At 41.0% G+C, this 59,529-nt stretch overlaps 1 protein-coding gene across 1 annotated transcript; it reads right to left on the bottom strand.

The window, feature by feature from the left end:
• Nucleotides 1-43,085: 43,085 nt before the first annotated feature.
• bcan (brevican) lies at nucleotides 43,086-59,274 on the bottom strand. The gene is made up of 14 exons (XM_068747288.1): nucleotides 59,255-59,274; nucleotides 55,213-55,292; nucleotides 54,708-55,085; nucleotides 54,039-54,213; nucleotides 53,683-53,810; nucleotides 52,304-52,597; nucleotides 51,384-52,226; nucleotides 49,911-51,248; nucleotides 46,275-46,382; nucleotides 45,954-46,112; nucleotides 45,791-45,873; nucleotides 45,100-45,244; nucleotides 44,793-44,975; nucleotides 43,086-43,207 (listed from the first exon to the last, which is right to left on the bottom strand). Exons 1-14 carry the CDS (start codon nucleotides 59,272-59,274, stop codon nucleotides 43,086-43,088), a joined length of 4,056 nt encoding a protein of 1,351 aa, XP_068603389.1.
• Nucleotides 59,275-59,529: the final 255 nt, after the last annotated feature.

Below are 59,529 nucleotides of genomic sequence, written 5' to 3'. Positions count from 1 at the left end.
CTATTGTGAGTTGTGCAGGCAGGAACAAACTGGCAGCACTAAAGTGCCGTATGTGTGTGTGTGTTTCATGCATTTAAATCTATATCAACCTTTCAAACAACTGTTGCTTATAAGCTGGCCAATATGACTTAATTAGTATAATTTAGTATTCCAAAATTCTGCTTCATCTAATTGATTAATGAATGATTATTCATGCTATCGTCCGACTGACTTCAAATAAATAAAGTCAGGTCATTCAATAAATTGGCTCTGAGGAATCAGTGGAGACCTTCGTATACTAAATTCATCACAGAAGAAGAAGATTATGAAAATATAATATCGCTCATACATTTTACAACCCCTTTGTCCGTTATCAGGTCGCAGGCCGAGCTGGATCCGATCTTAGCAGTCAATGGGCGAGAGACGGGGTACACCCTGGACAAGCCGCCAGTTTGTGGCAGGGCAACACAGAGACCGACAATCATTGACACACACCTAAGCGGCATGTTTTGGTGGTGGGAGGAAGCCAGAGAACCCAGAGAGAACCCACGCAGACACGCGGAGAACATGCAAACTCCTCACAGAAAGGCCAGAAGTCGGATTTGAACCTGCGACCTCCTTGCTGTGAGGCAACAGCGCTTACCACTGAGCCACCAGGCTCCACAAATCATAATAATAATGATGATTTTCATTTTTTTTGTTCCTGCACATTAAAAGACGATGCCTAATTAAGGAATCAGCCAGCAGAGTTGGCATGGCTGTTGATGTGAGTTCCACAGCAGCTGGACATCAAAAGCTGCTTTTAATATTTAGTAAATTTACCCCAGAAAAAGTATTTAAATTGGTAGAATAGCATGAAGCCAGAGAGCTTCTCATCATCTGGATGCTGCCAACTGTCAACGTGGAAGTTAAATGATTATGATTGCCGGTTATTTATTTGATTAGAAGGCATTTGACTCCTTTGTAAAACAACACTGCTCCTGCTGATCCAGTTCCTACAGCCACTCCACCTGTGAATTGTTGGGGGGGCCTGAAGCGTCAATTATATTTATAAGCAGGGGTGTCTGGTGGAGCTCCTCTATCAACATACTACTTCTATATTAGTGTAGCGATGAACCGGTCCCCTGCATTTCCGTGTAGGATCTCAGTCATCCATGTTGAGGTAAATCACAAAGAGCAAAAACAATGAATCGACTGGACTGGACATATCATAGAACCTTCATAGAAGTGATGGAGCTGTAAAATCCCACAATTCATCTTTGAGCACAGAACAGTCAAAACGCATGGAGTCAAAGATCACAGCCTGGACAGTCAGAATCTAACTGACAAATACAAATCAAGTCACGTTAACAGGATTCATCTTAACCGAGACGTTAAAACAACATCAATCACATTCACATCAAAGTGAATCGCTTCCCTTCGTCTGTGAGCGCTGAACATGGCCTTTTGAAAGCATCAGCCTGCCAGCACAGAATCAAATGTTTTAACATCATTACAATAACAGCCAGCAGAAGAATCTGCAGGCAACACGCAGGCAATGTTTTTGATGCTCCGACATGGACAAACATTCCTCACCAATGGAGATGTGTTGCATTAAACTAAATGGTGATCACATTAGATTCTGTTTACCCCAACCATGAAAAGTAAAAGTGAATCGGAGTTGATGTGTATTTAACAGATTTTTGAATCTATAAATGGGGTTTTCAATGTTAAAATTAGTACTGGATCACATCCAGGTCACATTTTTCATGATCAGAACCCTTAATGATTGTGATTTTTGACGCGTGAATTGAATGCAGATTTTACAAGATGACAACTTGATTTTGTATCTTTAAGATAGCTAGTGATGTGAATGACCTGACTTCCAGAGGGAGGTTATTTGAAAGTTTGGAGGCCAGCACAGACAATGTTCGGTTGGCCCTGTGTGGTGTGTGTGTGTGAGTCGAGCCGCTGGTCCAATGGCCTAAGCAGTCGAAGAAGAATAAGTCTGCAGCAGGTCTGAGAGATAAATCAGGGCTGGTCCATTCAAGCGTTTAAAACTGTCAATAAAATTATGTCATCAATCCTATGTTGAACAGGTAGCCAATGGAAGTGTTCCTGGCTGCTAAAGATCATACTTGAAGGAAGCTGGCTTTGAGTTTCTATAAATGTCAAATGTAATAGAAGAATCAAAATTTAATCCTGAGATTCTGGACAATGAGGTTTGGAGCAGGACCGATGGATGAAGAAGTCATGGAGAGATGCCAGATGATAAAAACCCGAATCCTGCTTATGTTGAACTTGTCTCAGATCAAATAATAATTAGTGACAATGACAATAAATCTTCCAGCTTTCAATACTGATATTCAATGTTTCAGACACATCGTTGTGTTTGCAAACACAGCATTCATTATTAGGAGGCAACTGTTTCTGAATGAAAGAAGAAAAGGCAGGCAGCTGCAGTGAGGTAATGAGAGCTTTCTGCAGGAAAATAGCCTCCAAGTAGCACTTTGATTTGCTTTACTTGCTTATTGTTAACACAGCTCAGCTTTCCCAATGGAAATAATGACTACAGCAGAAGCACTCCTGTTTGAAGAGCACTTTCAGATGGACGTCCTCCTCTCTCACAAAATGAGCTTGCTCATAATCCTGTTTTATAACCTTTACTTCCTTCCTCTGATTTCTTTTCCAGAGTGATTTTCAAGTTAAACGTTGCCATCTGTGCAGCGTCAAAATCGTCCATCTCTACTTAGAGCCAGTAACAGTAAATGGGGGATGATTTTTTTCCTTCGTCACAGCCAAGCAGGATATCAATAAAGCTTCTTCAAATATCGGCAGGATGCAGCGTGCAACCAAGACAGTGATGGAGGAGGGCTGACTCCTGCTAAACCCGCTTTTCACTGCGCTCTCTTCCACCTGTGGTGTGCAGGAAGAAGAGGGGAGGAAAAATGATGGTGGTTCTGTAATCGTTATCTTCCAGTGCCGTTACTTACAGAAGGTAATAGTGTCCCCAGACAGAAGTGCTTTAAGAGCCACAGCTGATTGTGGCACCTAATAGAGTCTGGATGATTGTGGCCAGGTTTCCAGTCAGAGGCGTTCCATGATAGTGTGTTTAATAGCTAGGATAGAGGATAATGGATAGAGCCTATAAGCTTGATATGAATGTCCCCATTTTACCCAGATTTGGTTAAAATATATTCCTGCAGCGTTTTTATGTCTATAAACGTCTACATGCGGATAAGACATGGAAACGGGAAGCAGAGGCAGTTTTTTTCCATTGCAGGAGAACTCAAAATGTGACTGCTGATTTATACTGCCTATATATACTGGATAGTTGACCTGCGACCACAATCGGTTCCAAGGGTTTTGCCGTAAGCCGACTTGGTCATAAGGCAGCCCACGTTAAATTACCGTAACTATAGTATGCCGAGTCATGATTTAATATTTGTGCAATTTCAAAAATGTGCCCAAACCTATAGATGCCATTGTCACTACTTTGTGCCTGCTCCAAACATTTGTGCACAGATGGAATATTGTTTCTTTTCTTTAACTTTTATATTTATTGACAGAAACTTAGCTCTGTTCTCCTGTCAAAAGCAACAACAGGCCAACAGTGCATAAAAATGCATTAAACCTGAAGTATTTCATCAAAAACTCTGTGCTTCAATGAGCAGGCGGAGTGTAGAAACACAGTATCGTTCATAACCAACCAATCTACTGCAGCAGTTGCTCTTCTGAGCACCAGTTCACCTAAAAAAAAAAATCAAACTAGAAACATGAAATCGAAATTCAAATCACGCACAACCTTTTACAGCTTAGCCTCACACATACTTATCTGTTCATATGTACATCAAAAAGCACACACATAGATCCAACAGCTGTATAAAGCCTCACACGCAGTGAAATTATATCAGAGCATTGAACTACATATCATTTAAAAGAAAAATGAAAGATTGACTGAATGGTGCAGCGCCTGACCAAACTCACACTATGATATACACCGACACGTGCAGATGGGAGGAGGAAAGGATGCAGAAAGATTAGGGATGGAGGAGCGAGTAATGAGGAGTTAAACGGAGGATTGAGAGAAAGCAGAACACAATATATTAGAGGCGGAAAGGGTGCTTGTGGGATTGAGATAAAGGAGCAAAGACGGGAGGAAAATCAACTTGAATAGCATTCTAGACCGATCTATGTCTGTAGCTAAGTTCAGGTGGATGTAATTTGATTTTTATCTACTTCGGTCTATGAGTGTGATTTCAGCCATCTTCCACCTCTGCACCAGTAATTACAGCCACAATGACCTCCTGGTTAGGAATAATCTGCCTCCTCCTGCCCCATCTAGTTTTTCTGTTTTATTCAGTTCAGTTTGAAATCTGATATATATCTAAAATCTTGTTTAGATGTAAATAGTTACTTCATCCTATAGCAGATTTTATTTAATTCACATATAGGCTATGCTATCCCTGTGGTGATACTAGTATTCATTAAGCCCCCCTGGATCACACTGCTTCTCGTTGCACGGTTGGTTTCATTTGTTTTGACAAAGATGATCGGCTTGTATTTAGTTAATGTCATAAGTGGCTTGTAAAGAATATACTTTCTTACAACCCCAGGTCTCAGTCCACGAATATGAAATCACTGTTTACATCTGTTTTAAATCAGGGTTATGGCGGTACCTTCAAACCTTTCATTAGAGTTGCATGCAAACTAATTGAAAATGTAAACTGCAAGAAAAGAATTTCAGTGTAAATACAAAATATTTGTGAAGGAGAAGTGTGACAAGACGTGAACAAGCTCATATGACGGTAGCCCCGTATGATGGGTCGCACCTGTTTCTCCACATTTCTGATCCGACTGCACCGTAAAACACGATTTCACCTTCACCGTTTCCTGCCTGTCACTATGGCAGTCAAATAAGCTATTTAGAAGCTTTCGCATCTTCATACCCTGTTAATGAGCATCCTGCAAACAAATCAATTCAAGCTTCTGTTATCCTCATAAATGTGGATAATTTGGCTCATTGGGTTTTCCCCAAATGCTCTAGACTGCCACTCTCAAGTGTCATCAAATGCAATGAATTGGAAAGCTGTAAGCAGCTTGCTTGGCTCATCCTGGTATTTATTGGCCCACAATTGAGCGCATAGTTACACACCTCTCCCTGTATTTGACAGCATGATGCCAACATTAAATTTTGGATTTGCGCTAAATTACAACCTTATGGGGTCTGAAAAATCCCTTCTTTTTAAATAAAATTTAGTCATTTCCATATTATTTTTTTTAGTTGAAGAGTGGGATTCGGACCTGGAATTTCCTTCAAAAGAAGAAATGCAAGGACGTGGAGTCAGACTCAAACACAATTAGGCAGACCTGAAGAAGTTCAACAACACAAGACTTTCAGGAATGTAACACAACAGTGGAAAACCGCTTAGTAAAAACCTAGGAATGGTATGCCATAAATGCAAAGGCCCTGCGAGTGAAGTACCGCACAAACAAAATATGCAATTTTGCAGTTTAACGAAACCCAACAGAAGAATTCCTAGCACAGGGTACGGAGGTGAACTAATGAAGTCATAAGAAAAGCAGGAAGACTAATATGAGATATTTGAAACTAATCAGCAATCAGAGAGGCAGGGGGAGGGGACAAGAAGTGCAGCAATGAAGCAAGCCAAAAACAGGAAAACAAAAGCCCAGATGGAGCCATCATTTCTACATTTATGATGCATTTATCCTTAAAGTCTAACAATTGAGAGATTACAGACGCTGCAGTAAGGACTTCTCTCCTCTGGTGGTAGAGGCTCAACCAGCCAAACATAACCCTGGTCCATTCATTAGTCACATGTAAGTATACTGATCACAAATGCACTCAGCTCCACACAGTCCTGCATTGACTGCAATCCCGTAATGCTTTTTAACAGCAATGAATGTAGAGCATTTTTATTATTATGGCTAGATAGATATGTGTGTGTCTTTTAACTCTGCTTATTTGATTTAAAAAGAAAAGTGTTACTGTGCCAATCAGAGCTTTCAAGGCAAGTTAAACAAGACATCATTAACAATGAAATAAAAACACTGCAGCAGTTGAGAAGCTACTAAAGTGACAATGCCAAACACTTGACTGTATTTAAGGACGGGTGGAAACCAGCCAACAGTGACTCAAATACCTCTGAAATGAGTCGGTCGCAACAAAAACTGAGCATCATTCAACACCAGCTTTATCTACTGCTTTCAGATTGTTTTTAATATCATTGGCTGAAATGAATGAGGAAAGACAGAAATTAGGAGGGGAAAGGAGAGTAGGAAAGAGACAGGAGCCTCAAGGTCGCAAGGCTCCCAGGCGAGAGATGCTTAAGTACTCACAGAATGAAGATGACGACACGAGGATCAGATTTCAAAAGATTCCCGCAGATGACGGAAGCCAATCTAGTCTCGAAGGGGGTCCAGGATAAACGTAGAGATAGACGGCAGTGCAGACTAGTGTATGATCCACAAGGAGGAGAGCTGGGAAAGCTCTGTGGAGATGACAAATTTTCAAAAGAGGATGTGAAGCTTTGCGGAACTGTTGATGGGACCGATGAAATACAGTCTCTGCCGTGTCCTCTCCAGATCCAGTCCCCAACTGGTTCTCTCTTTTTGATTTTGTTGTTGTTGTCTCTTTCTCTTTTATCTCATTCCGTATATGAAGACGGTAGAGGTAATGGGAAATTCTTGATAGGAAATTACCTCATAGAATAGTAGATTTGGAATGAAAAAAAAGAATGCGGGAGGGTGTCCCCCGAATTGGAAAAATGTTTTTTCGCTTCAATAAGGCTGGAAACAAACAAATGAAAGAGCTTTTCCTACTTTTTCCTCTGAAAATGCTTCCTCTGAAAAAGTCAGATCTCCTTCCGCGGCTGAGATGAAGGAAACGCGCAACAGGGGCAGAAACAAATTCAATTGCAAACGGACTGAGATAATGGTGTGTATCGTTGGCACCTGCTCTCTCTGTCTCTTCCTCCCCGTTTTTCCACCTGACTGCCAAGATTAAGGCATATAATCAAATTCTCTTAATTGGCCCCTGATTGTGGCAACAGGCCATGAGCCTCTCTCACCCTCTGCCTCAATTTATTTACCTCAATTGCCCACCCAGTGCAGGGAATTACAATGAAACCTGTGCAAATGGAATGCCTGCCAGTCAAGACTCTGGGAACCTGCAATCAACTGTACCTGCTGACTCACAACTAGCTATCTGCTGCTGCGCTGATCTTGCCATATCCTCCTTCCTGTCCAGTCCTTTGCTCCTCCCTTCTATTGATTACTCAGAATGACTGACAGGATTCTTTTTACCCCCTCCCTTGCTCCTAATGATCCCTCCCTCTATTCTCTCGCTCGCTCCCTATCTCTCTCTCTCTCTCGTCCCCTCTTTGTGTTTGTGTCTAATCTCTTCTGCTCTTCTAGTGTCTAATCCCCATCTTGATCTGCTGTTGCTAATTGGTTTCAGGTGTGTCTGGCGGTGATGGGAAGGAGAGAGGGAGGAGTACGGCTGGTAGCAAGGGAAGATTTCACGCCACCGTCGCCATTAATTAAAAAGATGATTACTCAGAATACAAAGATTAAAGACAAAAATAGGAAGTGCCGGGGACGATAATAGCCTGGTAGCACTTTAGAACTCCTCACTCAGCTTATTGAGTATGTTTTTAATTTTTATGAGCGTGTGTGTGTGTGTGCATGTGTGAGGTGTGGGTGTGCGTGTGCGTGTGTATGTGGTCATACATCCAGCAGATGTTAAATCTTGTTAAAAATGGCCGGGCTCAGAGGAAAAGTTTCTGGAAGGTTTCTGCAGGTCGTTGTGGCTACATGGCAAGCAGCACAGTTACCTCCTGTGAACTGACATCCATAAAAGTCTTGTAAAAAGTCATCCAGTTACCTCAAATTGCGTTACATCCTCTCTGCCAAAGCTCGGGGTTTGTTCAAGCTCCCAAACACAATCGGCAGGAGGAAGATCCCTTTTCCTTTAATCAAACCAGTTCAAACTCTTGACATCCTGCGTGAAGTCCATTCGAACCTTTTCCCCTCTTCTTTACTTTGCCTTTACTGGAGCAGCTGCCGACTGCTCAGTCTTAAAACAGATCCAGTAGCTCTGGCACTGCTGAGGAAGATGTATTGATTGACTAAAAGGAGGTTTGGGGGGCCCGGAGGGGTCACCTCCGAAACATTCTGGGTAATGATGTGTGTAGTTGTCACGTTGAACAGCATCTGGCAATTGATTGCAGAACTGCAATGAGAAGAAAACAGAAAACATATTTAAATTTGTATTGAATCTTACATCAACATAGGTCTCCATTGTTGGAGATGTTTGACTCGGGGTTAGGGTGGCACTCATTTGAATTAGGAAATACTTTAGAAAAACAAATGAAACTAAAATACTGACTGATGTATTTTTTTCATTATACATTGGGAAATTATGATTTCAATTGTTTATGCATCATTTTCTATATGTATATCTTTACAAGATAAAGGACTTTGTTGGTACCTAATTTGTAGCCGCCACTTCATTGGCAGGGACAAGATAATGGAGTCAATAATGCATCAAATAATGGTACCAGCTGTCACTAACAAACAAGAGTTGGACACACCGTGTATTAAATCGGGCTCATAAGGACACATTCATTTCCATTCAGTTTTACATGTTGTTTTACATACAAAAAGTTATCTCAAGACACTTTACAGGTAGAGCAGAGAAAGACCTGCCGTTATAAAACCCAACGTGTCCCACATCAGCATGCACTCTGACGATGGAGGCAAGAAAAGCCTTCCTTTTAACAGGCAGAAACCTTGAACAGAACACAACACTCATAGCAAGCATTTAGAGAGAGAGAGAGAGAGAGAGAGAGAGAGAGAGAGCATGTCAGTGACATGAGAGAAAAATTTTAAATCCTAACAAATATAGAAATTAAAAAAATGAAAGAAGAAGACAGATTTGTTAATCTATGCAGCGGTTCACTTTATGTGGCGAAAGCTGCTGATGAATTTAATGATGAGAGCGCTGCTATACAGGATGTACTGAAACTACAGATGCTAAAGCTAGCAGTGATGATTGTGTGACTGTTTGGGGTTGATATTTGCATAATATGCATACCCTAATTCAGTCAAAGGTTTACTGCAAAATTATGTTTTGAACAATTTGTGTTTGTCTGTTTCAGTTAGCAATAAACTGTTATCTCAGGACTTTAAATAATATCAGTGACTGACAGTTGATATTTTCACATGAGTTCATGTCTTGGATAGTATCAATAATCTGGTCAGAAAGTTATGTGGGAGAGGGAGGGATTTCCCCTCTTACTTTGTACAATCACCGAGTGCCCCATTCAACCACGTGATGCTGCTCAGAAAGCTTGGTTCGCTTTAGAAAACACAGTGTGAAAGCAGAACCGAAACAAGTGATAAATACAACAATGCTGCGACTTTCAGCTCCCCAATTGAACCGAGTCCGCTTGGTCAGGTGTGAAAACGACTTACCGGTAATATGAAAAATTAACTAACTCATAAAAGGTCCCCTATTATGGTGGCTTTGGGTCATTATCAACCCAAAAACAGCTAAATAAACCATCCAGTCAATCTTACTGTGATGTCACAGTAAGAGATGTGCTCTATCTGTTTTTAATGTTATGAATAATATTTATGTTCTTATTAACAGTACATGTTTTTTGTAAAATAGTTTGGAATTGTCTTTATTGTTTTTTGTTTGTCTGATAACTGGTATCTGGACAAAGTTCTTGTAGAGCTCAGTCCTGCATTGTGGAGGGATCTGTGGCTGAAACACCTCCAGAGCATGAATGTGGGTGGGTGGGATTGTCCATGATTGTCCTAAGCTTAGAGAGAATTCGCCTCTCTGCAGAACTGTGTCCAGCTTAGTTTCTGTGGTGCAGCTGGCACAGCAAATACTTGGTAAAATGGCCTGCTGGTTATGCTAGAGACAAAAAAAATTGTTTTAATTGAATCCAAATGTTCAAATCAGATGAATAAAAATAGTGTATTTCCTATGAATATACTCACTGTGACAAAATGTATAATGGTGATCCAAGTACTAGTCGTCGAAAATCAACAGCTATTTTCATGCTTTATTGGTTTCTTTAGCAACTTTGAGCATCTGGGAGGTTGAAAGCCGCTGCTGCATTATGCTTATGTGATGTAACCTTACGGGCCGGTGAACGTAGCAGGCAGCGCTCTGCAGTGTTTCAGCTCAAGGTCATACATCAACAGTGTTTGGAGTAACTGCAACAGTTCTTCCTAACATAGTTCTGATTGCATTATGCTATCAGGATCGGCGGGCTCAGCAGCATATCATTCTGGGGTTGGATCATGCTGGGAGAAGACCTGATGGCACGGAGAGCATATCCATGGGCTGCAGTAAGAGAGCAGACATTTTATTACATTCTGCAGCTGACAGTAGACTGATTTAATAGCTCTCTGGGAGCGCGCACCATATGTCACTAAGTCTCAGAATCACTGTGGTTCTCCAGAGACTACATGCTTTCAGAGTGAGGGACAGATTTTTTTTTAATACCCTGACCGCATAACCTGTTTTACACAAATTACATTGCCCAAAAACGCCCAAGTTTTTGGATTTACTTTCACTGGACAGACTTTACATTGTTAAATTTGTCCGTGAAATAGCAATAAGTCCCCTGCAGGCAAACGTGGATCATAATTCAAACTCATACATGACCCCATGACGTTTATTAATCCAACCTCAGTGGTCATAATATTTGACTTCTCCGCTCACACTGCTCAGATCCACTGATTAGCAACAATCAAGAATATTATGTTTTTTACTTCTAGAAAGAGAACCTAGAGGGCAATATTTTGTCTTTTATCTGCCTTAGGGGTATTTAAAAGGGCACTTAAGTGGCACTTTTGCAATCAAAGGGGGGGGGGGGGGGGGGGATTGTTCCATATGCCCCCCTTCCCCTTGAGTCTGTTGCTGCTTCATAAAGAAATTCCCTTTGGGATTAATAAAGTATTCTGAAATAAGCCTTCAGCAGCACAACAAAAAGAAATCTGAGCATAATGTATTTTATCCCAGCTATAGCCCCGGTTTATTAGTGGTCCATTTGCCTTGTGTTCAAATCACAATTCATTTTTTCGTGCCTATAAACCAAACTATAAAATCTCTTGTGACTTTGTCCTCCATCACCTGGAGTTCCATTGAAGCCAAGCTGGAAGTGGCAGCCAAACCAGAGGAACTCAAATAGATGTTAATATTCCTTTTTATTTTAGAAAAGTCACACGCGTGCAGGGTGACTAAATCTGCGCGGGGGGGTCGAAACAACTTCTAAATGCTAAACTAAATATGTATTTTTAGTCTGTGAACTGCTACAGATTCTGGATGACTTTTTTTTTTTTATTAACAAGACAGTCAAAATAAAAACAAATTCACAGACATGAACAAAGTACAGTGTTTCATACTGGGGCTATACCATTTCTCATGCCGTGCTGTCATTCACAACTCTCAGAAATGTTTGATCTTGTTTTACTACTGTCAAGGAATCATTTATTAGTCGATCATTGGGGGGGGGGGGTTCTCAGCTGCTTCTCGGGAGAGAAACCCTTTGATCTCAAACTACCTGAGGAGTCTACGCTCCAAAGACTTTCTGAGACACTAATTATCACATATCATTTGATGTTATACACAATTTTGTACACTGACTTAACTCTTTTCAGGTAATTGTAGCAAGATTGGCCTTGGTGGGAGTTTGCAGGCAGCAGGATGACAAAGAGAAGTATCCCACAGATATGAGCTAGGAAAAGGATCATTATCGAGGGGGGGGGGAAATCCACCGAAATTCCTAATGTGCAGAGGTTTCTTGTCAGAAATACAAAGCTATAGTTGAACATTTGACATTTGCAGTTTGTTTATTTTCATGCTGACAAATATTTACTTTTTGTTCTGTCCTATTTAAAACTTGTGCTTGCCTGTGTAGCTCTGATCATCAGAGACATAAACCATCTGTGACTGAAAACCTTACTGTGAAATGTAATGTCCTGTCCAAATGGCATCCCCTGAGTGGCAATGCTCATACAGACATTTTAGGATGTAAAGATGATGGAAACTGTGACTCATGGACACCACAATTAATAGAAGTCTACATGAAACACATTGAAAGTTCTAAGGGATACTTAAATGGTTGTTATCATAGTCTGATTTCATTGCTGCCATTTTTGACAGTTAGAATCAGGAGCCAAGATGTGCCCTGCAAATAAAAGGTGGTCTGGGCAATTCTTCCATTGTAAGGGATTGATAGAAACAGAAAAGTCGAGAAAATAAATTATCCACCAGAGTTTTGCAGACTAACTGCCCACGTTGCAGCATTTCAAACAAGTCTGGCTTCTGGTAACCTCTGCCTCGCAGCTTTGTAGGACTATGAAAGGGTATAGCTTCTCCTTGTGTCGGAGAAGAATGGAAGAAGATGAAATATCCTGTAAGTCAAATAATAGGTCTTCAACTCTGTTTTACATCACATCATTTTAGCTCTTAGTAAACTACCAGTAGCTGGTTAGTTTAGGTTTAAGATTGGAAACATGTTATGGATGGACAGATGGATGGATGGATGGACAGACAAAAGAAGATGAAACTAAAATTTTGATCAAATGTTTAATTTTAACAAATCTGTGAATTACATTACTCCCGACGAAAGTGCTTACCAACCCAAACATTTAAATAAGCAAAAATGTAATGAACAGCATGGATGTGGCAGATGTTCTTCTTTCACTGAAGAAGAGACTATTTGACTCTTTGCACATCTTTTGCTCTTTCAAAATTGCATTTCATGCGTGCAGTTTTACTGAAAGTTAACAGCCTCCAATTATAAAGCAGAATTTTATCTCCCTCTACGCCACCAATCATTTCTCAGTCACTTCGTAAAAAGGCTTTATGCACACGCTGTAATTACGACATTAAAGTGAGAGGCCTGACATCTCACTTCTCCTGACATATACTGTAATGGCTCGGTCTCTCCCGCTGACAGCATGCTGTATCCGTGGCGTGAATGGCTTTTCAAGCGGCGCTGATAGAGTTTCGAATTGATGTCATCAGGCATGTAAGAGATGATGAATGTTCCTCTCCCTGTCCACGCCGAGCGCAGGACAGACTGAGAGTAAAGGTGTGATATATGGCTGTGAGCAACATGTAAGAAAATAAACCGAACTCACACAGAGGCGAAAGGCTGCAGGACACGCTGCTGACATGGAACTGAGCAACAGACATCATCTGATGCCATCTGGGGAGAATTTACCAATCCATCAGCTGACAGCATGTTCTTAAATGTGTTTTGAAATCTCCTTTCACATTTCGTCATCTTCCTCATCTGTTACCTCTCTGTGTACTGCTGGGTTTCTGTAACTGGAGGAGGTCATTATCATGCATCTCAGCCTCCATCTCACTGTGTGTATTTGTCTTTTTATTACCTATAGCTTGTTGTCTCCTTGGCTCAAGTCATCAGAATATCTTCATACTAAAGGAAAAAGCAGTTCATTTGAGTGACTCAGTAAAAACCATGTCTTCCCAGAGGATACGTGTTTTACTTCGTCGGTAGACAAATGAGGTTCGTGTTTCACTTGGAAACACGAACCTCATTTCTAAAACCTCATGTACAAATGAGGTTAGTGTTTCTCATGGAAAATTAATACACCAATAATGTTTTCAAGTGTGGGATAAGTACAAGGTCAAACACCTTTTTTGTTTATTTACTGTTTAGTTTTGCAGACGATGTGTCTGTCAGTGGTTGTTTTGTACCAATTATGTGGTAGTCTTCTTTCTGTTTGGGGTTTTTCCACTCACGTTGCCCCATTCAACTTTACCCTAGCTCGTCTCCAGTTCAGTCTGAATGTGAGGAAAGATTGCCAGTAGATTAGTTACAAGCAACATCCAAACTAATCTGACATGAAAACCCTCCTGTTTACTGTGAGCAGAAGCCGTCTTCTAATTCTCCTTTTCTTTCACACTGTTTTGAATTCTTGAGTATGCTTTCTGCCATATTTACAAAAACTGGGCTATTTTCCATGATAACATGTAAATCCTTTTTAACAATATTCTCTGTGGGATCCACCAAACACATTTACAAATCCCACTATAATGATATAATGACCCACACAACTCTGCCTCTGATTGGCTAGGCCTGAAATGGCCTACCCCTTCACATAGCATTTCATGTAAAAAATAATAATAATTGAGAAAATAAATAATTACACAAACCAATCAGGTAGAATAGGAAAGGTTATGGCATCAGCATAGCTTCATTTTGCTAAAACAAAAAAAAGATTCATTTTTCATACACAATCCAATCAGCTGTTCCCCACCTGATACAAGTTTTTCGAGGTAAAATGGGACATAACTATAATTATAATTATTACATTTCCTAATACCACTAAGGGGTTGCTACGACTACTGCTGAACACAAACATGCACACATCCTGCAGATGCCCAGCTCAACAAATCCTCCATCTACTCTTGATGTCACCTGCAATGGCAACAGCAGGCTCGTGCTAAACAACACGGCATGCATATGTTGAAGTTGGAAACACTCTCCAGCTAAAGCCAGACTCTATCCACCCACCATTTTCACATATAAACAAAACATTTAAGCAAAGGTCAGAATAGCCACAGTTATTGGCTGAATGATGCAAAGCAAAACTTCATGCTGAGTGTTATTTGCTCTTTCCCTGCTGCCATTGAGAAATCATTCAGCTCAGGGATTTCAGGCCTGGTGGTTTTCTTTTAATGTCTGTGAACATCTGTTGTCTTGCGACTGAATTGTTCTCTTCTCAAGCTGTGTGTTGCAACTAACCCAAGTGATAACACACAGCTTGCGAGAGCCTTTCAGTGCCACCAGCAGTTCTTAAGTACACACATAATCCCAGCCAAGGTTCTCGAGGGGAGTCCTGTTCAATCTTTTACACAGCACTGGAGACATATGTGTTGAAGGTAAAGGTATTAAAAAAATTAAACAATTCAATATTAGCAAATGTGTACAAATTCACATTTAAAAAGCTAAATATTAAATATATTAATTTGTTTTGATTTGAGGGTATGTCAGACAGGGTTAGCAACTGAGATGAGGTCTCAGGCTGGTTTGATTAAAGAGTAGTGACTCCCATAAACTGGAAACCACATTCCGAATTAAGCAAGCAGACACTGAAGTCTGAAGCTGATGAAAGCTTTGTTAACAAGCTGCTGTTTTCAATTCAACCAAACAATTAGCAAATACTTCGGCTGCAAATTAGACCACGTGGGACGATTTAGGATGTGAGCTCTTTTCATCTGATGAATAATTTATTTTGTGAATGAACCAACTTCCTGACTGGTGTGTGTGTGTGTGTGTGGGTGTGTGCGTGTGTGTGCACGCAACTCAAGCGTTCAGGTTTACGCCGTGTGTTACGCAGCTGTTAAAGCCAAACTATCTGTAGCATAGCAGCTTCAGACGGACTGCTGTGTGTGAACGTAGACATATAAAACACCAAGAACAAAGACGAAGAATCAACTGGACTTGTTCAAGTTTGATTGAAGACGTTTCACCTCATGACGATGTTGATGATGATGATGATGATGATGATTGTCAGGATCCAAAAAGTTCCCATGTGGATTAATCATATTATAAAACAGAATAAAATAACAGAATAAAATAAACTGAAGGACTTGGGTTTGACATGAATATGTTTTTAATTAGTATAATATTCCTGAATAACAAGATGCACAACATCATTTTGATTCTTGCTGTGCTTCCCTATAAGGACCTAAAAGTCCTAAATACATCATGAAATGGTTTTGACCTGCAACCAGTTCTTTGTAGTAGCTCAAAGACCACCAAACTGATTTAACCTGGTGGGAGGAATAGAGGGATCATCAGAGTTCAACCACGACTGTCGATTTCAAGTCAAGGCCAGCGTCTTGGTGACTTCCTGTACGCGTACGTGTACGTGTAGCGTGCGCTTCGCCTGGGTGCTTGTTTGATGGTACAAGTGAGTGACGATTACAGAAAAGAAGGGGTTGGAGGAACAAGAAGATGAAAAATGTAAGAAAAGAAGATAAGAAGGGAAGAAGGGAAATGAAATGTCTGATGGATGGTCATCCAAAAACAAATGATGGCAGAGGAGGCATGAATCAGGTGCAAAGCAGGGAGAGTGATTGAGAAATAAATGAATGACGAGCACAGCCACGTTGAGGAAGAGAAGGGAAAATGAGGTGACATGAGATGAGAGAGAGGAAAAAACAGATCAAAAAGCAGCAGAGGAGAGCAGGGAAGGAGCAAGCACGCCTCCTCCTCCCAGTGCTCCTTTCAACGCACTCACACACACACACACACACGCTCACCCATCTGCTGCTCCTGTCCACGAGCGAACCAACAGACACCGGTTGTAGAGCCGGCACAGTTGTGTCAAAGCTTGATGCAGGCTGGAGAGAAGAGGCAGGAAAAGGAGAGAGAGCCGAGCAGAGTGGTTGTCCCTCGACCCAGAGAGCGGGATGGAAAGAGCAGGGGGGGGGGGGGGGGGGGAGGAGGTGCAACAGGAAAAAAAACACCAGCAAGCAAATCTATGTGAGCAAAACCCCAGGTTTATTCCAAATCCACCTGGTGGGGGTGCCGGGGGGGGGGGACAAACAAACACACGGATCCACGCTCTCCAGCCAGCCGCTGTCGCTACGGCACCACTGGCCGTGAGGCTCCTCGGCCAATGGTGCGAGAGCGCCAAAGAAACACCTCCAGCACCTTTCCCTCCTTCTTCCTCTCCTCTTTCTGCGGTTCGTCCTCTTTCAGTCCGCCAGCACACGGACAGATAAAGGAAGCTGTTCCTCTTTTTATCCCTGTTTTACTATCCTCCTCTGTGCTGCTGTGAAGTCGCTCTCTCTGAATGCCCTTCAGTGTCGGACTGGCTGCTGCTCCTCGGCACAGACTGCATTCTCCTCCCTCTCTCTCTCTCTCTCTCTTCCTCTCTCTCTCTTCCCTCAACTCCCACCCACCTCTCTCACCCCTCTCTCTCTCTCTCTGAGCTGATGTATGTGACTCCATACCTCTTTAGCTCGCTCCATCAATTCAATCTCTGCTGTCTCGCTGGTATTTTCCAAGCTGGTTCTCATCCACCTGTTTTGTGTGCCTGAGGAGGGCCGGAGTTCGGTTCATCAATTAACGGCTGCAGCACACAGCGAACATGTCGTACATACAAAAGAGCCATGAATGGAAGAGAGGGGGGGGGGGGGTTCTGCCGATTTGATGTCAGCGTTGCAAAGTTTGAAACCTAATTTCTAGAATTTCCTGCGAATTGAGACAAACTACTGGTTCACTTTTAGTAATTTTAGACAAAAGAAAGTCCTCCGAGTCATTTTATAATCTTGTGCATCTCCAGGTAAATCAAATATTATATTTATTTGTTAATTTATAGTTTGTCTCACACCATCCTGTGCAGGGGTGTGTACGCACGCTTGCTTTTATTAACTATGCCACCTATAGGCTACACCTGACATTTGTCTCACCTCCACACTTAAGGGAAATTAAAAAAAAGCTAAACGAAATTCTAAAAGCATTTGTAAATCTGATGTTGTTTTTTGACTTGCACCAACGTTAATCATGTCTTCTGGGCATTACCCCAAAATTCTTCCAACTTTGGAGGAATTATCTCCAGTAGCCGACAAGCCAAGAAAACCAACCAACCAATGGCTCAAAACATGACGTCCTCAGTGGAGGTAATTATCTATCCCACTGGTTCAGACCTTTATGATGAAGGGCGAGGCTCATCGGTACTCGAGTATTTTTGCCATTGTGTTGACATAAATCAGACTGGTGTTCATAAACATGAAGTCTGTTTGAAAGTCTTTGTATTTGGCGAAGGGCGCTTTTCTTGAGCAGAGGAAAGATAAATGTTATTGCTGGGTTTTATTTTTGCACCCAAAAAGCCGACTCAGAGGCCAGACTGTCTTGTTCAGACGGATCGTTTTGTCTTCAATGAATGGAGAGAGGTTGATGATGGCAAAGGATTTGCTGGATAATCCTTGCGTGTCCGGCTGAAGTTCGAGACGCGACAACCGGAGTGCAGCCCGATGAATAATTTGGCAGAGGAATGGATGGAGAGACGATGCATTCTGACGATAGGCTAGTTGGTTTGGAAGGTGGGGCGGGTCAATGGAGCGATTCAAGGTCTTTGGTATAGCAATAGGGAGAGGTGAATGAATGCATTGAGATCATGATAGTCAAGGCTAGGGTGGATGGTGTGATCTTTTTCTGTACAAAAAAAGAGAATCCAGCCCCAACTACAGATAAAGAGTGTCCAAGAATTCAAGTTGCCGGAGAATCTGTAATTAATGCTCTGGTGAGGAAGTTTGCAGGGCTGAGATTCCTGTGCTGTAGGTTGCTGAATGGGTGAGAGTTAAATATTGCCTTTTCAATGTTTTCCTTTTATTCAGAAACCAGTTTCTCTGATAAACTAACCTTTTGAGGGAAAATTGAACTGACATGTAAGGAAGGTTTCAGCCTTAGAGTAGATAATTATGACCCCCCATTCTAGTTTAAGGGTGTGTTTTTTTTCCATTGAACAAATAGAACACACATCTTCACACATCATAGTTGAAACAGGTGGGAGGATGGTATTTTGACTGCACACCGATTTTACCTAAATACTCACACTTTGATTTCCCTTGGGCGCAGTGAACCTGAACGCCACATTTGTAATATTGCTGCGTGAGAGTCACATAACGTGCCCTCAATGAAAATGTGCTTGCAATAGATTAATTCAGGCCAAAGAGTTTCAATTTGATGTCATAATTTATTGCATGAATTTTCATTTACTACATTTTTAAAACGCACCCCACAGTCAAAATCTACACACGGGTTAATCATTATTGCTATAAAAACAAAAATAAAAAGCTGTATGAATAATGACTTTTAGACAGGATGAAAAGGAGGGGTGTTGTGTAGTAAAGCTTATGGGATTATCACTGTGGGATCTCTGTCACATCACTTTTTAATGAACTGACAAGGTACACCAAGTAGAGCAAGAGCACGGCAGTTATAGTAGCTTTTCACCTTTTAATCAAGATAATATCCCCACTGACACGCATATGAGATTCCATAATTGCCAAATAATTTTGCATAAATATATTCATGACTTGAATAGAATAATTCTAAGACTGTAAACAGATTTCCCAATCAGCAGATGGATTAATTAATAGTTTGACCGTTGTTATAATCACACATTATTATGCTGTCATAAAATCATTCAGTTGCAAAATGCTCCAGGGGTTGATTTTGTCCCACAGCCTAGTCTGATTGCCACTGGCCGACCCGAGGAAACAAGCACAGCAGAAGTTCCCTCTTGGATGTCTCTATGTTGGATAAAGCATAATTAAATGCCCTCTAGGGGGGCTCTTCAGTGGACAAATTGTGATACAGTACACTAATGGGTGTCTTTAAAAAATGGGGGGAATGCGTTACAGTGCTCTCCAGGGTGCCCTTCTTCCCCTACCTGTATGTTTCAATCACAGTAACATGTTCACCTTAAAAACATCACAACCTGCTGGGCTTTAACAAGGGACGTAACAGAAGAACACTTATATCTTTTTTTTAATCCTTTACCATTTCTCTCCTTTTAAACAGCAACGACCTTCATGCCATCCTGTGGTAAAGGCTGTGTCCATGAAAGCCTCTCGCTTAACGCAATGCATGTCACGATCTGCCAAATGAGGAAATGAGAAGAGAGAAAAAAACAATCAAGAGATGATGATTGACGACGAAGATGGATGAGAGGCGAAAATGTCTTCAACCAGCCGGAAAAAAGTCCCATTGATTCTTCATTTTGCTCCTCTTGATTGACCTGGACCTGGATGGATGAGAACCTACACACGCATGGTTGTGCTTATAAGAAGTATATTCAGTCGTGTTCAGTGATCAACTCAATCTGTTAGTTATGACAGCAAAACATACAGTATATTAAAATCATATTGGTATCATTCGTTTGATGGTTATTCTACAATAACTATAATTCAATGATGGCGTATTCCTTCGAGATCTAGATCAGCGTCATGACTTCTGACGATACTTACATTGATTTTTAATTTTATTAATTGTATGCGTTTCCCTGCAGTAACATCTGTCATTTCAGAGCCTTCACCACCAACATGTCTTTAATTTCAGTTTGTATAATTATCTTCTACCTTGAATCCAGATCAGACTCTGATGTATGCTAGATCTTATGATGATGTCATCGTGTCATATTTGTCCAATTATCGTAGGTGTTATCCATGAAGTTAGAAGATAAAATCTTGTCTCAATTATTTAAAAGAATAATGACAGTCTGGACCGAAATGAAGATCAAAAATTACCACCATAATATCATAGACTCTTCATTGGGCTGTATTCTACCTCTCCAAAGCATTTCATTCAATTCTGATCATAACTTTTTGAGTCATCCTGGAGTCAATCAAACCAATATTGACTTGAGTATTATCTTGGTAGTAGAAATACTAATATTAGTTTGCACAGAAAGCATCAAAAGAAAATAAATGTTGTAGTTTTCATCATTGTACATTACTGTAGATGGATTAGAGCGAGAGACAGAAGTGAACTGACACTCCACCCTGACTCCTGCTGCTTGCTGGTAGCATAAAGAGTAGCTCCTCAGTATTCCGGTCACATCACCTCCACTATCAATGAATGAGCGAGCGAGTCGACGGGACAGGAACCGAGAGAGAGAGAGAGAGAGAGAGGCGTAGAGTGAATGAATCACAAAGGGAGAGGAAGAGGACTGCTCAGGTATTTAAAGTTGATAATTCTTTACAATATTTTCTTAATTTCCTCCATATCAAAACAACTTTGCAATATATACTATGTGAAAGTGCAGATTCAAACATCCTCCTCGCACTACCCTTTCTACCAATATTGCCGCTGCAGGTTAAGGGGTGTATGAATCTTCAGTTTGGGTGCATATTTGCATATTACACTCAATTTAATTAAAATATTTTTGTCTTTAAGCCTGTTGTCACCCTTGTGTTTAAATACAGCAGCTCCCTGGGGCTTAAAACCTGTGGCACATGATGAAATATGGCTTCAATATGTCGCCACTGCTTTATCCAGTCCTTGTAAGCATAAATCATACGTTGTTAAAGTGTCGGGGATTATACAGAAGCTCTTGATATCAGCATCAGTCAACCAGGATGAAGTGTAATGCAAATGTAATGTTGTGAAGCAACAATCACAATTCAGCTGCAAAATGGAATGTAATATTAAAGTGCAGAGGGCCTTTAATACATGTTGGCTGCATCACCACCACAACCATTACATATTTGTTTCGGCCCATACTGAGCTGAATACTGGATGTTAATGGTGAAGAAAGAGCAAAGGAAGCAGGAAAAAGAAGCTCCTTGAATGTGACTAGACATGAAGTAAGGATGGTAATGACAAAAGAGAGATGATATTTAAAAAACAAGAAGATAAAAAGAAAGACTTTTAACCTTGAGGCATCCTCATTTGCTAATATTTTCTTAATTACTTTTAGCAGTTACTTTGTGATTAAAGAGCAATCAGTGACTTAATTTCTTTTCATTTAGTTGTGGGGCAAAACAAAAAAGGATTGATTAAAACATCCCCTAATGCGGCTGAAGCTCTAAAATCATGAATCCTAAATTGCCTGCCATACAACAAATGCAGAATCAAAAAGGCAGGTCTGAAAACCAATGAGTTTTTGTGGTAACCAAACCCAATTCTTTCAGATTTTGCCATGTGATATTTAAATATGCATGCAAAACAGTTCTCCTCAAGATGTGAATGCCTGCACACGACTATATTTAGAGAGATTTTAATCCTCCAAATTCTCTAAAATAGAACAGATTTCACTTTTACTTTGACATATTCCCTCAATATTACGTATCGTCAATCAAATGATGGTTTATTTCTGTTCTCTGACACCTCGGGATGTAGTGGCAGCACCACATGTCTGTCTGAATGACGCGTCCCGGAGCTGTTAACAGGTGAGACTTGCTCAGGTGCACAACCTTCCAGGAGGAATTTAACTGAGCGGTAGCAACAGGACGTCTGTTACTTGGAAAAAGAAGCGCAGAAAATAACCTCTACACTGGGGAGACAGTGAAATGTATCCCTGTTGCGTCACATGTCCCGTCTCTTCAAACAAACAACACTGAGCTCACAGAGGAGGGATTGTTATTGGCAATATTGTGCATTGCCTGTCTAATAGTTACCCTCGCCGAAGAGGAGGCGAGGGTATTGCAATTGGGTGCGTTTGTTTGTTTGTTTGTCTGTCTGTCTGTCTGTTTGTTTGTTTGCTTGTTTGTCTGTCCGAGCGCATAACTCAAAAACTAGTAACCCAATCGACTTGAAATTTTTACACAAGCAAGGTTCTGTCCGTGGCTCGGTCCTCCCCGAGAATGGCATTGATCCGGATCTGGATCCAGATTCTATAATTATGTTTACATCTGGAATTGTGCCTGTGCTGTAAACTGCCACTTTAAGAGGGAGGGACACGCATGGCATGATGGGAAAAAGAGTCCAGAAGATGGCTTGTAGTACGTTCCGGAGCAGCAAGCTAGAGCAGGTTTGGCCCCTCTGATCCGGAAGCCCTGTTTACTGTCTCACAAGATTGAATAGTCTTTTGGAGGCGGGGTCTGCAATCTCTGATTGTCGTTTTCTAGTTGCTATTGATTACTGGTCCAGCTCTGGCAACCACACACACACACACACACACATTACAGTTGTGAATTTACTCTGAATGTTATTAACGTAATAACCTAAGCATCTATATTTAGCTGTCAAAGGAAAATCCATATTTATGACAACAGTGAAGGGTGGGGGGAAAACTGGGAAGCTTGTTTTCGGATCAGTCCCAGTCAGTCATTCAGATCATATGTCTGAACAGAGCCCAAGATCTGTGATGAGAACCTTGAGCAGTTATCTTCTTACAGTGCAACAGGACCATCTGTGACACGTTGTGGACAGGAGCTGACAGGAATCAGCTGGGGGTTAAATAGTTCCTCCCCTCAGCTGTCGCCTCGTCTTAGCCTCAGCTCCCCCCTCAGGAATACTACCAGCTACGATTAATCGCGTTTGCCTCCCTCTCTTACCCCTGCTGTCGCACGAATCACTCTCAGCTAGACTGCACAACTGCAGGCCTCATCTCTACACTGCAAAACTCACACACACCCATGAACACTGGCATTCATTTAGTACCGGGGCTTCTCACCGAGACCAAATATACCGTATTTTCCGGATTATAAATCACATTAGTCAATTAATGGCTCATAAAGAAGAAAAAAACATAAATCATTTCTGTGGGCAATTTATTTTGCACAACAAGCAAAAACAAAACACATGAACAATTACTGGTATTCAACTCCGTGTAGCACACAAAACAACCGAAAACAAAACACACCAACACACCGGACATTTTACTTGTACTTGTAATCAAGTATTGAAACATGTCTGCCAGCATTCTTTTCATTTGTGACGTCAATAATTTGCTATTTTGAACAAAAGCTGTTACAGATATGTTTATATAAGTGTTGAGGAACTGTGTTAACTTGTGGAAAAAGGGTATAAGATGTAAACAAACTGATCAGATCTCGAGAGATTTCGTTCAAAATGAAGATCGTTCCTTCTCGCAAGATTGCTCGAGAGCTGAATGCTGAGCAAAATATTGCGAGAAGGAACAACGAAAGACTTTTTGTGGATACTTGAGTTTGAACTGCAGATACTGTACATATATAATACATAATATACGTGTCACACCTGAGTATAAGTCACAGAGCCATGCAAAAAAGTGTGACTTGTGGTCCGGAAAATACGGTACTAATTATCAAAGAACAGATTTGAGGCAAAAAAAAAGAAATTCAAGGCAGTTCTTAATGAGGATGATCCAAACAGAATCCTATAACAGATTGCGGCATGGCTCAGCATCAAGTCCAGGTCATATAAGACCATGAAATAGAACCAGAGGTCATCATCGGATGAGACGCTCATTGACCGAACCCTCGTTGAACATATTATTAATGTGATTAATCATCACCTGACAGGTTGATTAGATCAGCGTCTTTTGGAGGAGGTTTAAAGGCCTCCGAGGGCCCTTCAGAGACAAGGAGGGTTTAATAAGAAATTTAATTCCACTTTAATTAAATCCACTTCAAATTATCCCATAAACAGATTCCATAATGACTCAAATAATCCCAGATGCCACTCTGGCTGCGGAGCTCTGATTACATCAGTGATACTTTTCCATACAACATGGCCATTCACGGGGTTTTACAAATACAGAAAAGGGCTTTATTAGTTTGGATGATCACCCACCTAAAATTGTAATTTCCCTGATCTGCATTCAGAGGCATTTGGAGGGCAAAAATGTATTATAACAATAGCTTTAGTGGACATTATTATAATTATCCATTAAACAGTAATGCGTGAGAATCTAGTAAACGTTGCAGTGAATGTTCCACGCGGTATTCTGGAAATGCAGAGACCATAAGTGATTATAACGCTTCTGAAATTAAATTAATATTTATTCAGTTTGTTAATATAAAATTACAATACCGTGCCTGTATGTTCATAACTCATCATCTTCATTACCGTCTCCTTTTGTCTCGTCTAATTTCCTTTGCCAAAACTGTGCAGTGACTGCTGCCGTCGTCTTTTCACTTTGGTTTCAGTCAGTGAATTTATTTGTCGGATGGTGTCCAAGGCCGGGTATAATTATCTGTAATTATCTGCATCAAACAAATAGCAGGGTTTTGTTTTTGTTTTTACTCTACTCTTAAAGATGTCAACCCTTAAATCACCAACAGCAGTTATTATGTGAATCCGTCAAAACTCCTCTTGATGCTCTGGCTCAGGTCCAGGATTTGTGAGACGCTTGTCGTCCTCTTCCTCTGCAGTGCCTGACGTCATTCTTCTGTTTCCAAGTGCTTGTAATGAGCGCCTGGCAGGATGGGAGCAATATGACACCATTTAGCCTTGGCAGCGTGTCTCTTCCTATAAAAATTAATGTCTGTTTCCATTAAAAAGACACTGAGTCAACAGTTTGGAGTATATCATAAATCCTAAATTCTTGGATGAAAATCAAAGTGTTTCATCCGTGTTTAAAGTTCCTATTCTTTTACAGGTTTGAATCTGATGGCATCTTTTTTTTTTATCATTCCTTTAAACAAAAATCTACCTGAAGTCCTTATTTGGAATGTCTTTTTCAGGGAGGCTTATTAACTCATGCTCACCACGTAGCTACTTCTAATTATCTTACACAAGTCGGGCAAAATTACATTTAATGACCTAAAAATAGGATCACTCCTGTCGGCACTGAAGCCCTCAGACACCTGTCGTCCACCACCTCAGGTGATCGCCCGTATACCAGAAGGCTTGTCAACACTCTGTTGTTTTAGGCCTTAAGAAATCTTGCATTTCTCAGTTTAGTTATATGCAGGGTGGGAACTGAGCAAAAGACAAAGTTCACATCTTATGAACCCATTTCATCAGAGAGTGAAGGGGGATGTATGTTCCATCCAAATGTCCATCAAGTTTTGTCCCCAGATCATAACTCAGAGTACACACACCAATCACAACACTAAGTGTCTTTGGTTTTTCATGGTTACAAGTTGGGCTTCAGGTCATTTTGGGAGTGGATTTTGTTTTCTATGATATTCATCCATCCATCCATCCATCTTCTACCCCTCATTCGGCGCCGGCTCGCGGAGGCAATAGTCTGAGCAGGGATTTCCAGACTTCCCTCTCCCCAGACAAATCCTCAAACTCTTCTGGGCAGATTCCGATGCGTTTCCAGGCCAGCCAAGAGACATAATCTCTCCAGCGTGTCCTAGGTCTTCCCCAAGGCCTCCTCCCAATGGGATATGCCCTTCGAGGGGGGCACACACACACACACACACACACACACACACACAGTTCCCGCTCTGCTTTTTCATGAGAAAAGGTGACTATTTCCTCATTCTCACTTTTTTCTGTTACTAGTCTCATATCTCATGTGTCTCAGCTCTGAAAGCCCATCAGCAACACCCCACAGTTGCAGAGAAGCATTTATCTGTATGCAACCATCATGCCGGAAGCCCACAACAATACATGCACCATTACTACAAAGACATGACATCCAAAACCAACATAATCAAGAAGCGCTTTGAAAAGTGACGCAGAGTTAAATAAAAGTATGAAAACTACTGAAAGGATACATTCTTTTATAAATGTAAATAAATACCATTATGTCAATGTCTCAATAATGATTATATTTACTTATTTATTTACAGATTTCAGCACCTGTTCAACCCTTCTAATCAACGTGATGTTTATTGTTTTTATGAAAACAAATGTGGAAACTATTTCTTGATCTCAGTCTCTCGGTGGATGGATACACCCGAGCGTGGCGTGCATTTGCTGTGCAGGCATATCTGCGAACACCAGTGCATTTGTCCCTCTGAAACCTTCACAGTGACTTTATGGTGATTTCCGCCTGACAAATTATTCTGCAGCCTTTATCTCATCCGGTTGAAATTGTCTCTGCAGGTCACTTTTTTGCACATTCTACCTCATACTACGCTCTTTGTTTGACGGCTTTATTACCTGAAAGTTGTAAGGCATTGGGAAGAAAGATTCTGCTGGCATGGCAACATGGCAACAGAATTTAGTGTAGTGTGTCTGGGATGCCTCGTGTCCTTGTAGAAAGTATTATTGTTTTGCCTTCTGTGACTATTTTCAAATTATAAGCATACTTCTTCTTTCACATCTACATCTCCATCCTGATGACATCAAACAGGTTGGTACAAATATCACCCTGTGTCTGGTTGAGAAAAAAACATTATCAAGAATCAATTCATTTGCCATTTGCAGTGTAAAACCACATTGGAATAAAAGTGCAAGGAGCTCAAAGTGCATTAATAGTCATTTATGTTAGGAACAAACATACATCACCATAATTAAAAAAAAAAAAAATTAATCCTGCTTTGAGGATCTTTTTGGTAGTTTGATTGACTCATACACTTAAAAACTCAACCCAGTTTTGTGTTGATAGAACAATGATAGATGAATGATACTGCCTGATATAAAATAATCGACAATAAAACCAAGAGAAGAAAATGCTTCAATTTGGAGTGATTTCTCAGTGTGTAAATTACTTCAGATTTTCTTCAATTAAAGATGCCTGAATATTTGTCAAATAAAAAGGCAGTCAGACAGTGGAAGTGTAATGTGGTGCAATAAATAAAAAAGGCACAGAGAAATTATGTCAAGCCAGACTTCTCTGATGAATGTCCTCAGTTTATTGCGCTGCCAATAAAACCAAGTGTAGGAGAGATGGATTACAGTTTGAGGCCTGGATCTTTTTTTTTTCTCCTGCAGAACAAAGAGACTGGATATTATTCTACATAATTAATCGAAATAGAAAAGTTTCCATAGAAGAAACAACCCCTAATGTAGGTTAAACCAACAACAAATGTCCCAAAATGTTAATATGTTATGTTAATGTGAAAATGGGCATTGCATTGGAGGTTTATGGGGTAATACATTTGGAAAGTTCCTTTAAAAATAATTATAGATTATAGAACTTTACAGAGATGGTTTCTCCAGTTTGACAACAATAGCTTCTTTAACTCCTCTCTCAAACCATCTGTCTTCCCTGGCTAAAACCTGGACATTACTGTCCTCAAAGGACTGTCCTGCGTACAACACCATCTATCAGCCACCTACAACACAGCATTGACCTCCATTTTTATATCTTATAAGAAATATTTTTTATATCTTATAAGAAATAATTATATATATTTTTGTCTATATATTTATGTAGTGGAGGTAAATTATTTGTCAAAACAGTCAGGGATCGCTTTAATAAGTACTCAGATTAGCGTTCCAACACATCACGATGTACAAATAGCTCAGCAGAGGTTCTCTGGGATAGAAAGCAGCCTCTGACAGGGTTGAACAGTCTTTTAAAACAGAGTCGTTTAGATACACAACTGAAGATAATTCAATTTATATAAGCAAATTTCAGCATCTTAGCACACACACATACACACACACAGAGCTGTCTGCCGGATGAATGGAGCAACAGAGTTAATGTCTCAGCTGTATATGGCCATAAAATTGGATAAATCTTTACGGCTGTGTCATCCCATCACATAATAGCCCTTCAAGCTCCATTTTTCTCCTTCGGCTGAACCGCAGCTCTTTCAATTTTGGCGAATCAGACATTTCAATTCTCTCTCTGAGACGGGTGAAAAAGATCAACCTCCACCCTTCACCCATCTGAGCTGTTAATATTTGTGTATTCTCTATGGGCTCATTAATTACAGTGGCTTAGGTCGAAGAGGGCATGTCATTGCAAATGATATATTGGATCAATTAAGATATTTAATCTGTTCTTCCAAGATGACAGATCATGTTTTTCCAAGTAGGGCTGAATTTGACATTCCCTCTCTACAGATTCAGCACGGACGCCTTGGAATCAATAATCCGATTTTAAACAGCTCCACAAGCAGCAAATGTTGGCCACGTAGCCGAGTACTAGCCTCTGACATTTTTCAACACCAAGGTTAAAGCGCATTGTGCAGGAAGAGAATTGTTCAGATGTTTCAGACTGAGACCACAATAAAATAATCAAAAAACACATGCTGCAATTTCGCTGTAATGGAATATATATATATATATATATATATATATATATATATTAATGATTTTGACTGAACCCACCTTTGCCGCTTTGGCAAAGGCAAAGCAATGCAACAACTGTTTGAGGGGGAAATGGGCTGTATGTTCTGCAGGCCAGATGAAGAACTGAGGTGCGGGTGGGGAGGTGGGCGGAGGACCTCGGTTGAAGGGAACAAGGTGATTGATGAGCAAAATCTGGACTAAAATGAAAGTCTGAGGGCATCTGGTGGATGTGTAGATAAAAAGAATGAAGAAGTGGGACAAAGGAACAAAACTATCGGTTTCTGCTATTTGTATTCAAGTATGACACCAACCAAGATAATATTTTCAGTATTTTAATAAAAGCATGAATTTATATACATTCCGTGCTTGTGTTGATCAATTAGTGTGCTGACGAGGGAAGGTTTGATGGAGTGTTTGCTTTTGGGACAAAGGTGTTGCGTAACCGCTCCGGTCTTCGATTGTCGGACAGCAGAGTGCACAGACAGCTAAGTGCGTTATAATGCATGAGCTGAAGACTTCAGCATCCGGAGACCCACTCAGGTAAATACTAATACTTTCCAGGACATTTTTTGTGTTTTTTTTAGATGTAAAGCGTTGCACGACAGAATTTCAGATTTTCTCTTCTATGTGAGGAAATACTTCAAATTATCCTTTAAATCATCTGGTTGCAAGAAGCAAGAAAAAAATAGAAAATATTAAATATGTCTTGAGTTAACTTATTGATTGGAAACCATGAATCACAGCCAAAGAAAACTCTCATCATGACTTCAGATGAAATACAATCTGTCATGATTTCTCACTCCCGGATCTCAGTCAGAGATGAGAAACTTCATCCTGCTATGATGCGGTGATCCTCCACCTGGACATAAAGAGGAGGCTGACGATTTAATGTTTGAACCTGTGATAGTTTTTACAGAGTAGTTCTTTTTTGATAAAGACCCAGTATTCACAGATTAGCAGGATGCTAATTTGCAGTTAACAGCTTGATCCTGTGCACCAGCTGGTCTGGAGAAGCACCAAATCATCGTTGTCTTGGCCTAAATCTGCGGCTGGGCCACATACAACAAACTGTTGCAAGGATGACAGCCAAGCGACGCTTGCCCAGGCGGCATGCCCATCAAATAATTCCACTACAAACACACACAAGAGAAGAAAAAAAAAAAAAAACACACACTAGCAATTGTGTGTTTCCTTTCAGAACATTTTTCGTTTTGATGTTGAATCACAAGCTCAGTCACAAGTTGTTATTGATGTGCATTCGGATATGGACAACTGTGTCATTGATCTATGGGAAATAGCATGAAGGGTTTGCAATTAAGATCATTTTCACATTGATAATAAAGCAAACAAAAGCAGTCCTGATTTGATTGGTCCATGTTGTATCTATTGCTAGATGTTGTGGCACGGTACATGTTTTTAATTTGGCCACTACTGCGCTGAAAAAATATTTCTGCCTGCCAACTAAGCATTTTTGGCTCTATGTCTAACTTTAAGAAAAGTTACATGACGCCAACAGCTGATGCATGACTGACAGTCATCCCCATCAACAGCAGCATCACAGTCTGTGTTATTCCAATATTTTATTAATTGTCTGAAAGTCACTCATCATCCATTGTCAGTAAGCAACAATCATGCTGTTGCCAACTAATCCCATTTGCATCCGTATTGTGTAGTATGGCTGTTGCTAGTCATATTTTTTTTTTTTTGTTTACATTTATATTAACAGAAGGGCATTGAGATGTGGAGAGCACATGAGCAATAGTGAAACATTTTTTTGTGGTGAAGTGGAAGATAATTGTTTCCATTTTTATTGCTTTACATTCTTAGATCAAAGTGATCGGGAAAGATCCTCTTGGAGAGCTAAAATGTATTAGCTAGGCTTTTTTTTTTTAAGTGAAAATACATATTTACATAAGTGTTCATTTTGTTCAAAGGGACAATGAACCTGGAGATGTCACATTTAGTTAAATGGAGAATGTGTGTGTCAAAATAAAGTTTGCTGCTTTGTTTTTGGAGTTGTCTCCTATTTTTGCATTGATATGTTGATCTATTTTTCTTCCTTGTTTTTGCACTTCTTCTCTGTTTTTTTTTTTTTTTTATTGCTTTTTCTGCAGCATTTTGAATGCAACACCTTAACATGTAAGGCTCTATATTTTAACCTGTGGCCAAAAGGCATATAAAACAAAGAACGGCTGAAAACGAAACAGTCTCTTGAATCTCGGGGCAGATTGAGCCATCCTCTTATGCTTTGTGTAACAACGAAAGTCTCAACAAGCTCTCATTACTGATCCATAGCCAGCTGAGATCAAATCACTGGAAGTTAGGAGCTCCCATCAATTCACAGCTAATGGGACTATGGAAAACACTACAGACTCTTATCACTGGAGATACAACCTGAGGGTTTTTGGTCTTCTGCCGAGGCAAGGAAGGTTATTTGGCCTCCGTATGCATCACCATGTGTCTTCAAATAACAGCTAGTGAAATGCTAATATTTCACCAGGCTCAGAAATAGCTGAAAAGGTAGCTGAGACTGACGATAAATAATTTAATTGCGAGTCGGGATTTATCAAGTCTTTTTCATAAAACTTTCAACTCCTAACGTCAGAAGAGCTGGGCCCAGAGCCCAGGAGTGACTAACATCTACACTTAATGCATTCCAGGCAAGGTTTCAGCCAGACATTATTCTCTTCTGTGCCAAGCTATAAACTTTTTGGAAAATTAACCCAGAGCTAAAAATGGCAAAAAGTAAAAGACTTAAAGTAAGGTCACTAGAGAGATGGATCAGCAGGTGCAAAAAATGTTCGCAAAGCTGAAGATGTGAAGGAAATTGTAACATTTCTGCAATTGAATTGCAATGGAGCAAGTATTAAAACATATATTACCAGTATCTGATACAAGGTAGGAAGAGTAAGTTTGTATTTTGATGAATGAAAGCACATAAACTGCGAGCTTTGGCTTCACAGCGCAGACAGATAACATCATAAAGCCTATTGATAAATCGTACAGTGTGGGCCCAGCCCTTTCAGTTTGCTTGACCTGCACACTTTTTGACAGTTGTCATAGCGTCATGAGCCCCGCTCTGCCGTTTCTCTGCAAAATACATGATGAGCTCTCTTGAAATGATGTTTGATCTAAAAAAGAAAATTGAAAATAAACACCCTCTAGAGATCTCAGCAAGACAGGATCCTGGTGCCTGGGTATATTTAGAGACAGATAATATCTGCACAGACTCTTATTTTGTCTCAGCATGATAAAATTAGGTATATTTTCTGACTGCAGACTTCATTCCAGTGGAGCTCCATGGCAGTATTAATGAAAGCTTAAACAGAAAGCCTCTCCACAGTCTGTGTAACCCTGTCAAAGTGAAAGTGAGCATGTCCTTCCCTGATGAATTCCCTCACAGCGACTGAGGTCAGCCAGACCACCAGCTCCTACGTGATAAAATAAGACCTCCACTCTCTTTCCCACCTCTTATCTTCATCCACATTTTATCTACCCACGAAGGCATGTTAGAGGAGTGCTGAGAAAATAAACTCATTAGCACCATTACAGCAAAAATACTGGACTGATGCCGGCAAGTGAGCGGGAAGGCAGGCTGGACACAGGCTGGGAGGAACACGTGGTAGACGGTGGACAGTCGCATGGACACAAAGGTAACGCAGCAGGCGGGCTGCCAACAGCTGCAATAAGGAGCTGAGCACAGAGCAGGAGGCTGTCGCGGAGAATCAGCATGCTGCAGCAAATTGCACGAAATTGTTGAACAAAATTGCAATCCAAGCTAACAGACAATTGTAGTCTATAAATATATGCATGTATATGAATATATATATACACAGTCCATGTGGCAGGACAAATTCTACACTGGAATATGTCACAGCTTGGGGAGGATCTGTATTTTTCCATGCACTAACTTCTCCTGTTTTCCGGATCCGTCCCCTGCAATCAGTTCATTCCGGTCTCCTGTGCCTCCTACGCTCACCTGCAACACATCTCCCATCAGCCCTGACTCCACACATGTACTCAGCTCAGACGCCACACCCTTGCCAGATTGTTGTGATTCGTGCCTTCATTCCACCATTCCGTTTCTTGGATGTCGCCTGTTTGCCTGCCCCTTTGGATCTGTCTGCCTGCTTATTCTGGCTTCTGAATTCCACTCTTGCTCCTGTGCTGTTCATGTGTTGAGTATACATTGAGTTATTTCAATGGCATCCACATTCCCCTCATCAGCTGGCCTGCTACAGTAAAGATCTTTAATTCTCACCTGCCTTGTCTAATAGTTTCTAATAATTTCTTGAAATCATACAGGATTTTTACTAGCTTGAAACCTCGTTTGGTAAATCAAACATGACGTTGTACCAATTCAAGCCGAAACAAGTGGGAGTAGTATGAAAAAAAAAGAGTCTGATTCAGTCATTGTTTAGTTTTGTCAATGCATGTGTGTGGGTGGGTGCATCCTAGTTTGCAGTTTGCAGATAGGCATCACTGCATGTTGTTAATATGAATGGTGTGGAAGGAGAAAGGGAATCATAACAGTGATTCAACTCATTAACATTCATCAAGAGATCTCTGATTGTACAGTCTCCTGAATGCCTCAGGATATGTATATGCAGACAGCATGTTAATTGTGCTCAGGTTTGACGGACAGAGCTGCATCGATATGCGCTATCACTGCGGGAGAACGTCATCCCCTCCATGCAAAAAGCAAAGACAGGAGTGAGCCAATCACACGATTCCACAAGGAACCAAATCATACAGGACGTGGAGGGAAATAGATTTTATGTTTTGGGGACGATTAACACCTCAATAAATTTCATTTCTGGATCTTGTCTAAATTTTCTGTTTGATAAATTGATTATGTGAACTTTGTTGGAAAAATATATATATATTTCAAGTAGCCGTATATGCATTTTAAGTCAACTGAAAGTACACACACACAATGCATAAGCTCCCCCAATTTATTTTACCGAGTGCTCTTTAGCTTGAGAAACTGACCGCTGTTTTGCGTCGTGTCTATTTGGAAGTAAAACAAAGATTGCTAGAATGTGGCCAGATTATCTCGGAGCAGTGTGTTTAAAAATTGTTCCTGTCTGTGATTCAATTCTTTCTTAGTCACTGTGCCTCGAGCCTTAGTTTTTTTTTAACTAAGTGTAATTATGAGTGTATTTTTTTAACTTTGTGTATGATGTGTATCATGATATTATACATGGAACTTGTCTCAGATCAGGGTTTCCAGGGCAAAATATGTTTTAGGCATTTTATATATTAATTACTTATATATTATTACTTTTTTATTTTTATTTTTTTGATATGCTAAACAATAATCCAAATGTACAAATTCTCTCTGTATTTCTAAAATGAAATTAGACCTGAGGCAGTGAATTTCTCGCATGTTTTCCATAAAATTGCTTTTTGCAGCCCAACAAACAAACAAGCAAACATTACTGATCTCTCCTCCAGCTTTCACGGGCACAGGAAATCAGTGACGTTATCCAGCTGTCTGCTTCCAACTCCTGTTGCACAGCATGACTAACAAACAGATGAATGTCAGCACCCAATCACTCCAGCATGATAGGGTTCTGTGGATTGCCAAACTGGATGAAGAAGAATAAAAATGTCTGCATTAATGGTAAATTGGCTACTGGAAAAATTGTGAGTTTACGTTACCTCTGGTGCCAGTCAGTGATCTGCTGTATTTTCACCTCACCGATTAGCTCAACTCACTTGGATCTTCAACCAAGGTGACGGTGAAAAATCTAGCCACCAGATTTTAAGAAATGCTGCTAATTACCAGACTAACTTCTTCCACCGTCAATTAGATTTACACACGCGGCTGACAAGCTTCCCTGGTGGACCTAATAAATAAAATCCAATCAACCTTTAGAAATGGTTCCTTGCGGCTCTGGAGCTGCTTTAACCAAAGCATCAGGGGTACGGATGATGGATGGCCGGGTTAAGCTGAAGGATTTATTAAATCTATAATGGAGTTGATGTTGCATCCATAATGAGCTTTTCGTGCCTTCAAAAAAAAAAAATAACATCACAACGAGGAAGAGGAGTTACAGAAAGCCTTCATCCTTTCCTTCTAAACTTCTGCTGTGACAGAATTCTAATCTGATGTGTTTCACCTTTGCCTAACTGTTCCCATTTCCCTGCATGTTCCCATTGCTGCAGTTTGTCTTTGCCTTTTGCTTCCAGCATTCCAGCGATCTCTTATCTATATTTTGTACGTTGAACGGACCCTGTTTCTGACCACGATGTAATCAAACCGGTTTTTAGCAAGCGAAGAAGAAAGAAGAAGAAGAAAAGAGGAGAAATCAATCAATTAATCAATCAACAAATGCAAATATATGGTTACGGTGACCCCTGGGATGAAGTAGAGACACAAAATCAATCGAGGCCATTTATTTTCCCTTGTAAAACACTCCACATTGACCACATTTGTAGTCACTGTGTCCGGGGACCGGGTCGTCGAGCCCCCTTCTGCCTCACAATTCCACATTGCACCCGTCCCCTACGGTTCCCTCGGCGGGTGGCGAGTCAACCCGAGGTCGGGCCCACGCCATCCTTTCGAGCTGAGCCTACTGAAACACTTTCCATGACATTAATTTAATAGACGGAAGAGAGGAGCAGATTTCTCCTGACTTCTTTGTTTATTCCAAAAATGTGTTTTTCAAGGAATAATGAGGAGCCGTTAAGTAGTCGAATTAGAGAAATGCCAGTTTTCAACATGCATGCATGCACCACTGCAATATAGAGATTTTATTTGCATCTGTGTGAATGTCAGCAGCAGTAACAAGGTGGTAAAGATGATGGTCCCCCATCGTATCAGACGTTCAACATTTGGGAAAGCTGGTTCATTAGTGAACTAAACATCACAGATGCTTTGCTGGAAGCAGAAAACTGAAGCAACTTAAAGGTATCGACACAGGTTCCTCTTACTCATGGCTTCCTTGCAGGAGGCTTGGTCAGAGTATTTTTATTGTTGGTAAACCTTGTGCATCGTCAGCAACTCCTGGTTGGGAGGAGTTCACCTCTGATCCCGTATGCCTCTGAGCGAAGAGAATGCTAAATTAGCCTTTTCAGCAGAAGGGCCCAAACGTTACGTCTTGTCAGCCACAACCATCTCGAGCTCGTCGCAGCTGCTATCTCCCTGGTGGCTTCCTTCAAAAGCCTGGATTCTAAACCAATTATCTGTTGGGAATAGTGCACCAATTTTGCCAGAAAGCAACAGCAGCCAACTTTATCCTGATGAGTTCATTGCTTGGACAGGCAGATATCATCCGTTGAAAAATATTCAATTTGTTTGTCCATTAAATATACTGCAGAAAACCCCTTTTCTTTTGTATAGCACTCATATTTTCCAAACCTTTATAGGAGTATTTTTTTTACCTGTGTGGAGTAAAGGTCTGATTTCTTGGTGTACTTGTTTAGCGGTTGCAGCTTGGTTGGTTTTCATTTCTTGTGCTTTCTTGATGGCATCTTTGGTTTAGTGTCACAACTGATGCAGAGAAGCAGGATGGCAATGATTTAAGAACGCCAAGGACACAAATACATGCTGGGAATAAAATAAATTTATGATGATGTGGATAGACCATAACATTTATTAAACCCGGGCCATTTTTGAAAAGGACAAGTATCGACGATTCCTACGTTGTAGCAGAATAGTAGAAGAAGTTGTCCCTAAAAATAAACAAAATGAAGCGGAATGATGAGATTAATGCCTCACAAAGCACGTGTGAAATTGAGTTTAATTATGTCCAGCAGTTTCCAGGGCGATGTAGACAGACCAGACACCCATCAAACTGCATAAATAAACAACCGTTCATGGTTGTTACAGTTTCTTCACCCTTCAACCCATCATCCATCCATCCATCCATCCATTTGTCTATTCATTCATCCATCTAGCCATTCATTTATCCACCATCAACCTCTCTCTCTCTCTCTCTTTCTGTCTCAGTGTGTGTGTGAGGTTCCCATCAGCGAAGCAGATGGCCGTTCACAGATTGGCGAACTCCTCCATTTCATTTTAGCACACACACAGCTATGTGTAGACAACAATCTGCACTGTGCCGCATACACATGTCACACCATTTGGGTTTGTAAGTGTGCCCCACAACTCCCACCCTCCGTCCCGTGTGTGTGTGTGTGTGTGTGTGTGTGTGTGTGTGGATGTGGCAGTTCACCTCCACCAGTGGATCTTCGGCAGTGTTGAATAACCTTGAAGTGGCCAAACTCTTTCTGCAGCTCCTCTGCAGCGAAACGCCCAAGAGAATCTAAAAAAGAGTAAATTAATGGAAGAAGCTACATTTTATTCAGCTCCAACCTTCAACCTTCTGCAGCACTTCTTTCTCTTTCTCGGGTATCCCCTATTTTAACGCACCATTGAGGGAAATAGAATGATGTGACTGCAGACTAAACACTCCCATGAGGTGTTTGTTCTTTGCAGAGGAGGATTGTGAACTGAACCTTTTATTGAAATGTCACCAGTAGTGATTTGCCTCAGGAGCAGCATGTTTCATTTCATAATTCCTGCAAATCAAAAAAGATGAACTCGCCGTAACAACAGCTCAATATTTAACTGTTGGTTGGGGAATGTTGTTCTTCTGCTCCAAATCCAGACCGACATTCTCCTTTCTCCTCACAGCTTTACAAAGAGAGCTTTGCTAGTTCAGTCCAGATCATGGTGCATTGTAGTGAACAGGCTTTAACCTGGACCCCCTCCAGTGCAGAGTGAAATGAACACTCCTTCAACAATAGATGAATTCCCTTATCCAGGAAATCACACCCGTCGTTTGAAATACCAAATGCATTTGAAAAGAAATGTACACTGTCTCCCAATCCTTTGCCTGAGCAACAAACCCCTTTGACTGCATATATGCAAGGAGGAGGAGGCGGAGGAGGAGGAGGAGGAGGAGGGTGGGATGGGGTGGCTGGTGTGCTAAATGGCAGTCAGTCAGGCCGATAAGGTCATAAAAAGACTCATGATGATTAACAGGGGATGGATGCAGCCGTGGAAAATGATATGCCACTAAGGGAAAATATGATATTGCCCATAAAAAATGACCCCCCCGCCAGCAAAAAGGACAGGTGCGGGCCATCGACACCAAAACTGTAGCTAAACTTCCATTTTAAAAGCCTCCAAACATGCTGATGTGATTATCGTTCTGTGTTCCTCTGCTCTCTCCAGCCATCCTGCTGGTGAAGCTGAGACACCGGTCAAGTTGGGGTGAAACTCCCGTGAAGGTGTGAGCCTGTAAATCCAAAGTGAATGTAAGCGGCGAATCTTGCATCACTGGTGTGTAATAAAGTGTCAACTTGCCTTGTGTATATGCATCTGTGTGAATAATGATCATTTAAATAGCAGGATAAAACAGTCCACAATGACAGAGCCCCTGTCAGACACTTCCTTCCAAATCTTTCTAATGGGCAGCATCCCCGTGAACATATCCAGGCAAGAAATGAGACTGTGTTAGAAAGCAGTCAATAAAACTGTTTAGGAGGACAATGAGAAAATCCTCTCATCCTATAAAATTATTCTGACAATGATTTGATGTGGGGGGGGTTCCAGTTTACAAGTCAATACATGCCCTTTACTGTGTGTGCACTTATGAACAGTCAATAAAAATAATAATAAAAAAACAGAGGTGCAGGTAAGGTGTTGACAGGAGCACAAACACTGAACTGATAAATATGAGAGGGGGGAGGAGACCATTCTGCCGTTGTCAGTGAAGGTGACACCAAACTGAAATATTCAATAGATCTTGTCAGACATCATTGCAGCAAGTGTAAAAAAAAAAAAAAAAAAGCATAACATAAATAATTAGTCAAGTTAAAAGCATGAAGTAATCACGCTATTGATTTTCATTTGTTTCACCCTCCCTAATGTGAAAGCAGATGGAATCCACCTCATGCTGTCTCTGATCACTATCACTCCCGCTGTAACCCCCCCCCCCCCCCCCCAACCTCTCAGGAGAGCTGAGAAGACTGGAACTCTCATCCCTGCTTGCACCACTCAGCATCACATCAGCGTTTTCCCAGCCTGTTGTAAACTCAGGGTCATTTCCTGTCCAGTCAGAGCAGCAGCAGTTGAAACCCAGTAACCCTTCTTGGAGATAATAGAGCAAAGGAGAGAGATAAGATCTGAGTCCTGGTCGGTTCGCAGTGCGTTTGAACGATTCGCCCGCTGCCAGCCTTTGTTTCTGCACTGTCAGACATGCCCTTCCTGCTTGCGGCAGCTGACAACACAGCTCATTAGAGATGGCCTCGGATGGAAGAATTCTACATCTGAGCATTAGAAAGCGCCTTCCAGTCCTTAAAGTCAAACATCCCCAATCTGAACGCATTAGGATTGCAACTGCTTCCCGGCTCTGCCTGCATCCCACCCCGTGAAACCAGAAAGCTCCTCTCTCTGGCGAGATCAAAGTGGCCGGTTTGAAGTTCTCCTCCTTTCTTTCAGATCCTCTGTTAGGGAATCTCAGAAAACAGGCCCGAAGCTGTTGGCAGAGCAACCAACACACAGCCGAAGCAAATGAGGAGAAGGCAAAGCGGGATGAAGACCTTATTGAAGGCAGAAACGTTGAAAGAGAGATAAGGGGGAAAATCATGGCGGGGAAGGTTTTTATCAAAGACCACATTAAAGGCGGGGGGGGGGGGGGGGGGATCAAGGAAAGAATAAAAAAATGGAAATCGGCTTTCAAGGAACGAAACGAACAGAGCTGTATTTTCAAAGAGGTCAAAATGGAGTTAAAGAAAGACACCCTGTCAGATGAATGAGGAGGTCAGAGGGGCCCAGTTTGGTTCTGGTGGCATGAATAATCAGGAGCTGATGGAAGAGAAGGTGTAGCCTAGCGGGCCGAACAAGCGATGTCGGGACTTCCCATTTTGATTGTTAATCCTCTAAAAGCTTCTGGGTGAGAGCCAAAGTTGGCTTCTCTCTCTCTCTCTCTTTATTTCTCTCTCTCGCTCTCTATCTCTCTCTCTTTTTTTTATCCCTCTCTGCCTGTGTCTTTCTCTCTTGCCCTCTCTCTATGTCTCTCTCTGTCTCTCTTTCTCCATTCATTTCGTGACATTGACTCCATTACAGCTTTTTAAAAAATAGTATCGTTATCAACTTGCATGAAAAACTTACATCTTCTTCAGTTATTACACCCTCAGACAAGTAAAAGTTCATTTATTTTAATGCAAAAATATTCAGCATACAGCATTGTGTTCAGGCAAAGGTGTAAAACACAATAAGCCGAAGGAATCATCATTTAAGACGATCATACAGGAGGATTAAAGAAGCAGGGCAATGCGAGAATTCTCACAAGCGGTTAAGGGCGATCAAACATGAGGAAGGGAAACACTTTTTAAATGCACAATCAGACACAGGTAAAACACGAGGACAGCAAAAGCATTCACGCACGTGTAAAACTTTACAGGATATGGCATCTGGAAGGAAGGTTAATAATAGTAAAACATCACTCTAATATGGCGTGACTTTGCTGTAGCCTCTCTGTGTTAGCCTACACCCTCAATGGTTGCAAACAGATTAGCATTAAAGCACTGATCTGCTCACAAGTTCTCCCTGCTGTCAGGTGCAGGTTCAAGCTAGGACAATCTGTACAGAATGTCAGCTAACTGCTTCTACCTCAGAGGCTACAGTCAACACGAATACCTCAAGACGTCTGGAGGGTTTTTTTTTTTACATTGTACAACATTGGGTGTTCTTAAAAAAAAAAAGTCTTCATCTCCCTCAATTCTCCTTTAATGCATGACCTGCAATGTTGCTGCTGTACTTATCCATCGTGACAAATAGTAGGCTGACTAGTAAGACGAAGGTCCGAACCCAATGCTCCCCTTGGCCCTAACCCCTTGTTCCATGCACTCCTGTGTAAACTAATGTTTCCTGCTTCCTTAGGGGATGGAAGGATACTGTTCATCGAGCCCAGGCATGGGCAAACTACGGCCCGGGGGCCATGTGCGGCCCCTTGGGCTTTTTAATCCGGCCCGCCGAACTTTTCCAAATGATATAATGAAATGTTATTATAATTAAACCTCATTCATCTGACCTTTTTAACATTTGCTTTTTATTGTCATTATATGTTTTACTGTTTTTACTCTGCAAACGAAATTAATTTGTTTTCCCTGTAATGTTACCTGTAAAAGGCCAAATGACTTTTGTAATGACTTTTACATGTCATTTATATCAGTTCACACAAATTTTAGAACCCATTGTGGCCCGCGAGTCAAAATGTTTGCCCACCCCTGATCTAGCCCATCAGATGGCCCGTCAAATAAATTGTTTTCAGATGCAGACTCAAAATGAAGGCATTTCTATAAAAGAAGAAAAGAGCTTCCTCCATTTGAGATTGCATGGAGGAGCTTGGGGTAGACGTCCAGCTCTTTCATATGAAAGGGATCCGTCTCTCTACACCAGGGGTGTCAAACTCATTTTCTCCGAGGGCCACATCAGCATTATGGTTGCCCTCAAAGGGCCAGTTGTAAATGTAACTAAATGTAATGTAATGTAAATAAAATGTAACTACTCCTTAACATGCTGCTAAATAACTGTATTTACTACTACATACTTAATTAAATTATAAATATTACATATGCAATTGCATAGTTCTAAAAATATACGGATACCTTACTGCTGTAAAAATATCCGCTGAGGTTATGTAATCGCCGGCGTCTGTCTGTAATTTGTTCTTCAATACCTCCATTGATTATTGACCGATATTTAGGGAATTTAACACAGTCATGTAGGGTGGGGGGGGGCTCTATCTCACCACTGAATATCATCTGGGTCGGATCCAGAATGGAGTCAGCAACAAATATTTAATTTTAACATTAAAACCCCATTTACAGATTAAAAATCAGTTACAAATACACATCAACTCTGTCACTTTTACTTTTCAGCATTTTACAAAAACAAATATCTGCACAAAGCTCTTGCGGGCAACAAAAAATAACGTGGCGGGCCACATTGGCCCCCGGGCCTTGATTTTGACACATATGCGCTACACCGTCTCACTTTGGATATTTTACGGCCTGGATAACTCATCTGATCCGGGATCGCCAAATAATACCTTTGAGATGACCTGGAGAAAGTTGCTGGATAGACTGATTATTTATTTTCCAGAGTGTCATCTGTGATTGTAAAGTGATCCTTTTACACCTTTGAAAATCATCTGACGACACTTGCGAGTCCCTCGGAGCACCCTTCTTGTCCTCATTGCGGTTTGCTTTCTTTCTTCAGTTTTGACAAGATGACATTTTGGAGGTTTTTGCAGTGAACCATCAATCATTGCTCAATTTGATAAAGCTTATCAGCACACAGCTGGTTCTCAGTAAGACTTCAATTTCAGAAAGTTTTTTATGGCCAATAAAGTGCCCTCATTTTGTCATGAAGTTAATTAAGAAAAATACTTACATTTGATCACACAGTGTCATATCGGCTTGTTTTATCGGTTGCGAATGAAATATTCATACTGGTGCTGCCCTCTGGTGTACAGGAGCTAAAGCTGCAGCTGATCAATCCGACGACTCCTCTTCCGGTTGTGTTTTAGGCTGATCAGAATTCGGCGCGCTTCAGATTCATCGGGTATTAATTAAAATTGATGATTTTGTTTTATTTTTATTACGAAAATACTTCCCATGGGTTCCTGCATGAAGTCATGCTAGGGTTATAATTTATAATAATTGTATTACGTGTTATTAATAACAATATTTCTTATTGTAATATAACTGTGTATTATTGAGTAATGCACAGATATTCACGCTCCAAAAGAATTCCTGTTTTCTTTTGAAACAGGATAAATGGTTGTGTGATCACGCTCACTTCAACATAAGATACACAGGTGGTAAAGGTAAAACAAGAGAAAGTTTTATTCGTTGTTTTGTTCTACAAAACTTTATTATAACATAAAGCCGATGAACAAAACTGTGTCTGGAGAACATATGTTTCTCAGGAGAAATTGACTTAAAATGCCAGGTGGAAACTAATCAATGTACAGTATTTCTTAACTTTTTGTTCAGATCCACTTTGTGCCGTTTTATATTGTTTGATTCTCTGAAGAAGAAGAAGAAGAAGAAGAAGAAGAAGAAAGATCATGCGAAGGTCTTTGAGGCATTTTAGCACCATTTTATGAAAACACCCTCTCAGGCAACAGCTAAAAACTGTGACACGGAATGGTCATATATTTGTGTTGTGTTTCAACCAAATATATCAACTATCACTTGAACATCTTGCAATTCTCAACATTAAACACTTCAAAATCTTATGACCAAAATGCAAAAAAAAATCTAACACAGAAACATGGAACTCCTTTGAAAATAAAGCCGTCTGTGCACTCAGAGCAAATCTATGTTGCTGAAAAAAACTGCAGTTCTTTTTGTCACTGGCAAAAGCAATTCTTATGTCTGCTTGTCATATTACAACAGCAAAGTGTAACAGGAAAAGACAAGGAACGCAGGAGTGATCTAAAACTTGATGTCCCAGTACTGCGGCGTCTCTTTCGTGGCTTCAAACTCGTCTCCAGTAGCATCAAAATCGGCGCCGGTCTGTGACGCCATTTCAGGGTGTTGAGGTTGAGCTCCAGCCTCTGAAAGGTTTTCAAAAACAATATTCAAGACTCCACAGAGGTCAAAATGAAAAGTGATATGTATTTATATATATAATTATTTACCCTTTAAATTAAAATGGATTTGGTTACTGGATTGCTTTTTTCCACTGACATTCCAGTGCAGTTAATTATAGGCTTTCATTTACTGATCACGGTGCTGCTAGACATTTTACTATAACAAGGAGAGAGCCGTTATTGCTACGCTCCGTTGGCTCTGAGAAGCTCTAAAAACAGATTTTAAGGTTCTTTATATGTTTATAAAGCCCGTAAGGGTTTGGAGCCATGAGCATATATAACAGATTCTGAGGCTTTTTAATGATACATCATGTTCCTTCAAGATTATCCAACGCTGGGTTTTAAAATCCATAAAATTGCACACACAAGACAGTCTGAAGCCCGGTTTGTATTTTAAATGATATTTTTCATCCTTTTTTTAAATGTAAAAAAGACTATATCCCATAAAATATGTACTATAACCTGGGGGGAGACATGAGATAAATGGCCACAGGTGGGCCTTTATTGCTTGGTATTTAAATTTGTATTTTGTATTATATTATGACACACTTTGAGATAGAAAAAATCCTCAGTCTATAAAGTTTATTGTTATCATCAGACAGTCCATCATGCTTGTCAGTTTATAACTCTCGGCCACACTCAGGATTAAATCACACAAAACACAAATTTTCACTTTTCAAAAGGCAGACTTTAATATTTTGACACAGTTGGGCTCTGTAGTTTTTAACAAGCAATGGTCACATAAATAAGTGTCAGTTTATTTGTTGGGGACTACTTTTAGTTGTGGATTAATATGATTGTCACACTGGTTAACAGTTCGCTCAATGAGCTGAAGGATGGACAGGAAAGAACATCAAAATAGAAATATTAAAATGCAAACATGTACATTACATCATATAATAAAAAACATTTTAATTAATTTACGAAATGCAGCAACTGTATAGTTTTAAACAGGGGTGGTTCTAGGTTCAGATCCTGAGGGGGCTCAGCCCCCAAAGGTAAGACACATGTTTATATGTGAAGAAGATTTTTGTTGTTGCTGACAACTTTCTGGCAGATGAATCATCAACATATTCATCTGGTCAATCTCTAGGCTGGTACAAGCAGTTAAATTTAAGCAGACAAGCAAAGACCACCGACCAATGGGTGGAAATCAACTGCTGCCATGTTTACTTAAATATGTATAACTGCGTCATGTTCTCCTCGTGTCTGCGTGGGTTATCTCTGGGTTCCCGGGTTCTCCCGCATCCTCCAAAAATGCAATTTAGGTGAATTGATCGCTCCAAATTGTCTATAGGTGTCATGTGTGAATGGATGCATGGCCCAGCACCAGCCATTAATTTGTGTTTCTATTCTGTGGGTGAGTTTGTTTTTTTCTGCCAGGGTGGCGCTGCATGTTTTTAATGCATCTGATATATATTCAAGTGTATGTCTGGTTTTATTTGGAATACACACATGAAATAAGTATCACTGGACAATGTAAAATGTCCTCTCTCATGGGCTAATGTAACTCAGGTCTTAACTAAAGCAACAAAGACTTTTCTCTTACCAGAGATGCAGAGGATCTGAGGCGTCTCCCACCTGCCTCCAGACAAACACCTGATGAGAGGATACAGTCTCTGACGGAAGCCCAGACCGCAGTGATAACGGACGACTGCATTGGTCTCGTATCTTTGCCGAACTTTTCCAAATGTGGAGGTGTTTCGGACTTTGGGTGGTGGGCCACATGAGGCTGTCGGAGATTTAATAAAACCTTAGGCTTAGATCTTAGGTGTTTATAAAATATTGTGATGCATGACCCCAAACCGACCACAGAGGGGGTCGGTTTGAAACCAAAAACACTTCCTGTTACTCACAGGTGCTTTTCTTGCAGGTATATGGAAGGTTGTAGTTGCACGGTACGTCACTCCAGCGTCCGTCATCATGCCACACCATCACCACACAATCTTCACCAGAGAGAAAATAGCTGTCTGGTTGCCCTCTGTACCAGTTCTCATACAGCTGAATGCATGAAGACAAGAGACAAGGGTGAACAAACCAAATATTAAATGAAAAAACGAAACAAATCTGTAAACAAAAAGGTTTGATATTTTGTGATATTTCTTACCTCATGTAGGGCATCTGTATAAGTTTTACAGGAAGGTCTATCAGCACATCTCAAATAACCATTATCATTTCAGAAGTAAAAAAAAATAAAAAATACACAACCATTTATAAGCAAGAGTTAATTGTTTCCCCCGGTTTCCATAACCTAAGCTAAGCTAAGCAGGTGCAGGCAATAGAATAGCATCAACGCTCTCATCTAACTCTTAGAAAGAAACTCCGTAAAATAAAACATCTTCTTCTTCTTTCGCCTTGTCCCGTCAGGGGTCACCACAAGAAATCAGCTTTTTATTTAAAGTTGATTGCATGCTTAATTCTGGCACATTTTTACGCCGGATAACATTCCTTCCGCAACCTTCCGCATTTATCCGGGCGTTGGACAGGCTCAAGGGAGACACTCGCTTGTCATATCAAGTCATATTTCTGGTTTCTTAGATTCCTCACCAGCGGGTTGCCGTCAGACCAGCGGAAATCATCTTCAATGGTCTTATCATTCAAACCGGTCCACTGGTATTCCTTGTAGTTGGCTGTTGAGGAGTCGGGAATGATATGCTTCATCCTTCAGAGACACATACATCGCTCATATGGGATCAAAGCATGAGCCTACCGTTCAGGTAACGTTGCTCCTCAGGTGTCCTGATGGACACCAGGTGAGCTCCGAGCATACGACAGTGCTGCTCTGCGACTTCCCAGCTCAGACGCTGGCTGAAGTGGCGGTAGCAGAATCCCTGGAACTTATCCCAACCTGCTTCACATTCCTCCATGTCTGAAAACAGACACGAACAAGAGTCTTTGGTTGCCTCGCCTGATCTCACAGTGCTGCTGACAACTGGGTGTGAGTTCCTATTTATCTGGAACAACTCGCAGCTTGATTTTAAAACCCCAAAAAAGAAGCTATTTCCAGTACAAGAAAGGAAAAAGGGCTCACCAGTTTGGCAATAGTCTCCTCCATATGTTGGCAAGCAGAGGCATTTAATCAGCCCTTCATTGTCGGTGCAAGTGCCTCCATTGAGACAGGGGTCCTCCAGACAGGCATCTGAAACATAAGGACCAGCTAGATTAGTATGGTGTGGAAGCTTCATGTGAGAAGTGTCCATAGTCTTTATTTTATTACGTAATTGTTTCCAGTGTTCTGAGTATGAATTTCAGGGTAAAAACATATTTTTTGCATTAGAAATATTAGCAAAATAAATGTGTACATTAGTGAACTGCATCCATTCATAAACATTGGATAAGCATGTGCAATTGTAATAAGGGCACTAGTTTCACATTGCAGGTCCCATTTCCAGATGCTGACATGTTGAAGCGTCAGGATGAATTTGACCCGGTAGATGGCAGCAGAAGACAAATTTCAGAAGGTCACAGGAGGTCAAACCCTTCAGGTCGTTTTCTGTCTTTGCCGTCTATTTGAATCTGGTTTTCAGAGCTCCTTGCTTTCTGTCTTCTTCTTACTTTTTTCATAGTAAAATGCTTTTCAGTGTAAGTCTACATTTTTGTGTGTGGCTGGTTCATATGGCCACCAAAGGTCCGTAAAGAGACAGGCAAACCAAAACCTTATAACCAATATAAACAGGATCTATACTTCAGCCAAACCGTTTCAGGTTGATGCGCTTAAAGTTTAGAAAAATCCTCCAATGATGAAATGTGTGTCAGATCATATTTAAACCGTGTCTCAGCCTGTATTCTCACAGACTACTCATTCTCTCTAAAAAAAAAATACTTTGTGCATTGGTTTTCTTTCAATTCATTGATAATGTCATGTTCCCTCATGTATCCAGATTATTGTTTTTATATGCTGTGAATGTTAGTGACTGTATGATTGGTTATGATGCACAAAGAAATAACTATTTGCTTCAAATAAAGTCCACAGTACTGTTGTTTCTTGAAGAAAAAGAATGACTGGTATTCTTGTGTAATTTTATGAATTTGTAAAAAAGAAAGAAGAAAAATCAAAAAGCCTGTCGGCATTTATTGCCAAACTGAAAGGAAACATGACGCAGACTTGATTTGTTTCTCCTGTCATCCTGTAATCAAGAACTCTGCGGTGTCTGTCATTATACTTCGTACAAACCTCTCTCTCCGTATGTTGACGGAGGTTCAATGCTGCTTCACAGAGGTGGAATGAGAAACCTGTGTTGCCATCGCTATAATAATCAAGGATTTTGCTTTTTCCATGTTATCAAGTTCCACAACAACAGTGACCTACTCAGTCATTTCTGCAAACACTCTGCATAGTTTCTTGTTTTATTGCACCATTCAAACAGCGGAAAACAATAAATTGCCATTTATCTCTTTCCTCTATATGCACACCAAATTACGGCTTATTTGAGAAGCTCGAGTCGCGATTGATTGCAAAAGAATAGCGAAAGGCCTCTGCGTGCGTTATCTGGCCGCTGAGTAAAGGTGATATAAATAAACAGATTGTGAATGTACAGATTGAAGGCTGTGGGTGCTTCACTGACTGTTCATAATAATAGCCTTTTAAAATTGTCTGATTTACAAATGCTGCCTCTTTATTGCCTCTACTATCATGCTTGCTGCGGAGAAGGTGATCGGCTGCAAGCTGCCATCGCTCCAGGACCTGTATGTCTGCAGGACTCGGAGGCGTGCAGGTCGGATCTTTGACCCTCTCCCCTCAGGCAGGAGGTTACGGTCCATCCGGACCAGAACCTCCCGCCACAAGAACAGCTTCTTTCCCTCAGCCGTAAGACTAATGAACACTTACTAATTCTGCCCCGTACTCCTGAATAAAACTTGCACTCTTCCATTTGCACTGCGTGATGACGCTAGTTTACTGCTGCTAGTACACATCTGTGTAACCACTCCGGCTGCTGCTGATGTGTCTGTACTTGTATGGTCTTTGTTTTTTGTCATTGATGTTAGATGTAGCACGACTTCACGAGAAACGTTCCTTGTCTGTGAACCCTCACTGACAATGGCAATAAACCACTTCTGATTCTGATTCTGATTCTGATTGTCTCCAAACCTTATTCAAAGAAACTCTGATATATTTCTAGATATCATGTCTTAAATGTCAAAGCACGGGTGGAGAGTGAAACCATTCGACACACAGTGTCCGTTATCACCACAAATATAGCTGTCAATGAGGCGGAAGGAAGGCGAACAAACACAAGGTCTGTTGAAAGTGTATCTAAATGTATAGGAGTCACATGTAATGGCCCCAATATAGTCTGTTCCCTAAATAAACCACTTTTATTCTCTGAGTAGCAAATCTAACTTTTATGTCTTGCTTATGAAGCTTATTTACCTTTATGTCACAGTGCAAAAAGATCATACTCATATTTACGCTTCACCAAACAGGTGTGTGTGCAGTATAACCCACATTTGACAGAATGGGCCTCAGTCTAATTCATCAATATGGAAACAGTCAAAATGAAGCCAATAAAGGTTCCTAAAGAGCAATAAGAAAACAAAAAATCACTGCTTCAAAATGTTTTGTACAATAATATTTAACACTTCTTGAATTCTGCTCCGGGCGCAAAAACATGACTCATTCTTGTTTTCATTCCTCACTTAAAATAATAACACTTGCTATAAAATAAAATGATAAGATCTACAGTTAAAATCATGAGATGAGACAGAGATTGCAGTAAAGCAAAATTAAAGATTTAACGGTGAGACAAGGAAAAAACGGATTAGTGATTTATCATTCTACACCTAAATACACATTTTGCAACATCGTGATTGAACAATAGAATATAAAACAGAAATGATCTGTGAATTTTCAGAAAAATCTAAAACAATTTATGCATTTTGTGCTTATTAATGTAAAAACACTCTTGTGCTTCTGCTACTAGGCTAGCCAAGATAGCCACAAATGCTGCAAGCTGTAACTCATACCACGTTCACAATAAGTCACCCAAGGAAGGGCCATGTCAAGTAATGTGTCCAATCAGCATAGCTAACTGGGCTACATCACTATATAGGTTTGTTCATGTAGTATAGATCAGCTAGTCAATTAAATAAGTTGCATTTTTGAAACAGATGAGGACATTAAATATCATAATTTCTATTCCACAAAAAGATTCCTTTGTCAAGTCATTTCTAAATTACTTGAAAAAGACAAGTTAGGGGAATAAAGTGAAAGTGAGAATAACTGTCTTGTGCAGCGATATATTATGTGCAAATAAATCCACCAGGGCCATCAGCTTGGCAGAAAACCAGTCTAGAAGAATCAATTGAACCCTTATTTAAAGGCAAACCACTAAATTGCAGTACTTCACAGTGGTCAATCATATGAGGAGAAAGAAAACAACATGCACAACAAGGCTGGACTGTTGACAAATGTCAAATGGGAGCTGCTCCAGAGTACTTTGAAGGGGAGGTGGGGGGGTCACAAGGGGAAAAGTGAAAATAGTTTTAAGGTGAAGTGGGAGGAGTCAGAAGGGTGAGAGGGATTTCTGGGATTAAAAGGTGAGGCAAACTTGTGAAGTCATTTGAAAAGGAAGGGAGGGAGACAGACCACGGGTTTCATTTTAGTGTATCATCAAATCGAGTTGCGACAGGAGGACGGTTAGGCTGATGAGAGTGGCTTTAACATTACCTGTAGCTTTCCCTGTACCGCCTACAGCTGCCCTCTCATTAGGCAGGTTAAGCAGGGTGGGCGGCTGGGTGAGACTAAAGTCAACATCTACCAGACCTTGATCCACAGGCGGTACGAAGGCTGTCACCCTCTGGGGCTCGGTTGTCGTGTGAGAAACCATTGATTCTGAGGTGATGGGGCTCCAGGTGCGTCCAGACCAGTGCTTTGCGGTTGTGACGGGAGTAGTTGTCGTCTTTATGGGAGCAGAAGATGATTTTGTACTTGAGAAGGATTCTGTGGCTGCTGGGGAGGTGATGGGGGAGGTTCTTATGCTGTAGTCAAGATCATTTAGAGATTCTAGGGATCCAGTTGTGGCTGTCATCAGAGCCCAGTTAGATGTTTGTGAAGCGACAGTAAAGATAGTAAAGTCTTCCTCTTTAGCTGTGGTAGATTTAGCTTTTTCTTCAAGGGTCAGGGTAAGACCGGCTTCCTTTTCAAGAGTTGGGACAACACTAGCTTGCATTTTAACGGTTTGGACAGTACTAGTTGGGGCAACTTCTGAATGTTCTTCAAAAGCATTGTCCGGGGAAATGCTAGCTTCTTCCCAATGAGTTGGGGAAACATTGAAGTTTTTATCACCAGCAAAAGTTGTGACATTTTTAGTTTCTTCTGTAATAGTTTGGGTAATATTAATTACTACCCCGAGTGTTGAGACGGCATAAGTTTCTTCATCAAGGGCAAGGGTGGGCGCAGTACTGGAATTGCCGCCCAAGGAAAATGAATCTTCGGCTCCCTCTGCTTCTTCAAGGGTTATGATACCTTCTTCAGCAATTAGGCTAAATTTAGCATCTGCTTCAGTAGTTGGAATATGGTTAATGTCTTCTCCAGAGATTGCAGTTGCACCAGATTCATGACCACTTGCCTCTTCATAATCACTTGCTGCAATGTCCAAGTACACCCTGGTGGCTGATGTTTCATACTGGGTTGTGATTAAATCTGCAGGCAACTGAGATGTGTTCAAGTCCTCTGGCGACTCATTGGTACCGAAAGTTACTCCAGAGACAGGGCTGTCTTCAGACTCTGTCTGGTGCTGCTGTTTTTCTTCACTTTCTTCCATTTCTGAGCTTGTACTTCCCTCTTGACTCCAGACAGAGGACTCCCACAGCTGTGGTACCGTGGAGAAGATATTCATGCCCTGTTTATCAGAGCGGCTTGACCCAAACGAGGACACCAGATTTGGCAGTGCCGTATGAGACTCAGCGGGGACACTAACTGCTGAAGCAGAAGGTGGGTGAGTAGTGAAGCTGGACATGGATGTCTCTGGCGTAGAAATGAAGCTGACTGCAGCGAGGTCACTCTCTGGAAAAGAACATCAAAGAGTTTTGAAGCAGATCAAACATTCACAAAAGAAATTGCATCTTCTTGACACGAATGAGAATAACCTAATTTCCCACATCTTTTTGTAATACAAATTCAGCATTCCATTTGACATACCTGCAGAAATATCTCCCAATCCATCCGTTGGAGTCCACAAGGCGGTGTTCTCATTGATGGAAGATGTTGTAGTTTGTGCTGGTTTAGTAACAAGTTCTTCTAAAGTTGAGGTCCGAGTTGACAGAAACATCTCCAGATGGTCTTCAACTACTGTCTCGTCCTGGTTTACCTGATGCACGGGGTCACGGGTTATTGGGGCCACTTCCCAGAAAGCCTTGTCCCGAGTATGATTGCTGTCTGTTTCGCTGTAATTGGCTTGTGGTGTGATAGAATTCCAGGCTTCTTGTATTTCTTGGGAATCCTCTGGCCTCTCAGGTGTGTTTATGTCTGTAACTGTCTGGTTATTTAGTCCATGGGATGATTTGAGTGACCTTGTCGTGGTTTCAGGGTAAGATTGGTTAAAGGTCAACTTATCATTGTGGTGGGAATCGGTCTTGTTGTTACCACTTGGCAGAAAAGACGCGTGTTCTTGGGTTTCTGTGGTGCTGATGATGTCCATCTGCTCTGCAGGCTGCTTGGAGCCCAAGGCCATATCTGTAGGAGGTGGTGAAGTTTCATCCAGTGCCTTGGGGAGGTCTGCAGGAGGTGTAGTGGTGTGGGAAGACTCTGTTGTCCCTGATATAGCTGTTGGGTGTGTTTCAACCAGGCTTTCCTCTGTATAAAGGTTGAGAAACAGAGGAAATGATTCCACCACCCTTTGAGCTTTGAGCTCAACATGTTCTTCATGTTTGTTCAGTTGCAGTTCTTCTTCTGTTTCTGTTAGAATAACAACATCTTGTTCAATTTCCTTGGGCTCTGTGGTCACGTGCTCCACGGCAGAGTCGACATGAGTATTTGTATTATCTGTAGTGGAAAAATAAGTGATTAAAATAAAAATAAAAATGTATGTACAAGAACCTTTTGAGGCACACCATGCTCACCTTTGAAACAGTAAACATCATGAAGGCTGGATGGATCTGGGAAGCCAGTTTGGTTAACAAAGCGGTAAATGGTTTTGACGCCTGGCTGAGAACCTCCACAGCGGTCTCTGGGGTTTATGATGGGATAGCGAACACTGCCATCGGACAGCCAGCCAGGGCTGCAACAGTCCGCACCTTCACTCCATGCCAAGTATAGCTGTGCCGTTGTAGCCAGCTCTGCTTCTGCTGCTCCACAGTAGGACTGAGCTTCAGCAAACGACAACTGCTGCGGAACGGAGTCATGAAATACCTCCCCTACAAACAGAGAATATTTTCCATTTCAGACTGCACGTAACATTTGTCCGGTTCTCAGAAGAGTGCCAGAAGGATCAGCAGGATTACAAATAAAATATCTGCCAAACTGATTTATACGCAGCAGAAGAAATAAGGAGTATGTACTTTGTAAGAGCACATTAATTTATTTCTTTTTGGGGGGGATTGTTCCAGATGAAAGGACAGATTGAGATATTATTTTACACTTTCTTTTGTTAGATGACCTTTGTCGCAGAATATTCTGAAATCACTTAACAGATTTCCATGAAATGCAATGGAGTGGTGAAGTATGGGTCAGGAACGTGAAACAGATGTGCGGAATTGTCAGATTATCAGAATTGTCATACAGGTAGTCATCGGCTTACAACCAGAATTGGTTCCGAGGGTTTTGTCGTGTGATGATTTGGTCATAAGTGTGCCCATGTTAAATTACTCCAAGTATGTTATGCTACATCATGATGCTGTACATGAGGAGTATAAGACACAATTCCCTCTTGGGTGAGACTGCAGAAACTGTTATGCTTGCTCATTTTCCGGTATGTTGGAACCACACATGTCATAAACATTTTGTTCTTGTATTTTAGGCTTCCACGCCCTGCCTTTATGTGTTGCATGATTCCCTGTGTTCTGTGTCTGACCTCTTTCCCTCTCGTTGACACACCTGCTCTGATTTTCACACCTGCTCCTCATTCCCTTTGTCACCCTGCCTTCTTATCCCTCCCTCTGTCTTCAATCCTCTGCCAGTTTGTCGTATCTTACAGTCAAGTTCCATAGCCTTGTTTTTGAACCTTTGCCTGCTGATTTGGATGCCTTTGCTAGTTTGGACTGCCTTTCTGTGTATCGAGCCTTTTTGGGGGGAATAAACTCTTCTGATGCTCCACCGCCAGTCTGTGCCTCTGGGTTAAATCCATATCATCTTCAGCGTTCTTGACACAAACCGGTGCAGTCGAACTGTTGCAGGTCGACGACTGCCTGTAGTCTCTACAGAGTGCTGCTAAAGTCAATGTAGTAGTGAACTCTAGCACAGTTTGGCCTTTAGTTATAGAGATAATTAATATTATTCATACCATTCATTTCTTCCACGTAACAGTAAACATCGTACAGATCATCTGAATCCATTGTGCCATAGTTTCTCACTCCTGGTTCTCCATCCATGTCTCCATAACATCCGTCACGGGGCACTTGGATTGGGTATCTGCAAGAAAAGGAAAAAAGTGAGAACATTTAATATAAAAAATTAACATTAATTCTAGACATCTGATACTTTCCAAAGGTTAAACATGTAAATTAGGATTAAAAGCACTGAAATCGGCTTAGAGTATTTTCATTAGTCAGAGAGATGCAGCAATGAAGGTGCAGGTTTACATGTTTCAATGAAAGAGAGAAGCATGCTGCTTGAATTTAACTCTGGGTGTTGATATACCTGACAGACTGGTCTGCTAGCCAGCCTGCATCACACTGCTCATAACCGTCATAGTAAGCCACCAGCAGCTGGTCAGGAGTGGCAACTTGTGCCCCGATGGCTTCACAAGCCCTCTGGGCCTGCTGGAAGGAGAACGCATAGCGGCCCGTAGCATCTCTATAATGGAATACAACCCCTACACAAACACATGCACTTATTGAGAGCTCTCCTGGAACAACTGTGTCTTACACTGGAAAATATCAACAAGAAGAAATGCCTTCAAATACTCTGCAAAATGCACATACAAGATTTGGGGTAACAACATAGGCATGAATAATGTTGTTTTATAATGTATATTATGCAAAACATATTTCAAGTAAGGTAAAAAATTCATTAATATTGATTGATGTATACTTAAACAACAAAATTTGGAAATATGGCAGCTAGCCGCTACGTGGCATGTTTTGGAAAACATGCTAACAACATACTTTTATATTTGACTCTCATGCCGAGTTGATGAGAAATTATTATCATTCATTCATATCATATCATGACGTTCCTGTCATATCATTTGACAGGAACGTCTTTAATATCAGTATAATAATAATAATAATCAGTTAAAAGTTTATCAATTTTCAGTAATATCACGTTTGTGGAGGTTAATTTATAAAAATAATGTCATTGACTTACCTTTAACCTTGAGTTGTACAAGGTCACTGGCATCTTCAAGACCTTGCTGCACCTCACAGCGATAGTGACCCGAGTCACTGGAGCGTAAATCTCCCAACCACAGCGACAGGTCATCAGGAGGCGATGTAGCATTGAGCCAGGCAACGCGACCCTGGTACGCTTCGTTCACCTTCACCCTTTCACCTCGTGCTACCAAGATCTGTGTCTCCACTCCATCAGACACAACCGACCACTTGACCCTTGGTGCAGCCAGGGAGGAAGAGGAGTAGGCAGGAGTGGAAGACAGAGAAACCAGGCAAGGGATGGAGATGGAGCTGCCCAGGGGGGCGGTGACTGGACCCGACTGGGGGATGTTCACATGAAGCTGTTGGACATCATCTGCAGAAAAAAGAAGGACGGGAAGACCGAGCTACTCTTTAACTTTGCTTTACAAGAATGGACCCAAAACGTATTTGTGATAAATGCACCCTTGTCTTCTTCTTCTGTGAAACGGACATAGACGTACCAAATGCTGAAGGAATTTGCGTTGGGAAGGCCAGAGTGAGGTGGCAGACTGCAAAGAGAAGTGGAAGTATTTGGGAATGTCTGTAGAGAGGAAAAGAACAACACAGTAAAAAAGTAGGATAAAGCAGCCCCAAAATAAGTGTATAGGCAAATAAAGACTCAAAAAAATAACACATTTCATTTCCATTTTCAAGAAATTCCTTTTTCTAATTTTACGCATGTTTAGCCCTTAATATGCCGCGTGATTTCTGATGCTGTGTAGGTCATGTCAGCTTGTCTGGAGACATGAGTGGAGCTGATCTATTGTAATATTAAAGTTAACAAACCTGCACACATTTGTGTTACATCAGAACATTCATCAGTCTGAGCTTTTCAACCCATTCATGTGAAAAGACAGACTCAAGGTCACACTGTAGTGTTATAACATTTAGAAAAAAAGATAACTAACAAATGTTTGATTTGTAGCTACATGTGGATGTGCAAGGGAACAAGGTCATCTGCACAAAACTTTAGAGGAATTTATCCCTGAAATATAGCTGACATAAATACACAGAGTATAGACACAACAGAAAATAGCATTAGAAAATATCTAACTATTGTGTGGCACAATGGCACAAAATAAATAGAATGAAGCGCTACATCTCATCGATTAAAGTCAAAACCTCTTGGAAAAATATAAGTACAACAGCACATGAGATGAAAGCCTCAGAAATAAAATGTTGAAGTCTCTTAAGCGTTATTAGGTTAAAACAAATCATTAACTACTACTACTGTACTTTGGGCTTGTCCCGTGAGGGGTCGCCACAGCAAACCAACCTTCTCCACTTCACCCTGTCCTTTGCATCGTCCTCCCCAACACCAGCCATTCTCATGTCCTCCCTCACTACGTCCATGTATCTTCCCCTGCATGGGTCGACCTCTAGCTCTGCCCTCCATTTTGAGACTGCCTGCCTGTCTCCTATTAGCTTTCCGTTTATATAAAGTATTTTCAGTATCATGTTACATTCAAATATTTAAACTATTTGGGAGTTTGTTTGCGCTGCATTTCTTGGGTCCGGATCCTATCTCAGCCTGTAACATAAATGGTCTTCATTCTGAAAACATCGCAGCTTTTTAAATGCAATCTCTGAGGAAAAACATGAACACACACAATTCTCATCGGTTACTGAAATCTCAAAGCTCAACTAAGAAGCATGAAGGAGCAGCTTCACTGGTTTTCAAATGGAAGCTGGGAACACAGACTCCTGACCGCGAGCTATTCATCACCTCTAGGAGCTAATGGCATGGCAACTCAGCACAGCGGCCAGCTCCCCATAACCAGTCTGGCCCTGTTATTAACCCCACAGTCACGGCAGGCCACTCACAATGACCTCGCCCAACCTCCCCAGGAAGCCATTTTGACGCTGTGAAGGTGCATTCATTATTAAAGCGCGGCCTTCCAGCTCCACATTACTTTTCAGGATTGTTTGAACCAAAGTGTGTGTGAAATTCAGAAAAGTGGCACAATGTTGATGCTTAATTTTTCTTTTTTCATATTATTTACTCAATATTTTGGGTTAGCCAAGTTAACTTCTCTGCATATCAAGCACGTCTTTTGCGTGAGTCAGCACAAATGCAAGCTCACTAACTCATGTCAAATTAAATGGCCTTCTTTGATGGCAGAATAATTGAAGCCTGTTTCCTCGCCAGCTGGGCGGACATCACTGGCCTGGCATCACTATTGGTATTCTTGACAAGAAAACGCCTCACAGAAAGCGAGCAGCGGGCCAGGAGGACAGCTGCACACTGCGCTTTCACTTCATACCGACTTCCACACAAAGGCCCTGGAAGAAATTTAAGGACGGGACACTGGCACACTTACTCACTGTTTTTTGTCTTTGCCTTCGCCTTCCTTTTCAAGGATAGAGAGACGAGGCTTTGTGCAGAAGTAACGGCCGCATTGAGATGCCGCAGGCTGTTTTAAATGGCGGTTGTGAGAGTGTGTGCTTGTAAGACTTTCAGTTTGATGGCAAAGGAGGAAATTCTAATTGCAACTGATTATATTGCATCTTATTTACATCAGTTTTCTTTGGCCTCACTGTCAAGAGGCACTTTTTTCCTTAATGAGAATGACTATGAATACAAGTCAAGACAAAATCAATGCCACCCACTGCATTTACAGCTTGAGACACCGCAGCTAATTATCCACATGCAGAACTAAGTTTAACCTCTGCAGGAACTACAGTAAGCAGCTGCAGGCAACAAGGAATGTTAGTATTACATGCTGAGAACCCTACTAAAACTTGCTGACTGTATCTGGTGGGTGGCTCATGCAAAACTAATTTCCATCAACAAGCTGGAAAATGACCACTGGTCCCAGTTCAGCCAGACCAAACAAAACTGGCAAAGCTGAGCTGGAGCTGGTTTGGCACCAATGAGGCTAAAGTAAATGAGGATAGAACCTACATAAAAATAAAGAATAAATGTATCTAAAAATTTTACAAGGTAGAAGCACAGTTGTTTCATTCAACCATCTGGTGGAGGCATCATTTAACTCTTTTTTTTTTTTTATTGGCTAATCTGTCACTCCATCAAGCATTTTACTTCTTCAGTGCTTATTTCATTCCTTCTTGTCCAAATCAAAGCCTTTCAAATGTAGTATCAGATGTGTCTGAGGGGATGGACAGGTTTTAAAGATGCTTATACCAACGATTCATCACTTCAAACTCGGCCAAGTTCTTTTCATATAGTCTCATTTAAAAAGGGTCGTAATGCCGTGAAAATGAATGGAAATAACATACACACATAACTGCCAGGTGTGTGTGCATTACAGCTAACAGACTGATTCCCTGCTACTTCAAAGTCAACAATCTTATAGTATTGTTTTCAGAGAGAGATCACAAATTACAGAAATAACATCCTCAGCAGTTAAGTTAATTCATAATGCAACATGACTCATCGGTTTGGTTACTGATGACTTAACAAACGGACTTTATGTAGACATATATTTTCAAAGGTCCCTCTACTAAACACTAAGGCTTATTTGTAAACATGAACTCTTTAATGAGATTTGTAAAAAAACAAAAAAATAACATTTATATATATATATATATATAGAATAACTGTCTCATTGCAGTGTCTGGACCATTCCTCACCAGCAGAGGCCACTGGGCTCTCATTGAGTTGGGCTCCATTTACACATTTTCTTTGGTTTGGAGTGAGGCCATTGAATCAAAAATTGGGCAGCAAAGAGGAACCTTGACAAGGAAACTGGGCTGCATTTGCAGACGTTTGTGCTCCCTGAGCGATGTGTAATATAATACAATTGCAATTACATTTCTTCTTTTCATAAAGCATCTCAGATAGTTTTTTTCCCCCCTTTTTTCATTGAGGTGCTTTCTGGGATGATTTAACGATGCATGGAATTATATAGAAGTGTAGAAACACCACCAATACATGTTTTTAGCATCTGTTCCATGCCGCTTCAGACCCTCTACCTGATCCTTTTTCTTTACACACACACACACACACACACACACACCCTCTATCTCTCTACCTGTACAGTAATTTAATGTGATGTCAACCTGGGCCCTAAGACAATGAACAGAGAACTGAAGTGCGCATTGATGACGAAAAGAAGCTTCTTGCGTCTCCCGCAGGACAAACCAACCGTATTTTACACTGAGCAGCAGCATTCATGCATATAGAAGGAATGACCAAATAGGAGAAGTTGGCCAGTTTTCAATAATCTGCACCCAAAAAAAAAAAAAACACAAGTTAACCACAATCTTTTAGGAAGACATGAACAACAATGTAATCCACTGAAACCCAGCGAGTGAGTTTAAACTGAAAAAACTATACTATATACTATAATAAGTATTCAGGTTCTAAAAAAGAATGTTTCTGGCAAAAATGCCTCTGGTGTCAGCAACTACTTCTAAAAAATAATTCACTGTTATGGTAAATTACTTCAAGAGTTTGATCATTTAACATAACACTGAGGATGAAGCGCATGATTTGCGCAATTCAAACCCAACAGCCACAAACCAATAAATAAGACCTACCGGGTTCCTCTCTGAGGCATCTCGCCTTATGGAGGATGGATTTCCTTCTTGGCTGTAAAAAAAAAAAAAAACTCTTTTTTTCCGTCGCCTCCTCTCAGCTTGCTGCAGTGCGACTGTCCTGCTCCGGATGTTCTGCGCAGGTGAGAAGGGAGCCGCTGTCCGTCCGACCGACTCGGAGGCTGCGAGAGAAAGGAGGGAGTTGAGAGAAAGTGAAGCCTGACGTAAAATCCTGAACACCGACATCCTGAACTGCCCACTTTTCACCCGCAATTGGA

Source organism: Brachionichthys hirsutus, chromosome 13 (genome assembly GCF_040956055.1).
Source record: "Brachionichthys hirsutus isolate HB-005 chromosome 13, CSIRO-AGI_Bhir_v1, whole genome shotgun sequence".
Taxonomy (NCBI): Eukaryota; Metazoa; Chordata; class Actinopteri; order Lophiiformes; family Brachionichthyidae; genus Brachionichthys; species Brachionichthys hirsutus.
The sequence above is the reverse complement of the archived record's forward strand: the minus strand, read 5'-3'. Positions and strand labels throughout refer to the sequence as shown.

Excerpts from the sequence above, each read along its gene's own strand:
- bcan (XM_068747288.1), bottom strand. The coding sequence starts at position 59,274 with ATGCCTCAGAGAGGAACCCG. Across the intron at positions 55,293-59,254 it reads ATGCCTCAGAGAGGAACCCG|ACATTCCCAAATACTTCCAC; the intron begins GTAGGTCTTATT and ends TCCTCTCTACAG. Across the intron at positions 46,113-46,274 it reads AGGAGACTATTGCCAAACTG|ACATGGAGGAATGTGAAGCA; the intron begins GTGAGCCCTTTT and ends GTCTGTTTTCAG.